General features: G+C 46.1%; 2 protein-coding genes across 4 annotated transcripts; both read left to right on the forward strand.

Moving 5' to 3' along the window:
* ZNF16 (zinc finger protein 16) lies at window positions 3,936-20,156 on the forward strand. The gene is given in 3 exon segments (XM_005688769.3): window positions 3,936-4,038; window positions 4,040-4,139; window positions 13,843-20,156. Coding segments are annotated over 3 exon segments (1,956 nt in total). The 5' UTR covers window positions 3,936-3,942; the 3' UTR covers window positions 15,603-20,156.
* ZNF250 (zinc finger protein 250) lies at window positions 24,422-34,631 on the forward strand. Of its 3 annotated transcripts, none has more exons than XM_018058795.1 (5): window positions 24,422-24,489; window positions 30,140-30,233; window positions 30,439-30,565; window positions 30,657-30,770; window positions 32,836-34,631. In XM_018058795.1, the coding sequence occupies exons 2-5, from the start codon at window positions 30,189-30,191 to the stop codon at window positions 34,158-34,160; spliced, it is 1,611 nt and encodes a 536-aa protein (XP_017914284.1). In that variant the 5' UTR covers window positions 24,422-24,489; window positions 30,140-30,188; the 3' UTR covers window positions 34,161-34,631. The 3 variants fall into 3 exon arrangements, with proteins under 3 accessions (XP_017914284.1, XP_017914286.1, XP_017914285.1); XM_018058797.1 differs by lacking the exon at window positions 24,422-24,489 and adding an exon at window positions 26,342-27,116; XM_018058796.1 differs by lacking the exon at window positions 24,422-24,489 and adding an exon at window positions 27,136-28,338.

Consider the following 71,620-nt stretch of genomic DNA (forward strand, 5'->3'; position numbering starts at 1 on the left):
CCAGCATTACTTAGGGTCCTAGCATTTCCAGCCCAGTCATATGAAGTGGTTTCAGAGCATCCCTTCCATCCCAGGGTCTGAAAAATATTTCCTTTGTATTTCACTCATTCCTTGCTGTCCGTTTGTAGGTTTGTAGCTCATTCAGAGACCACCGCTGTGTGTGTTGTTAGGTCAGGGTCTGCTTTTGCTTTTCTCCTTTGAGGGAGGCCGTTTTCTCAACACTTTCCGATGAACAACCCGCCCTCTTGCCATTTATGGTGGAGCTACTGTTGCCATGTAATAAGTTCCATTTGAGCAATGTCCAGCCCTGAGTCTCTGAGTGCTCCTTGAGTGTCTTGAGTGCTCTTTGTTAATTCCCCAGTATTTCAGAGTGTCTTGCTGTCTGCAGAAGAGATTTCATTTTTTGTTACATTTTCTGATTGCTTATTGCCAATGCAGAGAAATGTTCCTTTTTCTAAGTTTTAAGATAAATGCTTTCGCCTTCTTTAATAAAGAAAAAGTATTTAAGATGATATATATTTTTGTCTGGAAAATACTCAGTGGATATTTTATATTTTATACTTTACACTGAGTTCCATAGATGTGAGAATAAAGTGCTTTGCTTTCATTGCTTTATAAATAGTCTGTAATTTTCCAGCTGGTATCACTTTTCATCCAAAGGTTTTGTAGACAGTGTTTCATAAACTCCAACAGTTAGAGTTTGGGGAGTCAACTTTTTATTACATATCTAGTCTAATCTTGATAGTTTAAAAGGCATACTTTAAAATATTTGTATTCTTTGTGTTGTCATCTACAAATCTGCACTTGGCATCTTTTGTCATCAAGGTCTAACTGTATGGTCAATTTATGTAGATGTCCCATGGGTAGGCCCACAAAATGTGTATTATCTATATAACTAATGAGTCTTTTGACACCTAGGCACTCATTTACTGATGGAGGGATTATTCCTCCTCATGCAGCATCATGTTTTTATCAACCAAAACCTGTTTTGATTGCAGGTACCTGTGTATCTAAGTCCCTGGTCCTTCCTGCATTCATAATGGCTTGTTGCACCAACCCAATGATTCGCGGGGCTCCCAGGGTTCCCAGCACCTCGCGGAGGCATGGGGAGGGCTGGTCCCGGGTCAGGAGTGGAGCCGCCGAGTCGCTTCTCCTCCCTCAGCCTAGAGCAGCCACACTGGGCGGGGCTAGGCGGGTCGCAGGCCGGAAGTCGAGGCGGGACTTCCGGAGCACATCCTCGAGGCCGAGCAGCTTGCTTATCTCTTCATTGCGCTCTTCCCCGAGCAGCTCTAGGCGGCGGCTCTTCGCGTGGTGGCGTTTTCGCGTTGCTGATCGCGCTCCCTATGACTCCGATGCACCGGCGGTGGGTGCTGGCCGCGGGAGGCCTGTCTCGGGTGCGCGTGGGGCCGTGGAATCGTGGGCGGCTTGCAGTCTCGGAGGGCCCCTGACGGGAGGGCGTGTGAGGGGCGCCCTGTGGACGCTGTGCGACTGAGCCGAGCACTCCCTGCCCTGGAGGCGGGCGGCGGGACCGCTCGGCGAGGCAGCCGCAGAGCGACCGGCAGGTGTGCGCGAATAGTGTTCTGTCGCGTGTGGTTGGGGCGGAGGAAGGGCCTCAGGAATTGGTGCAAACGTTAGAGCTGTCCGGAGCCGGGGGAGAAATGGATGGGGTTGCCGCTTGGCGCCCGATTCTGCCTGAAGGCACAGTCGGTGGTGGATTCGCCCTCCGGGTGGAGAGGGGTCTCACGGAACGGGGACGGATTTATTCTCCCCCAGGGGAGTGGGACTGAGGATGGGTCAGGCCCATCCTGTGGCTGTCTGCCGTGGAGTACTGGGCTGGTAATTCTCACAGTTGTGTATTTGCTTAGCACCAGGTGAGCCGTTAGCCAGGAGAATATCTGCTTCCAAGCTCAATGGTAGAATCCAACTCCTGAGGTTGCTTTTTCCTTGCTGTCTGTCTTTATCTCCTGGAGACCCCATTTCTTGCGCACGATCCATGTATCCGAGTCAGCAATGGCTCGCGTGATTAGATTGGGTCCACCAGGTAATTCAGGCCTGTAGCCTTAATTTCCTCTGCAAAATCTCTCTTGCTGTGTAGTGTAGGTCCCGGGGATTAGGATGTGGACATGGATGGGGAGGAGCATCCTGCTACCTCCCGGACAGGATCCCACAACTACTAAAGTGGGAAGAACAAGATGTAAAATGACATAGTTTGGTGTAACTTATAATAAAAAGACAAAGAAAACATACTCATGTTTGCTTGTGTAAGCTTAGAGCAACCAGGATGGGCATCTTGGAAACTGGGAATGGGCACTGTGGCAGGCTGGGGGATGTGTCACCTTATCTTCTCTTTAACCTTTTGAATTTTGAGCTATGTGACTGTGCCCCTGGTCAGAGGCAGTGATGATAACCTCAAGACTTTAAAATGAACTGAATAAATACTACAAAGGATGGACTCTCCCATGGGAGAGAGAGAGTGAAAGTTCCCCCTGCTCTGTTCTGTTGCTGCATGGATGAGTGCCTTGAGTCAGTGTTTTCCCTGCTTGTGCACCGTCTCTCCGAGCGGCCACGCCAGGTGAATCTTCCTGAAATGTTTCATTAATTCTGCCTCCCAGTGGAGAAATGTGGCTGGTGCCTCACTTTCCTCAGGTAGTCAAAGCCTCGTCCAGTCTGTGCACCCCCGCCTCCCCCAGGAACTGCCTCTGAGGTGCGTTCACACCTCTGTCCTGTCTCACCCCTGCCGCCTTCTGCCTTTTCAGCCAGAACCTGGTTTAAATGCGGACCTGCCCCAGGCTCTGCCGCTTCTCTGCCCAGCGCACCTGCCCGTCTCACTGATGCATCTGCTGTTATCTGTCTCCCCACTGAAATCCGTGAGGGTGGTGGTCACACTGTCCTCAGAATACCTTGACATATAGTGGGTGTTTTGGAAACACTGAAAGCATGAGTCCAAGAGGAGAAAGTCAGTCCAAGGGTTGTGAGGCAGTGTCTGCCAACATTTCCTGCCTCGTCTTCATTACTGAAGGACAGAGGGGTCAGTGGTACCTGCTCATGGTGCGTTGTGAATCAGGGGCTGAGGGATGTTGCCCCCTCCTAGGTGGGATGCTGGCCAGGGCATGGTGCATTTGCTCAGAGGCAGGGTAGTAGGGAGGGGGAGAAAATCGTAACTTGTCCATATGGGGTCCCATCCTGTGCCTGATTGGGCAGGCCTCCCTGCTTGGAGATACCAGTTAGAGCTGGAGATAAGCCCAGTCTTTAGCGTCTTCATGGGGTAAAGGATGTTGGTACCTCAGGACTGGAAAGATCAGCCAGGGAATTTGATGTGGATGCAGAAGTGAATCCTGGGACACCAGCGTGAAGAGGGAGCTAAGGAGGAGTCTGGGAGGGAGCCAGCCACTGGTGCAGTGGGAGAGCAGCCCAGGAGGGTGGGATGGGGACAACCACTGTGGGTGCTGCTGGGCAGCAGAGCTCAAGCTGCCCAGTAGAGTGGCACTGTGATGACTCCGCGCATGTCCGTGGTGAGGCTCCCCTGGCAGCCCGGCCTCTGAAGCTGCTGCTCCTTGGGAAGGTCACTTGGTCCACTTTCAGGGCATTGTGTCAGGACCAGGGTGACCCACATCAGATGCAGGTGCCGTGAGAGCTGCTTCCTCCTACCATGGCAGTCTTGGGCCCTTCCAGATGTGCTCACAGGCACTGTGGGTCACCTTGCTGTGTGGTCAGTATCTCATTCCTTCCCACCTGTGGCCCTGGCTTGTGAGTCTGTGTCTCCTTGGCTGGCTGACCTCCATTGGTTCCAGGATCAGAGAATGTGGTATCAATCATCAGGCCTTCCTGAGGTCTCAGGGTGAGGGGTGGAGGAAGTGACCCCTGCCTGATGTGCCAGTGAACCCCTGGAGTTAGCCCCTCTGCACACTCACCTGTGTCCTTGCTGGTCTCCAGGTCCCAGCCATGCCCAGCTTCAGAGTATGCTCTAAAGAGGCAGCAGTGGAGCTCTCAGTTCCGGGACCATCCCCTTGGACCCCTAGAGCCCAGGCCTATGTGGAGTGATGCTCCTGCCAAGACCCACGCTGGATCTGCACTTCATGTTTCCCTCTGTTGTGGTGACGCTGAGCCAGGAGCCACCTCCCCTCACCATCAGCAGCCAGGTACTGGGTGTGCATTCCCCATTGATGCCCTTGTTCTGGGGAGACTTGGTCTACATTCCCCTGCACTTACCTCTGGAGGTGTCCTGTCAGCGTTTGGGGCAGAGTGCCTTGTGGACTTGCAGGGCCAAGGCTGGAGGTCAGAGAGGAAGTTGGCCTGGCACCTGGCTGCCCTGGTGCCCTGAGCGGGACTCTGGTTTCTTCACCTGAAATAGAGGGTGTGACATGATGATCACCAGCTGAGCCCTGCCTAACTTCCTCGCCAGACTGGTGGTAGTCCTGCCCTGAGGTCTCTGCTCTAATCCAGGCCTTGGCCCTGTTCCCTCCTGGCTGTATTCACACTGCCCAGCTGCTCCCATCCCTGTTAGGTACCAGACAGTCCTTCCTGAAGACACCTCACCAAGTTGCCTCCTCTGTGGCCCTTTCAGCAGGGGATCAGGGATTACTCACTGTTAGCTCTCCTTGCTGGGATCTGATGATGGCTGTTTTACAAGAATACACCTACATGGGAAGTATTATACTGAGGACATGTGGGCAGAGTATCCTGGGCAGACTCTGTGTGGCCAGAGAAGGTTGGGCTGAGGGCAGAGATGGTCATAGGTGTGTTGGAAGGATGAGATGGGTAGAGGATGAGAGGCATGATGGGGCCAAGAAGTGGCTCTGAGGGAAAAACTTGCTGCCAAATGACCAAGGGTGTGCCAGGCAGAGAATGGCAAGTTATGTCAAGACCCTTGCTCCAGGGAAAACACAGGTTGATGGTAGCTCATGTTTTAAAAGCCACTATCGAGCAAAATAGTGGAATAGGCAGCTCCAGACACCCATTTCTTCACATAAACTGTTAAAACAAAAACAAGTAGAAGCTATCAGGGCCAACGTAGTCAGAAATCTAGAAAACAGGTTTACAGCAACCAAGCAAATGCTGAATCAAGAAAGAGGCAACTTAAAAATGAAAGCTTCACAGATACTTCCCGGTTCAGCATCATATTGAAAGTGAGCATCCTGTGTTCCTAGTGTGGGACCCAGAGGGAGCAGAGCAGAACTTATTCAGAAATCACTTTGTTCTTCCCTATGTGGGGTTGGAAAAAGAATTGAATCCAACTGTTTGTTTGTCTCTGTGTTGCCTAACTCAGAATTACTTGGTGGAAAGTGCTGGGCTCAAAACATAGAAACATGAACTGAACTCCCTCAGGCACTTGGGACATCACTTAATAGTACAGTCAACTTCCTAAAGCCCAGGAGGGAAGGGCAGATTAATGAGGACATTCAAAAGCACCCTCATATGTCAGGGAATTTAGAAAGCCATGTACAGACCCAGGATAGAAGGTATACTCAGAAAAGACCTATAAAGATTGTAGTGTCACCTCCAGCTGATCTCTGTGATCTGTGGAAGCAGGAGCCACGCAGAGTAATAATTAGTGCTGAAGTAGTTTCCCAGTAGAGCACAGTAAATATTCTCAAATGTCCAGTTTTTAACAAAAAAAAAATCATAAAGAATACACATAAGCAGAAAATACAGCTGCTTATGTCAAATAAAAAATTAATTGACAGAAGTGTCCCTGAAAAAGCACAGATACTTAACAGATTATAAATAAGCTGTCTTAAATGTGCTCAAAGATCTGAAAGAAACCATGGACAGGGAACTAAAATCTATGTATGAATAAACTGAAAAAGTCAGTAGAGATAGTTGTAAATATACAATTCACATTTTATTTATTATAAAAAGAAACAGAGTGGAAGTCCTAGAGCTGGGACTTCCTGGTGCTCCAGGGGTTAAGGCCCTGCTTGGCACTGCATGGAGCACAGGTTCGACCCCTGGCCAGGGAACTGAGATCTCACATACCTCGTGGTGCAGTCAAAATAAAGAAGTCCTAGAGGGAGAGCTAAAGAAACTGAAGTGAAGAGTTTTTCGGAGGATTTCAATAGCAGGTTTGAGCAGGCTATAGAACTGGTGAACTTGAAGTTATCCAGTCTGAGTAGCAGAAAGAAAAAAGGTTGAAGAAAAGTGAACAGAGCCTAACAGACTCATGGTGAAAGGCTGTTGCTGAGCCGTGCAAGATGCTGGGATTCTTGTCCTCTGGAGGAGAGGAATTCAATCTGTGATCAGTGACAAGGCTTGACTGCTCAGAGCTTTTGTGTAATAAAGGTTTATTAAAGTATAAAAGAGATAGAGAAGGCTTCTGACATAGACATCAGAAGGGGGCAGAAAAAGTGCTCCCTTGCTAGGTTTTAGCAAGAAGTTATATACCTATTAGCAAGTTGCTAAAAGGAAATGTCTCAAAACTCAGAGTGGCACCAGGCCCCTCACCCACAGCATGTGTTTTGAGATAACATTGGCACAAGGTGAGTCATCCCGGGCCATAAAACAGTTGACATGAATCTTGAAGAAAGGCAGATTTCCAAGCAAATACATAGTCTCATTCACATAGCTTAAGAGAACATTTCCGTGAGTAAAACATACTGGTTTGTTGAGCCATGATCAGTTCTAAGTCTTAGGTGGAACCGACTTGAAGAAAGATAGAGTCTAAGATAAATACATAGTTCATTAACATAGCTTAAGAAAAACATTTCCATAAGAAAAACTCATTGGTTAGCTCAGGTTTGAGAAAAGTTAAGTTCAGGTGGAACCAGGTGTCATTATGGCAACACAGAATTTTAAAAGAAACTTCCTTTTAATTTTGTATAGAGAAGGGAAAAACATCTGACAATTGTGGTTTGTTTCCTCCTGCTGCTTAAGAGAGAGAGAAACAATGTCTGACACTTGCAGCCTATTTCCTCTCTTGGGGCCCCTAGCCCTCCTGCCTGTTACCCTCTCAGTGGGACACACATGGGAATCCAAGAAAGAGGGGAGAAAGACAGAAAGGGGTGGAAAACGTGTTAAATTTGATGAAAGATGCAAAAAAGCTTTGCACCTACATGTCTAGAAAGCTCAGCAAGCTCCCAGTAGGACAGAGTCAAAGAGATCCACACTAGGACTCATTATAATCAAACTGTTGAAACATTGAATCTTGAAATCAATAAGAGAAGCAAACCATCTTATATAAGGTATCCTCAATAAGATGAACAGCTAGTTTCTCATCGGCCCTTGGAGGCTGGAAGGCAGTGGGATGATATATTTAAACTGCTTAGAGAATGAAACTGCCAACTAAGAATTCTACATCTGGCAAAATTATCTTTCAGAGTAAAGACAAAGTTAAGGTATTCTTGGATAAACAAAAGCTCAGGGTGTTTATCACCAACAGACGTGCCCTGTGAGAAGTGTCAGAGGAAGTGTTACAGGCTAAGAGGAAAGGGTATTAGGCAGGAGCTCAAAGCTATACAGAGAACCAAAGATCTCTGATAGAATTAACCACATAGGTAAGGATAAAAGCTAGTATTGTTATATTGGTTTATAACCTCTCTTATGATTTAAAAGACAAATGTGTGAAATGATCATAACCCTATACTACTGAACATATAACATGTAAGGATACATTTGTGACTGCAACAACATAAAGGTAGCAACATACCTGTAGAGGAGTGGAGTTTCTTTATGATACTGTGGCTACTTTGGTTAACAGTTCAAACTTGGTGGCTTTATTCTGAGGATTCAACATACAGCATGGTGACTATAGTTCATAATGTATAGTGAACTTGTCAACTGCCAGGAGAGTTGATCTTGAAAGTTCTCACCACACACACACACACACACACACACACACACACACAGTGGTTACTGTGCAAGGTGATGGATATGTCAGTTATGGTGGTCATCATTTGCATATATATGTGTATCAATTCGTCCCATTGTGCACTTTAAACTTAATATGATGGACTTCCCTGGTGGTCCAGAAGTTAAGAATCCACCTGCCAATTCCAGGTACACAGATTTAATCCCTGCTGCAGGAGGATCCCATGTGCCACAATGCAGCTAAGTCTGTGTACCACAGCTGCTGTGCCAGTGCCCCAGAACCCGTGAGCTGTAACCACTGAGGCCCGTTTGCCCCTAGAGCCCATACTTTGCAACAAGAGAAGCCACTGCAATGAGAAGCCTGTGCACTGCACCTAAAGAGTAGTGCACCCCCTACCCCTGCAACTAAAGAAAGATGATGCAAAGCAGTGAAGACCCAGCACAGCCAAAAATAAATACATTTCTTTCTTAAAAAAAAAAAGATAACAACTTACATGATGTTCTATGGCAATTTATTTCAATAAAGATGGGGCAGGGGACCAAAAAAGCTGAAGGGAGAGGGCCAAAATAGATTGTTTTAGGATGTTAGAGTATTAATTATAATCGCCATGATACAACTAGGAAAGTATCTTTAAAATATACACAAAAGGAATAAAGAAGAAAATCAAATGGTATGCTGCAAAAAATAAACTGAACGCAAAGGAAGATAGTAATAGATCAAATGAGGAACACAAAGGTCAAAGACATTGAAAAGATTCAAGAAGCAAAGTGGTAGAAGTAAGTCCTTCTTTGTCAGTAATTAAATGTTAATGGTTTAAACTCATGTCAACAGGCAGATATGTCAACAGGCAAATACGGACAGAATGGATTTAAAAAAGTATGACCCAACTATATACTGTCTACAGGAGGCTTACTTCAGGAGGCTTCCAAAGGAAAAAATAAGCTTAAAGTGAAAGGTGAAAAAGATATGTTCCATGCAAATAGTAACAAAAGAAACCTGGGGTTACCTATTAATATCGGACAAAGTAAACTATGTCAAACAACTGTACAAGAGAAAAGAAGGATATTATATATTGATAAACGAGTTAATTAATCAGGAAGATTATTGTTCAGTCACTTAGTCATATCTGATTTTTGCGACCCCATGTACTGCAGCCCGCCAGGCTTCCCTGTCCTTTACTATCTCCAAGAGTTTGCTCAAACTCCTGTCTGCTGAGTTGATGCTTTCCAACCATCTAATCTGTTGTCCCCTTCTCCTCATGCCCTCTATCTTTCCCAGCATCAGGGTCTTTTCAATGAGTCGACTCTTCACATCAGGTGGCCAAAGTATTAGAGCTTCAGCTTCAGCATCAGTCCTTCCAATGAACATTCAGGGTTGATTTCCTTTAGGATTGACTGGTTTGTTCTCCTTGCTGTCCAGGGGACTCTCAAGAGTCTTCTCCAGCATCACAGTTTGCTATATATTGATAAGTCAGTTAATCAAGAAGATAGAGCAGTGATAAACGTAAACACTAAAAAGAACCCCAAAACATGAAAGATGCATAGATTTGAGCGAAGAAAGAGATGCTTCGGTAGCAGTTGGAGACTTTAATACGTCACTTCCAAAAGTTAGGAAAAACATCTAAACAGAAGTTTAGTAATGAAACAGGCAAATTGAGCAATACTGTAATTAATAGATCTAATAGACATAGATATACCCTCTGCCCAAGGAAGCAGATACACAGTCTTAAGTGCATATGGAACATTCTTCAATGTAGACCATATATTAGACTACAAAACCAGTCTCAATCAATGTTGAAATAATATAAAGTATCATCTCCAAGCAATAACTGCAGGAAAACTGGAAAATGCACAAATATGTTGAAGTAAAACCATACACTCTTAATCAGTTGGTCGAAGAAGAAACCACAGGGAAGTTAGAACGTACATACAGACAAATGAAAACAAAGCCACAAACTACCAGAACTCACAGGATACAGGGAAGCCTGGAGTGGAAGTTTACAGCAGTCAATGCCTATATTAGGAGGAGGATAGATAGGTCTTAACAGCAGTACCTGACTTGACATCCTAGGGGTCTGTGAGAAGAGTAAATGAAACCCAGAGCTGATGGAAGGAAATTATGAACATCGGAGCAGAAATAGAGACTGGAAAAGCAATAAGAGAATCAATGTATTTAAAAGTTTTTTTGAGATGATTTAACAAATGACAAAAACAGCACACTGAAAATCAAGTGAACATGGGATGGGGACATTATTACCAACTATACAAAAGTGAAAAAGAGTAAAAACCAGTTCAGTCCAGTCGCTCAGTCATGTCCAACTCTTTGCAACCCCATGAATCACAGCATGCCAGGCCTCCCTGTCCATCACCAACTCCCGGAGTTCACCCAAACTCATGTCCATCGAGTCAGTGATCCCATCCAGCCATCTCATCCTTTGTCGTCCCCTTCTCCTCCTGCCCCCACTCCCTCCCAGCATCAGAGTCTGTTCCAATGAGTCAAATCTTCGCATGAGGTAGCCAAAGTATTGGAGTTTCAGCTTTAGCATCATTCCTTCCAAAGAACACCCAGGACTGATCTTTAGAATGGACTGGTTGGATCTCCTTGCAGTCCAAGGGACTCTCAAGAGTCTTCTCCAACACCACAGTTCAAAAGCATCAATTCTTCGGCACTCAGCTTTCTTCACAGTCCAACTTTCACATCCATACATGACCACTGGAAAAACCATAGCCTTGACTAGACGGATCTTTGTTGGCAAAGTAATGTCTCTGCTTTTTAATATGCTATCTAGGTTGGCCATAACTTTCCTTCATTGCACACCAACAAATTAGATAACCTACATGAAAGAGCTAAATTCCTAAAAAAGAGACATATTACCAAGAGTGACTCAAGAATAGGTAGAAAGTAAGAACACACTTATAACAATTAAAGATTGAATCTGTAACTTTTAAAACTAACAAACCAGGGCCAAATGGCATCACAAGACATTTAAAGAAGGATTTGTGCTGTTTTGTCAAGCTTGCAAACTATACAAGAGGAAGGATAATCAAAGACACCACAGGAAAAGAAAATTTTACATTAAGACATTTTGTGGCTGTATATACAAAACCCTCAACAAAATGCTAGCAAACTGAATCCAGCAGTGTTAATAAAAGTGTTATATCCCATGACCAAGTGGGATGTAACCCAGGGACACAGGAGTGGTTCAACATAAGAACCAATCAGTGTCATTTACCACATTAAACGAATGAAGGGGAAAAGCTATAATCATCTCAATTGATGCAAAAAAAAAATGTGTTTGACAAAACCAAATTCATTTTCATAATGAAAACACTGAGAACTCCATTCAAGGCAACCTCCTCAACACGATAAAGGGCATTCATGAAAAACCCACAGCTAACATCATGTCATTAGTGAAATATTAAAAGGTTTTCCCCATAAATCAGGAAAATTTGCCTGCTTTCGCCTCTGCTCTTCAGTTCTGTTTTGGAAGTTCTAACCAGAGCAATCAGGCCAGAAAAAAAAAAAAAGGATTCAAATTGGGAAGAAAAATAAAACTACCTCTGTTTGTATAAGGCACAATCCTATATATATAATAGGAAATCCCAAAGAATCCATTAGAAACCTGCTAGAGTTAATAAATTCAGCAGAATTGCAGAGTACAGGTGAGTACACAACCATACACCAACAATGGTGGGAATGTAGAATGGCATAGCCATGGTGGAGTACAGTTTGGCAGTTCCTCAAAGTTTAAACATAGCGTTACCATGCGTGCATGCTCAGTCACTTCAGGTGTGTCTGACTCTTTGCAACCCTATGCAGTGTAGCCCACCAGGCTCCTCTGTGGGATTATCCAGGCAGGAATACTGGAGTGGGTTGCCATCCCCTCCTCCAGGGGATCTTCCCAACCCAAAGATTGAACACATGTCTCCTGCATTGGCAGGCGGGGGTTCTTTACCACTAGCACCACCTGGGAAGCCCTGGCATTACCATGTTACCCAGTAATTCCACTGCTGGATACATACCCACAGAATTCAAGGCAAATATACTCATCAAGTACATGTACGTCATATTCGTAGCACTGTTCACAGTAGTCAAGAGGTGTAAGCAACCCAGATACCCCAGTGGATGGATGCAGAAACCAGCTGTGTTGTGTCTGTACCGTGGAATATTATTCAGCCAGAAGGGAGTGGAACACTGGTACCTGCTGCAGTGACTGGACCTGCAGAAACATTAGGTTGAGAGGAAGAGTCCAGACATCAAAAGTTGTGTATCATGATTTCATTCACATGCAAAGTCAGGAATGAGGTAAATCCATGGAGACAAAATGCAGGTGGGTGGTCACCAGGCGCTGGGGGCCAGGAGATACGGACTAATGCACCGGGGCTTTGAGGTGATGGAAATGAAATGTCTTGGAACAAGATACAGATTTTGATTGCACAACATTGTAAATGTACTAAATGCCACTGAAGTGTTCATTTAAAACAGTTATTTTGTTTGTTAACTTCACCTCAATACACATAACAGTAAAATGAAAACAGAGCCCCTGTGGGGACGGAGAGGGGTGGAGCCCCCGGCCGAGGCTGCGGTGCCGTCGAGGGCTTGTGTGGCGGGGCAGGTGCTGCTGAGTCTCTGCTGGGCCCCTTGACAGCCACAGCCACGCGAGGACTTGTGAGCATGGCTCTGATGGGGCACTTTTCACAAACCTGGGAGCAGCTAATCATACAGGTCTCCATTGTTTCCTCTTGGGAAGTCTAACAGGTTTGCTGTGTGCTGGCTGGGCCAGTTGGTGCCACACTTGTGGGGGCAGTGTGGCAAACAAGTGCATTTGTTTACACATCTTTTCCTTCACCATTAAACCCAGTGTTTTTAATGAAAATTTTTATTAAAGCATATTTCTGATTTTATATTTCCTTTCAAAAAAAGAACTTTCATTATTGTTTCCAGTAATTCTTATGTTGCAGAGAATTGTATCCAGTCTAGCAAATCAAGAATGTCATCACCCTCACCCATAGGACTCACTCTTGTTTCCCATCTCAGTAAAATCCTTCCAGGCCAATAGTTTCTCTGGCCCCAAAAGCAGTTCCCATTTCCACTCCCTCAGGAGCCACACCAATGACCTTGTCTCAGTTGGGTCAGCGAGCCATGCCCCACAGGCCAGATCCAGCTCACAAGTTGTTTATGACCTGCAAGCAAAGAACAGTTCACACTTTTTTAAGGATTGTAACAGAGCAGACCTTATGACAGAGACTGCAGCCACGGAGCCCAGAATGGGTCCTCTCTGACCCTTCATGGAAAAGCTGTGTCCCTTCTTGTGCAGCCAGGAGAGGGTGGGGCTCCCTGGGCCGCCCTGCCCAGACCCTTGTTTCCTGCAGTGACCTCCCTGTTTGTCCCTGCAGCCCTCACTGTACCCCTATCACACATGGGAGCCCCGCTGGTGCCCCACAGCTGGGGCCCTGGGAGAAGATGGAAGCCCACCTGCAGGTGATGACAGGCCTGCCTGACGGTCAGCAGGAGGGTGAAGCAGGTTGCTTCATTGTGTGCAGCCACATGGTCAAGCTCCACTGAGGGGGTCTTGGCACAGACACTGTGCAGGGCTTTCCAGCTGGGCCATGAGTCAGGTGACCAGAATGCAAACTGCCACCACCAGACACATTGGCAGGGCAGTCAGGCTGAGCATACAACACAGCTGGGTCTGTGTTGAGGAGAATAGAAGCCTCCAGGTGACGTGGGGAGACAAAATGCTGTTGTGGGGGGAGATTCTAGAAGTTCCAGTAGGGGAATGGAAATCATTCCTGAATCGAGGGGCAGGTCAGAGGGCAACAGGCCCAAGGAGGCTGAGAGTACTGTGGGGTGCCCTTCACCTACCCACTCAGCACCCCTTCATGGCCCCAGCCCTGGGATATGGAGCCCTGTTGGGAACAGTGGTCAGAGAAGTCCTCTTCTGTGAGGTATTTCAGCTGAGACAGGCTAAAGGGACAGAGAGAGCATGAAGACCATTGGGGAGGTGGCACCATGAGACTTTCTGTTTGTCATTTCAGGCTGGGACACCAGGACTAAGGGCCAGGAGTTTGTTCAGAAGGAAGAAGTTTCTGAGGACTTGGAATCACATGTAGAAATATCAGACAGCTCTGGCAGTGATGCTCCCCAGACACCTGAGCTTGCAGTACTCCGTGGTGGTGTAGAAGAAAGAGACTGGGGGGTCCCTGAGGATGAGAGGCAGATGCACCACCCTCACCAGGAGGGGGCCTTCACTCTTGCACAGATGCTTCTCAGGAGCCCCTCAGGAGAGAGAGAGGTGGACTGGGAAGACATCAAGAGCAGCTGCAGCCGGAGCCCAAGCCCAGTGGAGTGTCAGGGGCCTCCTGTGGAGGAGAGGCCCCATCCACGTGGCATACAGAGCCTGCCCTGCAGCCTGGACCTGCCCAGCTGCACAGGACTTAACGTGGCCAAAAGCCCGTTCATATGCAGCGAGTGTGGGAAAACCTTTGAAGGAGACCCTGATCTTACACAGCATCAGACAGTGCACACTGGACACAAGTCCTTCATCTGTAACGAGTGTGGAAGGCTCTTCAGCACACACACAGGCTTCCTTCAGCACCAGCTCACCCACCATGGGGAGAAGCTGCATGTGTGTTCTGAGTGTGGGAAAGCCTTCTGCCAGAGCTCCAGCCTTAAAAAGCACCAGAAGTCCCATGTGAGTGAGAAGCCCTACGAATGCAGTGAGTGCGGGAAGACCTTCAGGCGCAGCTCCAACCTCATCCAGCACCAGAGAATCCACTCTGGCGAGAAGCCGTACCTGTGTCATGCCTGTGGGAAGGCCTTCAGGCGCAGTTCCAACCTCGTCAACCACCAGAGGGTCCACACAGGGGAGAAGCCCTTCGAGTGTACTGAGTGTGGGAGGGCCTTCAGCCAGAGTTCACACGTGAGGAAGCACCAGAGGGTCCATACCGGGGAGAGGCCTTACTCATGTAGCGAGTGTGGCAAGCCCTTCAGCCGGGTGTCCAACCTCATCAAACACCACAGGGTCCACACGGGCGAGAAGCCCTACAAGTGCAGTGACTGCGGGAAGGCCTTCAGCCAGAGCTCGAGCCTCATCCAGCACTGGAGGATCCACACCGGGGAGAAGCCTCATGTGTGTGCTGTGTGTGGCAAGGCCTTCAGGTACAGCTCGGTGCTCCAAAAGCACCAGATCACCCACACGGGGGAGAAGCCGTATGAGTGTGGCGTCTGCGGGAAGGCCTTCAGCCACAGCTCGGCACTCGTGCAGCACCAGGGTGTGCACACGGGCGACAAGCCCTACGAGTGCCGCGAGTGTGGAAAGACCTTTGGCCGCAGCTCCAACCTCATCCTGCACCACCGGGTCCACACGGGGGAGAAGCCCTATGAATGCACTGAGTGCGGGAAAACTTTCAGCCAGAACTCAACTCTCATTCAGCATAAGAGGATCCACAATGGGTTGAAACCCCACAAGTGTAACCAGTGTGGCAAAGCCTTCAACCGGAGCTCCAACCTCATCCACCACCAGAAGGTCCACACTGGAGAGAAGCCCTACACCTGCGTCGAATGTGGGAAGGGCTTCAGGCAGAGCTCGCACCTCATTCAGCACCAGATCATCCACACGGGCGAGAGGCCCTATCAGTGCAGTGAGTGTGGGAAGTCCTTCAGCCAGTGCTCCGTTCTCATCCAGCACCAGCGGATCCACACGGGGGTGAAGCCCTACGACTGCACGGCTTGTGGAAAAGCCTTCAGCCAGCGGTCAAAGTTGACCAAGCACCAGTTGATCCACACCAGGGAGTGAACCCCTCGAAGCTTCACCCTGACCCCCTGGCTGTGCCTTGCTCTCCCTCCCCAGACTTGAGGTGCTCTCGCTCACTCTGTCCACCCATGAGGCCACCGTCCACAGAGGCCACCGTCTACACACTGGGGACCCTCCTGTGGTCCTGCTCCTTCTCCCAAGTCCCCTGCCATCACCCTTGTCTCTTGTGAGCTCATTTCTCTTTGTTGTTTGTTTTTCCAGTTTGTTATGAGACAGCTGTGCTTGTTAGAAGGGAAAGGATTATAGAGGCTGTGCACTCATCCATAGAGTTTATTACTGTAAAGGAACATAACCAAGAAAGTAAATGACATTTGGTTTGAGACAACCACAGACCTCGGTGTGCTCACTAGTCAAGGGACTGAGTCCTTTGTCAGGGGTTGTGGCTGGTATCTGTTTTCATGTCAGGTTGAGAGTTTTCAGGTCTGGTTGCTGTCACTACCGCCCCCCCTCCCCCACATCCTACCTGGTAATGGGACCTGACCCTCCCTGCTCCCCCCTTTCCAGGGTGTCTGTCTGCAGTCTGTGGTTATGTGTTTTTGCTCTGTGGTGGCCCAGGCCCTGTGGCCCCACTCAGGCTGAAGCACGATTGTACATGAGGCAGTTCCTGAGCTCTGGTCCTGGCCTCACCGACAGGGGCCGCTCTACATGCTCCTGCCTTCCTCTGTCAGGCTCCCGGATCCATCGCCAGACATTTACAGGGCACCTAGGTGCCCCTAAGAGGTGGGCATTGGCTGCCGACTCCCTGCACAGGGGAACTTAGCCCAGAAGCCACACTTCTGCCACCAGGGAGGTCATGTCCTGGGAAGAATGGGGGACCCCTCCGCACTGTTCCAGGAGGAAAGGAGGCAGTGGCTTGTAGTCACAAAGGGAAGGGAAGGTGTGGCTTCTGAGTTCTCAAGGAAGTAGAGGCAAGGCCAGCAGTTGCAAATGTGGAGGGAGAGGTGGTTTGAGGCTGGAGAGAAGAGAGGGTGGAGGGGTGACTCAGATGCACAGGCGAGTCCATGGGCTTGGGTGGCACAGGCTGCCCAGGCTCCCCTCCAAGGCCCCGTGAAGCAGCTGTCCCTGCTGCCCTGTAGAGGCCCTGTCATACCCTCCCCTACACTTTGGGCACCATCCCACCCCGTCTCCCTAGGCAACAACTAATGGGATACAGTTTCCAGACTTGGTCTCAGCCTGACAAGACTGCTCCTATTCTTCCTGTCAGGCAGCTCCTCTGGCTTCACGCTCCTCCTCCGTCAGTCTGGCTTTGATTTATGATTCCTTTTCTCAGTAAGTATCTGTGTCCGCCTCGACTCCGCTCTGTCGCTGATTGGCCCGCTTGCTGCTGGCCTGCGTCGCTCAGCCCTGCTGCACGTGGTGCGCTGTCACATCCTCTGCTACAGAGTCAGAGACCCCTCCAACAAGAGGCTGAATTGGTGCAATACCAAATTTGTGCAAGACTCCTCCACGGAAGGGGCTTCAGCCACCTCCTGCTAGGCCTCCTGGAGTCTCTGGACCACTCATGATGGCACTCAGTTGTCCAAGGGCTTCTGATGCAAGAAACTGCCCTCTTTCCCCCATACAACATGCCACTAGAGCTACAATTACTGAAACTGGACCTCCTGAGCCCATGACCCTTTGTACCCAGCTGCTCATTACGCTCTGGGTCACAGAAGCAGTACCCAACAAACTTAGGGGCTGCCGAGCTGCCTTGGTGCAGGATGGAGCTGAACCTGGGCCTTTGGCCTGCTCCACCTGCAAGAGGAATAGCCTCACCTATTCTCAGCCCCTTTCCAGATGTCAGGCTGCTGGACCCTGTCCACCTGGAGAGCTCCAGGGTGGGATGAATTCGGGGGAACAGCAGTGGGAGTTCCAAGACTATAGGCAGAGAAGTGCCAACTGTCATGGAAGATGGAGCTCAGAGGGAAGCTGCTCCTCATTTCTAACCAGGACGACCCTGATACAGGGCCAGACTGGAGGGCCAGCATGCCTGGCCAAACACCAGGCCGTTGTCTTAGCGCCCGGTGACTTGACTCAGCCTCATCTGCGCATTTCTACAAACTTGTGCTGACACCTAAGAGTTGAACCCTTTGGTGTAAAAAGCTCCAGGAATCTCTTGCCTCACAGATGCCCCCCAATACTAATCAAGCTCTCTAGATGGCTCTCCCTATACTTAGGCACAACACGAAGCCTCCCCCACACGCCCTCATCCCCTCCAGAGTTCCAGGTTTTACTGAGAGTGGCCAAGGCGCTCTTAGTTTTACCTGCTGCAGGCTGCAGAGTCCACACAGCTTGTTTAAAGAGGCTCTGAATTAGCTGAGTGAAACATGGTGTGTCTCTCATCAAACATCAGGGTGAGTGGTGACTAGCAGGCTGGCACCTTGAGGCCTCATCCTCCTCATTTTGTGCCCACATCTGGAAAAGCAGAAAAGCCAGCCGAGTGCTCTGCCCTCTGATGCCAACAGGAGACCGAAGGCATCCAGGCCCTCACCTGGGCCCAGGGACCTTCCCTCCAGCCGCTCCTGCTGACCGCAGCAGAGGCCCAGGCTGGTGACCCTTCTTGCTCTCAAGCCACCTCAGACCTGTTCCAGAGGCCTTCTCTACCCTCCTCAGAGACCTCCTTTATGTCAATAATAAAGCTTTTCATACCTTTAAAAAACCAGAAGCCCTGCTTGGCCTCCACACCTTCTTCCACTCTGGTCTTTGGTTTATGGATGTCAAGTTCCTCTGTACTGTGACTTCTCCTTCAACTCCTTGTTCTGACCAAAGCCTGGCTGCTGTGACTGCACAAGTTCCCCGGAGCCCTCACCCTTTCCCACGACCTCGAGAATTAGAGATCAGGAGGACGATCTCCTGGCTCCTGATTTCCACATCCATACACTTCTGCCTTCAGCTAATAATGCCAGCTCCGTTGAGAACAACAGAAAAGCAGCCCTAACAGCTCAAAGCTGCCCTGCGTTAGGGCTCCCTGGGCAAAAAATGCCAGTTGGGGCCCCTAGGCCCGGCTCCAGGTGGCTCCCTGGTATCAACTGTGCCATGGTTTCCATGTGCTGGCAGAGTTCTGGGAGACTCCTCCATGGATCCCACAGCCCAGGCCTCACAGATGATGAATGTAGGGGAAAAACTGTCCCTTGACACCCATGGCCTCTCTGTGCAAGGAGAAGCAGGGAGACTGGGGTGGTGTGTGAGAGCAGGGCCAGGGTCCAGGACCATCCTGAAGTTTCTATGGCTTTGGAGTCAACTCAGGTCTGAGTGGAAAACAGGGCCTTGATGGCTGAGGACAGTGCAGGCCACGCCAGAGCAGCCAACCACGTAGGATGAGGTTGGTTCTTTCCCCTGGGGCTTGGCAGACACTGGCCCCTGGGCTTCCCTGGAAGTAACACAAAGGCATGGGGTGAGGTGGAGGTGGCCTGACTGCAGGTACCCTGTGAGGCTTATTCTGTATGCAGGTTCTTCTGGGCTCATGGGCCAGACTGTGAATCTTCCAGACATCAGAACATTGACTGGGGAGACCACTGCCAACTGGAAATGTGATAGAAAGATGGTCTCAGATTCAGGGGAAAGGACCAGTCTCATTCTATGTGGTAGTGGGGTAACAAGATAGCCTTTTGGAAAAAGGACAAAACTAGACTTACTCTTTACATCTCTTGGCAGAATAAAGTCCAAATGGAACAGAGATTTAAATGTAAAGAAACAAAACCAGATGAGTACTGGGTGAAAACATGGATGGATTCCTCCAGAACTGGGAAGTTAGGGAAATTTTACTGTAGCTTGAAATCAAGCAACAATAAGGGAAAACATGATAAATTTCATTGCACAGAAATAAAGTTTTGCAGGACCAACACCTTTATATTCAAAATAAAAAGACAAATGGTGAACTGGAGGAAGTGTTTACAACTTATGTTATACATGACATAAAAATTAATGTACATAAGGCTATTTAAAATTAGGGTTTCATTTTCAACAAATGTTGTTGTAATTATTGCATAACCGTATGCCAACAAAGTGAATCTCAATCCTTGCCCCACACCATCTAAAGAATTTAACTCAAAATGTATCATCAACCAAAATGTACAGCAGAAACTTCTAAAAGAAAACATAAGAGAAAACCTACTGACCTTCACTTTGGTCAAGATTTATTAAATAAATAATCTTTGGTGAAGATTTATTAAATAGGACACACAGAGCAGGAATTTTCGAGGAAGGAATTCAGTGAGTAGGAGCTCATCAAGATTTAGAACATTTGTTCCTCAAAGGAAAAGGCAAAGCATAAACTGGGAGAAAATATTTGCAAAACATATATATCTAAAAAAGGACTTGTACTCCATGCTATAAAGAAGTCCTGGTGACTTCCCTGGTGGTTCAGTGGGTAAGACTCCATGTTTCCAATGCAGGGGACCCTGGTTTGACCCCTATTTGGGGAACTAAGATACTGCACACTGCAACTAAGCCTGAGTCAAAGCTACTGAGCTCACACAATCTACAGAAGCCTGCACTGCAACGATGACATGGTGCAGCCAAAAATAAAATAATAAAAAAATAATTTATTAAAAGTGATTTTGGAGTCTACTCTTTATACCATCTCTCTGGTATCATATTGATTGCTTATATAACTTGTCAGTTGCATCAAAAAAGACTGTAAGTGCTTGCAATTTTTAATCTTAGTGTTAAGAACAAAGTTTTAAAAAATCTACAACTTATGTCACAAAGGGTTAACATAATCAGTTCAGTTCAGTTCAGTTCACTCAGTCATGTCTGACTCTTTGCAACCCCATGGACTGCAGCACACTTGTCCATCACCAACTCCCAGGGCTTTCTCAAACTCATGTCCATTGAGTTGGTGATGCCATCCAAACATCTCATCCTCCATTGTCCCCTTCTCCTGCCTTCTATCTTTCCCAGCATCAGGGTCTTTTTCAATGAGTCAGTTCTTCACATTAGGTGGCCAAAGTATTGGAGTTTCAGCTTCAGCCTCAGTCCTTCCAATGACTATTCAGAACTGATTTCCTTTAGGACGAACTGGTTTGTTCTCCTTCCAGTCCAAGGGACTCTCAAGAGTCTTCTTCAACACCACAATTCAAGAGCATCATTCTTCGGTGCTCAGCTTTCTTTATAGTCTAACGCTATAGTGCTTCTAAAATGAGAGGGAAGAGACCAACAAGCAGGTTCACAGAAAAGTCAGTGAAATTGGCTCTTAATCATATGAAGAGATGCTCAACCTCACTCCCAAGAAAGATGCAAAAGGAAATTACACCAAGATGCTATTTCTTGCTTCTCAGATTGCCAAAATACCAAATATTTGACAACATTCTTTGTTCACAAGGCTGTAAGGAAACCTCACCAGCGGAAATGCAAGATCCTACAACCCTGTGGAAGGGAACTGGGCAACACACAGAAAAACAGATACAAATGCCCATTTCTAGGAATCTATCCTAAAATTAAACTGGCCAAACTGAAAAGACCTAACTAAAGCTACTTCCTACAGCACTAATTTTATGGCAAAAGATGTCCAGTAATAGCAGACTGGCTGAATACATGACAGCACATTCACAAGGGAGGTGAAGGCAGCTGCATAAAGGAGAAAGGGACATGCCCAGACGCTGCCAAGGAGAGGTGGCTGGATACTGACAGGAAAATGCCAAAATGTGGGGCCAGTGGGAAAGAAATACTGTTCACTGACATTCACTCAGATTTTATGGAATGGAGCCAGAAACCATAGCGTTGATAAATGGTTACTGATAGGGCAGCATGGTAAGAGACTGGTGGGAACAGGTAGGGAAGCAAGTCTTCTGAATGTACTTTCTTTTGTGTACTGGACTTTGAAACCATACAGGGTTTCGGTTCAGTTCAGTCGCTCAGTTGTGTCCAACTCTTTGCGACCCCATGAACTGCAGCATGCCAGGCCTCCCTGTCCATCACCAACTCCTGGAGTCCACCCAAATCCATGTCCATCGGGTCAGTGATGCCATCCAACCATCTCATCCTCTGTCCTCCCCTTCTCCTCCTGCCCTCAATCTTTCCCAGTATCAGGGTCTTTTCAAATGAGTCAGCTTTTCGCATCAGGTGGCCAAAGTACTGAAGTTTCAGCTGAACACCCAGGACTGATCTCACTTAGGATGGACTGGTTGGATCTCTTTGCAGTCCAAGGGACTCTCAAGAGTCTTCTTCAACACCACAGTTCAAAAGCATCAATTCTTCGGCGCTCAGCTTTCTTTATAGTCCAACTCTCACATCCATACATGACCACTGGAAAAACCATAGCCTTGACTAGACGGACCTTTATTGACAAAGTAATGTCTCTGCTTTTTAATATGTTGTCTAAGTTGGTAATGACTTTCCTTCCAAATGCACATAATCATAAAACAAAATTGTATCAAAATGTTAAAAATGTAACTTTAAAAAGCAAACAAGTGAAATAGTAGAGTTAAGGTCATATCCCAAATGGGATATATCCTAACAGCAAGAAGAACTGCAAAACAAATCTGGACTCTTTTCAATAATCATAGTGTTAATAATACTGACATTGTTATCTGACATCATTACATATAACTAATAAATGTTTATATAATTAGAACCTAGGATTTTAAATACAGGAAAAAACTGCCTCCATCTGGAGCTGAGGATGAGCCAGGGGACATTGTGAGTAGCAGTGGTGCCCACCTGGACCTTTAACGGCTCATACCACCTCTGGACACTCTGTTCACATATTGATACTGTGTACTACCTGCTTTCCCCCACTCACAGGTAAAGCCTATGAGAAAGGGACTTACTGGGAATGTTGCTTGTTTTACCTACTCATGTAGCCCCGGCACTTAGAACACTGCCTAGCATGCAAGAGGCGCTCAATAAATACCATGCCTTTGAAGAGTTGCAGAGCTGGACATACACACAAAAGCTAGTTGTTGAATTGCTTAAAAAAAAAAAAAAAGCAAAATGTTAGCTGCTGAAACTAAGCAAAAGACATGCAGGTATTTCATTGTAATATACTTTCAATTTTCATGGATGAACATTTTTAAAATAAGTTGTTCAGTCCCTAAGTCGTGTCCAGCTCTTTGCAACCCCATGGACTGCAGCCAGGCTTCCCTGTCCTTCAGTATCTCCCAGAGTTTGCTCAAAGTCATGTTCACTGAGTCAGTGATGTTATGCAAACATCTCATCCTGTCACCGCCTTCTCCTCTTGCCCTCAGTCTTTCCCAGCATCAGGGTCTTTTCCAATGAGTTGGCTCTTCGCATCAGGTGGCCAAAGTATTAGAGTTTCAGTATCCGTCCTTCCAATGAATATTCAGGATTGATTTCCTGTAAGTTGACAGGTTTAACCTCCTTGCTGTCAGGGGGCTCTCAAGAGTTCCCCAGCACCACAGCTCAAAAGCATCAATTTTTCAGTGCTCAGCCTTCTTTATGGTCCAAATATCACATCTGTACATGACTACTGGAAAACTCACAGCTTTGACTACACAAACCTTTGTCGGCAAAGTGATGTCCCTGCTTTTTAATACGTGATCTAGGTTTGTCATAGCTTCCCCTCCCCCACCCCCTCCAAGGAGCAAGCATCTTTTAATTTCATGGCTGCAGCCACTGTTCAGTGATTTTGGAGCCTAATATAATTCAGCAGTGGAAAAACCACAGCTTTGATTATATGGACCTTGAAATAGCTGGGAAGAGTAAAAGAAAGCAGGGTGTGCTGAGAAGATCCTAGAAGCCATCTGCCGGGACTAATGTTACCGGGCTCAAGCTCTTCATTGTTAAAAGGTAAACTGAGGCATATTAGAATTTGTGAAGAGCTTATGTGAGCAAACAGAAGATGGAACAGTGGTTAGGAGCGCTCCGCCAGCAGGAGCTCTATTAGTTTCTATAGACGGAAAAGCAAAGCAAGGGCTTTGACAGGCCACGACTTAAGCTGTCAGCTTAATTGGAAAGCCTAGCTGGGGGCTACCAAGGCAGCAGAGCCACCCCCAGCCTATTGGCCTCCTCGTTTAATTATGTTAACACTGGCAACTGGCCAACACCATCTAGGATGGTCCAAAAATAGGGCCAAATCGGACAACCTGGGTCCTGAGCTTCAGTCTCTTGGCAGAGAGGACCCTGCCTCACCGGGGTGTGTGGGGCAGACGAGTTCCCTGTGGGAAGCTGACCTCACCTTTCCCGAGTAGAAGCTCTGCCCCTGACGCCGGGGCCCGCTATCCACAGAATTACTGCCACATCCTCCCCCACTTCCAGCCTCGGGCCTTTCCCCAGACCACCTTTCCTGCCAAAAGTCGGGGCACTAGCTTGGTCCTCCCAGCCAACGAGCCATCTGGAAGGACTCCTTGGGGGAGACAGCGGGTGCGGCAGGCAGCAGCGACGGCCACCTCTTCCTCTCGCCCCCGCTGGTTCTGCCCTGCCGAAGTGCGCAAACACTAGAGTAGGGGGACGGGGAGGAGGTTGCCGCCACACAAGACGACCACCGCCAGCCAGCGCCAGGCCCCGCCTCGGCAGGTGTGACATCTCGAGGCAACAAGGCGACGACCCACCCGACTCCGGCTCGGGCTGCGCCCGCAGAGCCGGAGGTACGAGGTACCCGCAGAAGCTTCCGCGAGGCCGCCGGATGTGCAGCCTGTAGGAGACCCGGACGCGGCGTGGCCTATCTAGGCGCGGTGGAGGCTGCGTCTCTCGGTGGCTCTGGAGAGTGCGTCCGTCAGGAGAAAGGCTCAGGGCGGGGAGGGCGGGAGGGCGGGGCCCAAGGCGGACTGGGAAGTGTCGCGTCCTAGGAGTGGCGGCCTGGGAGGCGTGGGCGGGGCCCTTGGGGGCGGGGCGCCCTGCGATTGGCGGATGCGCAGACGGGGCGGGGCGCCCCCTTTGTCTGAGTGCGGTGCGGGCGGCCACCCCTGCGGGTGAGGCAGCTGCGGGGACGGTGAGTCGGGGCGCGGGCTGCATCTGCACCCCCTACCCGCGCGCCGGGGTGGGGGACCAGGACCCTCCACGCGATCGGGTGCTGCCCGCGAGCGTCCCTTGCCTTTCCCTGCCCACTCCGAGCCCCTACCCCGCTCTCGCCTCCCCCGGGCCCTCCCCGCTCCCGCGAACGGCGAGCCCTACGCCGCCGGTACTCGGCGGCGCCCGGAGCTCCGGCATCGCGCGGGGCCCGGGTGCGGGCCGGGGGCGCGAACACTCATTCCACCGGGATCGCCATCGGCATCTCTCCGGGGAGAGTGCTTCGTCCCGAGTCCACTCCCGCCTCCATTTTTATCGAGGCTCGTCTCTCGGTTATTTATGAAAGCCCCTTTCGTGAGCGCGAGCAACCATTCCCGGGGTCCGCGGGAGCCTGCCCAGCGCGACGCTTCGGGGCCGGGAAGCCGGACCCTCGGTGTGCGCTGCCGGGCGTTTCCGTTCTGATCAGCTTGGTTCTCTAACGGGTGTATCGAAGACTTTCTTCTCAGACTATCATCTGACTCCGGTTGTGATGTTTTGTTCTAAGATGGAAGATTTCGAGTGTTCAGTGGTCAAATATTTACCCTCGAGGCTTTTGGCTTTGTGCTGTGTCTTAAAGGGCTTTCCCTACTCCAAGTTTAGTTCTAAAATAAACTCGTTTTCTCTGGTACTTGTGAAACGTTGGCTCCATCTGGAATCATTTTGATGTGGGGAAAGTTGGAAATCCAGCTTCAGTGTTTTCCCTAAACCCTGGTATTTCTGACACTACTGAATAACTCATTTCGCCCTTGATTTGGAAAACCACCTTTGTCCAGTGTTAAATTCTCCCAAGTCTTGGGTCCATTTCTGGCATTTGTGTTGTTTTGATGTGAAAAGGTTTTGATTTTCATGCAAATCTGTGCGTTTCTGCTCCCCAGAGTTTATTCAGGTTCTTTTTATCATATAATTTTAAAATTTAGCTCTTTTTCATTCATTAGCTGTGTGCTTTCAGTATATGATATGAAATGATCTCATTTAATTTCTGTTCTTTTTTAAAGCTCAGTTACAGCTCAGTTTTATTCAGCAAATAAAGGATAGTACACCTTCAAGGCGTGAGGGCAGGCTGCTGGGACCCCAGAGGAGAGGCTGATTTCTGCTTTTGCTTAGCTTTCTGGGAGATTGGTTGAGCTTTGTGCAAAGGACTAATTTTAGACCTGTTGTCTGAGTGAGGTTACTGGAATGTCTTCCCCAGGATTTTAATGCCTGGCCTATCTTGTTTGTTTATAGATATGGCCCTGCTCTGCCCTTTCTAGTCCAGGACTGCTTGGCTCTCTGCATTACGACTTTGTGGATACAGGGGGCAGCATTAACATATTTTTAAGGTTTACTTTAACCTTGTTTCTTGCTGTCTGTGACTAGAACTGTTTTCCCTGAATATTTTCTGACTCTGTGTTGCTGCTGTGTAGAATAGCTACCTGTGTGGATACATGTCTGTGATCATTTACCTCTGAAACATGTAGGGTTGTGGTTTGGGCTTACAGGTGGATCAGAACTGCCTCTTTGGAAGGTGCTTCCAGCCTGGAGAGCCAGGCTTTGAGCAGATGAAGAAAGAGGAGCGGGTCTTCCAGTGGGAAAACCTAGGGGTGAGGATGGTAAGGAAGAGTGGGGAGACCCTGGAGCTATCCACCCCAGGCCAGGGACTGCAAGTGTGCCTGTCACACCTGTCACCGTTGGCGGGGTCTTTGGGAAGAAGATCTTCAGTAGTTCCAGCAAGAGCTGCTGCTGCTAAGTTGCTTCAGTCGTGTCCAACTCTTAGCGACCCCATGGACTGCAGCCCACCAGGCTCCTCCGTCCATGGGCCTCTCCAGGCGAGAGTGCTGGAGTGGGGTGCCATTGCCTTCTCCGCCAGCAAGAGCTAGAAGTTACTAAAGCTTAGCTTACAGAACAAAATAACGTTGAATCCTAAGCTCTCTCGTCTCTGCAGCCCCGTTTTCAGTTCCTGTGCCTTAGTCACCACCGGAGCCAGAACTCACTTGGAAGAGTGTCTCACTGCAGTCTGATTACTGCTGCAGAGAACGTTGGCCTGCTCTGCTTTGGTTTGGGTTATTCTCTGGGGCGTGGGTGGATGGGTCACTGTTGTGGGCACCCCTTGGGCGGGTGCTTTTTGTACTTATTTCTGTGTTGGGGGTGGCATGGCTTCCCTCAGAGCCAGTTTGACCCTCCATGGTGTTAATTCCGACTTCGGGGACCATCTAAACAGGACTTGACCTGCTCACCTGCTCTCCCTTCCTCCCTGAACTCCTGTTGCCTTGAGCTATGGGCCCTGAGTAAAAGCCAGCTTCAGTGCCTGGGTGGCTCTGTTGTCATCCCTGTGGTGTCAGTCAGCAGCCTGCAGTGTTTTTCGCATGTCTTTTCATTCCACGCAGATTTGTTCTAGGAGACCCAGACCTTATCTACCAAAGTACAGGTAAAGAAAAATGAAAAACTAGTTAGTTTCACTTTTACATGTTTTCGTTCTCTTTTATCAGAATATAGAGTCCTGTTCCATTTGAGCTCATAACAGAGCACCGGAGACCGGGCAGCCTGTAAAACAGCAAATGTCATTTCTCACAGTGTGGAGGCCAGACATCTGAGGTTAGGATCAGCAGAGTCGGGACCCCTCATCCTGGGCTGCAGACATTGTGTCCTCACGTGGAGGGAGGGGGCTCTTATCAAGGGCACTCCACTCTCAAGACCTGAGCACCGCCCCCGCCCCCCAACATTGAACCTTAGGTCATTTGGAGGCACAGACATTCAGAGCAGAGCAACAGGCATACTTTATGATATACTGTTTCCCTTCAGTACTTAGAGGTCATCCTGAGTAGAGCTCTTCCACTTTCTGTTTTCATGTTTCTCTGGAATTCACTGGGTGGGAATCTTGTCCCCTTCTCTGCCCCTCCGTACCTCAAACAATTGCCCGGGGGTTTGAGTTAATCTCATCAGATGAGGTGACACTTGAGTTACATGCTCTCTTGAACCTTGCTGTCCTCCGAAGGCCCTCAGAGGAGCTGTGTCATCTCAGTCTGGTGTGCCTACTGCTGTGGACAAGGACTCACATCCCCTCGTGGTCCTAGGGTCATTGTTGTGCAACAGGAGCATCGTGAACACCTCCATATCCTGTTCTTTCGCTGACCTGTCTGGCCGCTTGGCGCAGCCTGAATCTTGGTCTTTGTGGTGCGGGACTGGTTTAGAGAAGGACTGGTGGATTTGGTGGCAGCACTATCTTGGAGTCTGTTCTGAAACCACACAATTCATGTGGGATTCGAACTCATGAGCTGAGACTCGAACCCACTGTCTCTTAATTGAAACCACACACCTTTGCTCAGGACTTACTGAAGCTCAGGTTCTGTGTCTCTCAGTGCAGAAGGAAGGAATTCACAGCAGGATGCAAAGTGATAGGTGAGAAGTGGATTTATTTAGAGAGATACACATTCCTTAGAGTGGTGTCTGTCTCAAAATGCCCTGAAATGTAAGGTGGTTAGTTTCTGTGGGCTGTGTAGTTTCATAGGCTGCTGAATAGGAGGATTAATTTCAGGGAGGGCCAGGGGCTTCCAGGAATTCAGGAATTGGACCACTGCCCACTTTTCACTTTCTGGTCATCTGGCCTTGGAACTGTGGGGACTGTGGGTGTGTTGTCATTTAGCTGATGTATTGCAGTGAGCATATAATGAGGCTCAGCCTCCACTGGAAGGGGAGCCTTCCGCCATCTTGGGCCTAGTTGGTTCTAACCAGTTTATGTCTCATCTTTAAGGGTTGTGCTCAGTCCCCTTCCCTTCTGGTTTCAAGTCCATCTGAGGAAGGCGTGCATTGCCCAGAGGTATGTCTGCTGCACCTAAATAGGCCAGGTGACTTTCCCCACCTGAGAGAGAGCTAGCAGAAACCCCACTTCCCCACTGCGGCTGGAGTAGCTGCTCCTTCGGCACTTGTTGCTGTTCTGAAGGGTGGAGTGTGGAGTCATTTCTCCTGTAATTTCATACACTTGTTCAGCCATGCTTGAGCCACTGGCTGCTCCGCTGGGACTGGCAGGGGGTGTGAGAACGATGAGGCAGAGGCCCCCAAGGTGGGTCGGGAACGGTCTCAATGAGAGGGTGATGCCTGAGCGCCAGCTGAGGGGCAGGAGGCAACCAGCCGCGGGGAGGGGCTCTCAGAGAAGGGCTCTCTGCAGCCTCAGGAGCGGAGGCGGGGCTTGGAGCGGAGGCGGGGCCCTGCGTCCCGTGGGGGCGGGGCAGGACTGTGCTGCCACTGGAGGGCGGATCCAGTGGGCGTGAGAGGGTGAGCAGGACATCGACCTCAGGATCTGGATCGAATGCAGGTGCCAGACCAGGGGCAGGCCAGGCCTGGGGAGGGGGTGGGTGTCGGGGCTGGATGTTAAGTGTCTGAGGTGCTAGAGGACACCCATGAGGAGATGGCCAGCTGGAGCGGAAGGGGGTGGCCAGCTTAGCGCACCAACAGGAGCCCTGTGCTCCTGGATGTTCAGGCCTGTGGGGCGGAAGCAGCTCAGGTTACAGACATGGGCTCGGGCAGGAGCCGGACTGGCTGGAGGCCTCGGGCTGAATGATCCAGTAGCTCCTAGATTAGCTGTGCTGGCTGCCAGCACCCACGGGGAACCCGCGAATGGGGTCCCTATGGGGGCTCATTGTTAGATCCTGCCCAGGTGTGGTCAGGTCATCGTGAAAATGACTGTCTACCTCCTCTGGGTTCCCAGAGGACCAGAGCTGCATGGTTCAGGGAGGCAGTATCTCTTGCTGGTGAGGGTGGACAGGGGTGCCTGCCGTGACTGACTTGCTGGAGACTGGGGTTACCCACCGCGGACAGCAGACAAGGATTTGGTCATATGGAGGTCAGAGGAGACCCTGACAGGGGCCACTTCGGATGGAGGGGACGGGCCACCTGAGGGAGTGGCTGGATTAGGCCATAGGGAGGATGACTGTCCATGAGAGATGACAGGTGTGGGCAGCTCTTCTAGGGGGTGTGGGCACTGGAGTAGCCGCAGGAGGCAGCGGCTCCCCCGCTGTTGGTTCTGAGAGCTGGTGAGGCGGGACCAGCCCCGTTGTTTCCAGTTCTTCATGCCTGGTGGCACCCTCATGCCTGTTTGTCCAACATAAGTGTTTGAGATGAATTCTAAGCTAACTTTATCCACTCCTTTCATTTTTCCCAGGTGATGGGCCTGCTGGGCTTGTGCCCCTTCTGTCTGGCGGGGTGGGTGTGGCACACGCCTTAGCAGTGCTTGCCCCAGTGTTCCCAGAGCCTGCCCAGCCCCAGGCCTCCCCGTCAGGTGCTCAGACCGAATCTCGGGGTCCCGCTGGTTGCATCCACCAGAACCGGGCTCCCACTGGAGCCGCCAGGCAGGACCAGGCATGCCCAGGGCATCAGCGGGTCCACAGGAGGGTTGTGGTCCCCACACCACAAGTGCAGCCTCTCCTCATGGGGGTTGTCTCTGGAGGCAGTCAGGCCTGGTGTTTCCCCCTCGCCATGATGCGCTCACCCAGCCCTGTGTGTGTACTGCAGGCCATGCCTGGTAAACTGGGCAGTCCAACGGCCCTTGGGGTGCATGGCATCCCCAGGCGTCTTGGGTGGGACCATCCTGGGCCCCTCATATGCTCCTTCCTCTTCCTCAGCCCTACACGCTTCTCCGATACCGTCTCCCTCAGACGTGCCACGGCCCAGATGATGGCAGCGGCCCGGCTCCTGCCGCCACCAGCGGTGCCTCAGGTGAGTAGCCCAAAGGCCTTTGCGGCGCCCCTGCCATCCTCGCATCCTCCCACTCCCAGGGGCCTGGTGGCATCTTGAGCATCACTGCATTTTGAACACTGTGGCCCCTTCCTGTCGCCCCCCCGTCCATACCCCACCCTGCTTGCACCCTCCTTGTCTGGGACATGGACTGTGAGTCCAACCTGCAGCCCCCCTGTTGTTCCAGGCCAAGGTGACCTTCGAGGACGTGGCTGTGTTCCTCTCCCAGGATGAGTGGGACCGTCTGGGCCCCGCCCAGCGTGGCCTCTACCGACACGTGATGATGGAGACCTATGGGAATGTGGTCTCCGTGGGTAAGGCCCCCTGCAGGCCTTGGGGGCAGGGGCGCGGTGAGGGTGCTTGTGGATATTGTACAGACGAAAGGACTTCCCTTCCCATGAGCAGGAATTCCAGGATCCAAGCCCGAGGTGATCTCCCAGCTGGAGCGAGGAGAGGAGCCGTGGGTCCTGGACAAGCAGGGCAACGAGCAGCTCAGGGGCTGGGGCATCAGCCGCTCAGGTGAGCGCGGAGTGGCCTCTGTGCACTAAGGGCTGTGCACCTGCGGGTGCTCCTGGGGTCTGACCTGGCAGGGACTCCTGCGGGTGAGTGGGCAGCAGGCAGAGACCCAGTGAGGGACTGGGCAGGATGGTAAGTGCAGCTGGGTGTGGGTTGGGTGCCTTGAGGCAAGGTGAGCACATGTGGCTGCCCGGCCCCTGACAGGTCCCTGCTCTGAATGGACATCAGAGGTTGAGGGACATGGGCTGGTTTCGGGAAGAAGGAAGCACCTAAGTATGAAAGGGAAGTTTCTTAACCTGACTCAGTGCGGCTAGAGCTGTTTGCCGTGAGACAAAGGAGCTCACTGTCCACAGCTGTCCTGGGGGTTCCACCCCAAATTTGGCAAGACCAGACACAATAGCACAAGTAAAGCTGTAAGAATTGGAAAGAAAGAGGAAAAGCATTGCTTGTAGTTCATGATATTGTCTATATGTGAGAAGACTTATCAGGACCTCCTTGGTGGCCCAGTGGTTGAGAATCCGCCTGCCAGTACAGGGGTCACAGGTTTGATCCCAGGGCCGAGAAGATCCCATGTGCTGTGCCAAGCCCATGTGGCACAACTGCTGAGTCTCTGCTTTAGAGTCCGGGAGCCACAGCTACTTGGCCCATGAGCCACAAGCGCTAGAGCCTGCATGCCTAGAGCTCGTGCTTTACCACAAGGGAAGCCACCGCAGTAAGAAGCCTGCATATCACAACTCGAGAGTCACCCCGCTCACTGAAGCTAGAGAAAAGCTGTCACCGCAGTGAAGACCCACTGCAGCCAAAAATAAAATAGGTAAAATTATATTTTAAAAAATGCAAACAAGAACATGTTGACGTCCTAGGCACAGACCCCTACAGATGCTTCAGGCAGAGTCCGTCTTGGAAGTGCCTTTCCTGGTGTAGGGACTGCTTGGTTTTGGAGCCTGCTATTTTTCAGGGGCTCTTGCTGGGGTTTGAGGAAGTCCATCGCACAGTACCTGTCCTAAGTTCTGAATGAATTCAGCAATGAAGCTTACAACTCAGTAATGCTGTTACCACCAAGAAAAGGGAAAATTGATAGGACTTGAAAATATCCCTGTTACAGAAAAAGCAAAATCCAGTGAATGTGGCCGGTTGCCATTCAGTATGCTTCCTAATAAGAAACCCCAGAGAGACCCTAACCCCCCACAATCAGGTAGGGAGGGCTTCTGGGTCTTGGCCATGAAGCAGAACATGGGTCCCCTGGACTGAGAAGGTCCAGCTCTCATTGGCTAAGTCTCCCCCGAGGTGTGCCCCCCTCGGGTCTTGCTCTGCCCGCTGGGCTTCTCGCTCTAGGACATCCCTCAAGGACCGTTTTAACACTGTCCCCAACCAGGCCTTGTGGGAACTGGAGGAAGCAGCAGAGGCGTTGCTGAGATGGGCCTGGGAGGACTGGCTCTGCCCCGTCCCCGTCCCCTGCTGTCACAGCTCTGCCCGCCTGTCGAGTATCCTGGATGAGCGTCGTTCTGAGTAGCCAGTCCTGGGACAGTCCTGTTTCCTGGTGATGTCTTGTCAATTCAGTGGCTCTGTCTTCAAGGTTTACAATCTGCCATCCTCAGCATACCGTGCTCCCCCCGCTCAACCTGCAGTGCCCCTGACCTGAGTGTAGGGACACCCCTGCCTTCTTGGCCATCCTCACTGCCACCTGCAGGCCCCGTCTTGTTCCCCAGGTGGGAGCCTGCAGGACGGGCTCTCAGGAGCTCACGCTTCGCTCCCGCAGCCCCCTCCCTGCCCCGCACAGTAACGGGTAGTCCTGCCTTGGTTCCGCCTCTGATGGCCTCTGGACCCTCCAGGGAGGGCAGGGCTGCGGCTGTGACCGTATGTGCCCCTCACAGGCTCTCGGATCGGACCTGGCCCTTCACCAGCCACACTGTCAGGTGGACACCTTTGCTGTTTGTCACCCGCTGGTGACTTCTAGCCTTGGGCACTCGAGGGCCGCCCTGTACCAGTGAAGCACCTGCAGGGTGGAATGTACTCTGCAGTCTCAGAGCGGGTGAACACGCTCCCTTTGCTTTTGGTTTTGTTTCAGGATGTGAGCACAAGGATCAGGACCAGAACGCAGACTCCAGCCTGAGGCCGCTCACTTCAGAGGAGATATCAATGATTCTGAGGAAAACGCCTGCTGAGTGGAGTGATCCGGGAAGTTACGAACCTGAGCAGAGTTTCTGTCTGAGTCCCAGCCCTGCCGGCCCCCCTGAAGGCCAGGCTGTGAGCCCCAGCGCGCCGGTCGCCCAGCGCCCGGCCGTTCCTGGCGGGGAGAGGCCCTACCGGTGCGTGGAGTGCGGGAAGTGCTTTGGGCGGAGCTCCCACCTGCTGCAGCACCAGAGGACGCATACTGGGGAGAGGCCCTATGTGTGCGGTGTGTGTGGCAAGGCCTTCAGCCAGAGCTCGGTGCTCAGCAAGCACAAGAGGATCCACACGGGCGAGAAGCCCTACGCGTGCCACGAGTGTGGAAAGGCCTTTCGAGTGAGTTCGGATCTCGCTCAGCATCACAAGATACACACAGGGGAGAAGCCACACGAGTGTCTCGAGTGCCGCAAGGCCTTCACGCAGCTCTCGCACCTCCTGCAGCACCAGCGCATCCACACTGGCGAGCGGCCGTACGTGTGCGGTGTGTGCGGCAAGGCCTTCAACCACAGCACTGTGCTGCGCAGCCACCGGCGGGTGCACACGGGGGAGAAGCCGCACGAGTGTGCAGAGTGTGGTCGCGCCTTCAGCGTGAAGAGGACCCTGCTCCAGCACCAGCGGGTGCACACCGGGGAGAAGCCCTATGCCTGCGGCGAGTGTGGCCGCGCGTTCAGTGACCGCTCCGTCCTCATCCAGCATCACAGCGTGCACACTGGCGAGAAGCCGTACGAGTGTGGCGAGTGTGGCAAAGCCTTCCGGCACCGCTCCACCCTCCTGAACCATGAGCGCATCCACACGGAGGAGAAGCCGTATGGCTGCTACGCCTGCGGCAAGGCCTTCGTGCAGCACTCCCACTTGACCCAGCACCAGCGGGTCCACACCGGGGAGAAGCCCTACGTGTGCAGCGAGTGCGGCCATGCCTTCAGCGCCCGCAGGTCCCTGGTCCAGCACCAGCGGGTCCACACCGGCGAGCGGCCCTTCCGCTGCGCACAGTGTGGCAAGGCCTTTAGCTTGAAGGCCACGCTGATTGTGCACCTGAGGACCCACACGGGCGAGAGGCCGTACGAGTGCAGCCGCTGCGGCAAGGCTTTCAGCCAGTACTCGGTGCTCGTGCAGCACCAGCGCATCCACACGGGCGAGAGGCCGTACGAGTGTGCGGAGTGCGGCCGCGCCTTCAACCAGCACGGCCACCTCATCCAGCACCAGAAGGTGCACAGGAAGCTGTGACCATGCCTGTACGTGAAGCCACACTTGGGAGCCCGGGCTCCCAGCCCTGGGAAGCCTCCAGTCCCGGCGAAGCCCCTGCCGGTGACACCCAGTGTCACCGAGGAACTCACGGGCAACACCGAAGCGTCTCTGTAAGAACTTCAGAGGACACCTCATTTGCTTCTCTCACCGTCTTGAAGTTACGTGGCAGAGTAGTCTCACAATGTAATGAGTTTTGATAAAGACAGCTACTATTCATTATTAACGTTAGTTAGAAATGAGAAACTAAAGGAAGTTTCAGCATAAGGACCACTGTCCCAGCAAAACTTCCTCACGCTCCAAATAAAGGTTTTTTTTCTTAGAATATTATATGCCTTTCCTAAATACAATGGTGGTTCTGATTATTGCACTTAAAATTGGGATGTTGGACTATATTTTCAGTAATTCTGTTAAACAGTAAAGTACTGTGTAGATAAAATGGTATTAAAAATATTGTTACCAAGTGTCGTCATGTAATATGGCTGAAAATCCTAACTGTGTGGAACTACTTGTTTTCTATGAAAATGATCTAAAGATTAATTAGTGAGAAATGACATAAATTTAGAAAACCCTTCATCTGGTCCTTTAATTTTATTTAAGATCAGAAGGGATGTCCTAACTTATTAGTGAAAATTCAACTCAAAAATGGATCTTTCCCCTGAAACCTTTGCAGATTCATAGGATGTCTTGGGCTTCGGGGCCCATGTGGGCTTAGGACTTTGTACTCAGAGCCCAGACCTCACAGCTGCTGTACCACCTGGGTGCCTCTCTTTTTACACATTATGATGTTTCCCAGAAATGTTATAAAAAAGTCTTTGGTGCACACTTCTAAACAAAATTCTCAAATAGCTTTGTGTTTACTATTTCTGATATTTCTATTTCTATGATGAAGGGTTTTCTTCATTTTTTACTTCTAGTTCCAAGAGAGTCTAGTATCCGTTGTCATATACTGTGATAAATCTAGTTTATTTATAAGTTTTGTTTTTTGGCCAAGCAATGCAGCATGTGGGATCTTAGTTCCTTGACCAGGGATCGAGGCTGTGTCCCCTGCACTGGGAACACTGAGTCTTAAGCACTGGACCACCAAAAGCCCCTGTTCATTATTTCTAATAATTTTTTTTTCCCTTGATGTTGAGAGCATCATCACCTCAGGAAAAATTAAGCAGTAGAGTGTTGATCCTGAAGTCCATAGCAGTCACTGGTGAAGATGAAAACATCCCTGAGAGCTAGTCACAGTGTTCATGCTTCTTGCTGACATTTTTAGAATAGGTAAAAAGTATAAATTGTAAACAGTTCATAAAATTATGATAAGCTGCAGAATAATAAAAGGCAAAAATTACTTTTTAAAGTTTAAAATATAAATTTAAAAGTTTATAATTAAATCAAAATAACTGAAAGGAAATTCTAGAAATATTTAAAGTTATCATAAAGGAGCTTTTAAACAAAGTTTAGACAATAATTAGACTAAGAAAAAACCAAAAGCTTGCAGTTTGTTACAGACTTATCAGTAAGTAAATGGTGCAACAAGTAAAATGATACAGTTTGGTTAAAGTTGGTAAATTTGGTGACTTGATGAAGGTTCTAGAGTAATTCTGTGAGATGGGTGGGCATAGCATAGGCTTTGTGGATATAGGAGCTGCAGCCCAGAGTGGTCTGTGGTCTGAGTTCCCAAGCCCGTGTTTGCCTTCTTGTGTGTATGTATGACGCCTGGCGATGGTGTGCAGAGACACTGATGCACTTGGGCTCCCTCCTTTCCTCTGCTGATCGCAGGTATTTGATGTGCAGAGGGAATTCGCGAAAGAACCTGAGCACCGGGTATAGGCCAGAGATCCCCTGCACTGTGGCGGCCCTGCATCTCAGTCCAGTTCAGTCGCTCAGTCGTGTCCGACTAACCCCATGGACTGCAGCACGCCAGGCTTCCCTGTCCATCGCCAACTCCTAGAGCTTGCTCAAACTCATGTCCATTGAGTCGGTAATGCCATCAACCGTCTCCTTCTCTGTCGCCCCCTTCTCCTCCTGCCTTCACTCTTTCCCAGCATCGGAGTCTTTTCCAATGAATCACTTCGTGTCAGGTGGCCGAAGTATTGGAGCTTCAGCATCAGTCCCTCCAATGAATATTCAGGACTGATTTCCTTTAGGAAATTGGGCTGGTTTGATCTCCTTGGAGTCCAAGGGACTCAAGAGTCTTTTCCAACACCACAGTTCAAAAGCATCAATTCTTTGGTGCTCAGCTTTCTTTATGGTCCAGCTCACATCCATACGTGACCACTGGAAAATCCATAGCTTTGACTAGACAGACCTTTGTCGGCAAAGTAATATCTGCTTTGACATCTGTGTCTTTGCTTTTTACATCTGGGTGCCAGCAATTCATGGGGGACCCACCATCACACATGTCCTCCTTTCCTGGGCCATTGAACCATCCATGAGCTGTTCTTCCCAATATAGAAGAACTGTCTGCTTGCCAAAACTCCCCATCCAGTAAGATCCACATGAGCCAACTGCCTCCTTGAGACACAGATCCCAGTTAAATGAGCTCTTTCTATGAGATGTCTGCTGATTGTCCCTCATTGTCCCACTTCCTAGAATGGGGACCTCCATTCCTAGAATGGTGACCTACTCTTCAAAACTCTCTCTTTCCTTGGTAGACAGGCCAATGTCCTACCTTCTCTCTACAGCAGACATGAAGGTGACCCCAAAAAGCTTCAGTTTTGCCAGGAAGTTCTCCCTGCTCCTATACTTGGTCTCAGCTGCTGACGGTACCAATATTGTGAAGGTGATCGGAGACTGCAGAGACAGTCTAGTGAGGAGGGGAAGGCCTGGTGCTGACGTTTCTGGGGAAGTGGTGGAGAAGTGGCTGACTGCAGGGCTGTTGGTGAGCACGGCACTGCTGGGGGGCCCTGGTGAGCGTGTGGTGACAGGAAGGGATGATTGTGGGTGTCGACAGTAGGGGAGGTGATGGTTTGGGTCAGGTATTGGAAAGAAAAGGCATATTGACCATCATGGAGTCAGGGGATGGGGGAAAGGTGATGATTTTAGGGTGGAGTATTGTGTGGACAAAGTGATGACGATGGGCCAGCGGGTACAGGGCAGGCAAGAGTCCCAGCCACTGATGCCCATAGCCTTATTTTCCTTCCCACCACTCCAGCTCTTCAATGATGCAATTCAACTAGCTGTGTCTTACAAATAGAACTCCCGGGACCTCATGGACAAGGTTTTGCAGGAGCTTGAGGTAGGTTCGGCACAAATGTCAGGTGGCATAGAGAAAATGGGTTCTCTCCATAGGGTGCAGTGCATAAGCTGGTAGACGGACAGCAGGCAGAACATGCTCGTGGGCATGGCCCCTAGAGGTGTCAGAGCTACAGCTGGGTACATGCAAGGCCAGGCCTCACCTCCTTGTTCACAGAACGTTGACTTGGAGCAGAAGGAGGAGGATATGCCAGACAAAGCAGCGTGACCACGTCCAGAGCCCTTCTCCCTCCTGAGCCACAGGAGGGCTCTCCATGGCCCACCTGGTGGTGAGGGGCAGTTCAGAAGACCCCTCCCTTGATAATCCTTCAGCTCTCAGTTGAGACAGGCTTCCAGGCCTCCCCCTGCTATACCTCCTACAAACCCAGCTGTCCCATTTGCACTGCCCACCCCCCCGCCAACTTCATGGCCCATGAAACTTGATCCTTCCGCATGGTTCCCTCCCCTGTGGGTCGGGGTCAGAACACGTCACTAACAGGTGTAAGGCCCATACCAGACCCTGAAGCCAGATTAGGGATGGACCCTCCAGGCCTGTGGGACAGTAAAGAGAATCAGAATATTTTAAAAGGATATTTAGGTGTCTTATTTCTCCCCCTCTGAGAACTGATGTCAGGGCCTATTCGTTGCATTTCCACCAAGGGGTTGGTTTCTAATTCCTGACTTTTTCCTTTTTAATCTCAACAAAGCCAGTCATTTTAAAAAAATGATTTTGAGCAGAGAGCTGTTTGTTCCATAAGTTTTTCTAGAGCTCTTCTGGATACGGCCAGTATATTGATGCACAGCAAGGCCAAGATCACAGGCCCAAGTTTGCTAGTGAAAGTTTGCTGGTCTGGAAATACACAGTAATATACAAACATCATGGTGAACATCAAGCGATGGTGAAGGCACATCGCAAGGCATTTGCATCATAAGAATGTGACTTTAGGAAAACTTCTTTTAAAAACCCATATTTCAACGTAGGAGGCCTTTCTTCATCTTTCTGAGGACTAGTGTGGACACTGTACCTCCTTGGGTGGCAAGGGCTGCTTGCTGTGATGCTGCCTTTTCCATTTATCTCCAGGACTTGTCGCTCACTAGAATGCTTTTATGATCATCTTGTACATCATTTCCATTAAAATTTTTTAAAAATTTATAATAAAGGTTGACTTACGTAAATATTGAGTCGATGTGCCTGCTTTGTGGGTATGGGTTTTTTTAGGCAAGAAGTCCCGAGAGAATGAGTATATCAACAAGCCGCGTTAATGGGGGGAGACAGCCGTATTTGTCAAGCAGGGGTGACGAGGTTAACTTCGTTTATTGTCACAGAGATCATTTCAGTGGAATTTAGGGTTTTAAAAGAATGGGTTTTTGGGAGTCAAGAACAAACATTTTTACCCTTTAAATTATTGATGCTTACAATTTCAACTTAAGAAACAACCTGACTAGGGAATTCAGGAATGTTACCCTGGTGAGATAGACCCTTAAAACAAGAACAACAACCAAAAAACCTTTATTATAAATGAATAATGTATTTTTAAAAAATAATGGCTTCATTGAGATATGATTCAAATACCATAAAATTCACCATCAGTGTTGCACTTACATAACCATTTTGTATCAGTTCCCATCGAAACAAAGAGACAACAAATCTTGTTCAGATGAATTATTGGGGCAGTTCTCTGTCTCTGCTAGGGACTAGCTTCAGCCTGCCTCTCCCTAAGGGAGCTCTGGAGGGCAGACTGTCCTGCAGGGTTGATCTTCCCACCAGGGGGATTTTTGTGCCAGTTCGCAAAGTGTGTGAAGAGGAAGAGGTGGAAGGGATGACTTGTAGTGTCCAGGTTAAAGTGGCTCCTGTTTTAGCAAGGGCAGGTCTCTGGGAAAAAGGCAGCTATGAGTTCAACACTCGAAGCAGGTAGGGGGAAAAGCGTTCAGGTGGGGTGCCAGCAACATCCGTGGCCACATAGCCCTACATTGCTCAGATCCACCTGCTTCTTAAATGTCATTTCATTATGACACACAGGAATACCACTTTGGAGTCTCTTTTGATACTTGTTGAGGTGAAACTTATATAACAAAGTTATCCATGTTAAAGGACACAAAGCAGTGCCATTTAAACAGTTACATTGTTGGGCAACCGTCACTTCTCTCTAGTTCTAAAACATTTCAATCACTCTGAAGTAAAACATCTTCCTCATTAAGTGGTTTCTTACCAATATTCCCTCCCTTCAGCCCCTTGCAAATACTAATCTACATTCTGTCTCTATGGATTTTATCTATTCTGGATATTTTATATAAATGGAATAAAACATGATGTGACCTTTTGTATCTGTCTTACTCTTTCACTTCTTTTTATGGTTGAATAATGTTCCACTGTATTATATAACAAAAGTTGTTTGTCTGTTCATCTATTGATAGACAGTTATGGTGTCTGTCTTTCAGCTACTGTGTATGTTGCTGCTATGAATATGCTTATACATGTGCTTACATGCTCATCAATGCTTATATGAGTAGTTTTCAATTCTTTTGGGTGTCAGAGTCTGTTGAGGCTGCTGTAACAAAATACCATTGACCTCGTGGCTTGTTGTTCAGTTGCTCAGCTGTGTCCAGCTCTCTGCGACCCCATGGGCTGCAGCATGCTAGGCTTCCCTGTCCTTCACTATCTCCTGGATTTGCTCAAACTCATATCCATTGAGTTGGTGATGCCATCTGACCATCTCATCCTTTGTCGTCTCCTTCTCCTGCCTTCAATCTTTCTCAGCATCAAGGTCTTTTTCAGTGAGTCAGTTCTTTGCACCAGGTGGCCAAAGTATTGGAGTTTCAGCTTCAACATCAGTCGTTCCAATGAATATTCAAGGTTAATTTCCTTTACGATTTACTGGTTTGATCTCCTTGGAGTCCAGGGGACTCTCAAGAGTCTTCTCCAACACCACAGTTCAAAGGCATCAGTTCTTCAGCGTTCAGCCTTCTTTATGGTCCAACTCTTACGTCCATACCTGACTACTGGAAAAAACCATAGCTTTGACTATACAGACCTTTGTCGACAAAGTAATGTCTCTGCTCTTTAATATGCTGTTGAGGTTGGTCATAGCTTTTCTTCCAAAAAGCAAGCGTCTCTTAATTTCATGGCTACAGACGCTTAATTTCAAGCGTCTTCATAATTTCGCAGTGATTATGGAGCACAAGAAAATAAAGTCCGTTACAGTTTTCATTGTTTCCCCATCTATTTGCCATGAAGTGATAGGACCGGATGTCATGATCTTAGTTTTCTGAATGGTGAGTTTTAAGCCAGCTTTTTCACTCTCCTCTTTCACTTTCAAGAGATTTTAAAGTTGTTACAAAAAGTGGCCACAAGGCGGCAGCATTTCTTCATGCCCAACTCTGACTCATTCCGCAGGCAGGGCAGTAAGGAAGATCCTGTTCTCAGTTGGTCAGGAGTGCAGCGCGCCAGAAGAAACGCTCAAGGGTCTCATCTCATTCCTTCTTCCCCTTCCCCTTTATTCCGCAAAGCACATCCCAATTCCTGGAACAGCACTCTGTGGAGGGTGCTATCACTCGTAGGTGGGGCGACCATAAGGAAGGGGGCTGGTGGGGGTCGAGGGGCGGGGGAATCCCAGCCCAAAGGACACATGGAGCCTAGGGAACATTTCAAAGCTCTTCCAGCCCAGAGATTCCACCGTTCTTTCGATGCAGTAGGCTTGATTTCTCTGCTGGAAGGCCCACCTGGATCCAGAGATTGGGGACTCAATCTAAAAGCGAGAGGCACTCCAGGTCCATTGTGGGGACACATTGCCTGCCTCATCCTCCCAGCTTCCTCAGCTCCACAACACGCCAGCCTTGGTACTGAAGCCTGTCTGGCTCCAGGGATGTGCTACCAGCCCAGGTCACCATGGACTAAAGGAATAGAGTTAGTATTTCTTGTGTCTTTTCATTTTCTACTTTAAAAAATTTTGAATTGGAATACATAGATGAAGTGCTCAGTGAAGTGATCAGTGCAAAGAAACAGAGGAAAACAACAGAATGGAAAAGACTAGAGAACTCTTCAAGAAAATTAGAGATACCAAGGGAACATTTCATGCGAAGATGGGCTTGATAAAGGACAGAAATGGTATGGACCTAACAGAAGCGGAAGATATTAAGAAGAGGAGGTAAGAATACACAGAAGAACTGTACAAAAAAGATAATCACAACCCAGATAATCACAATGGTGTGATCACTCACCTAGAGCCAGACATCCTGGAATACAAAGTCAAATGGGCCTTAGGAAACTTCACTACAAACAAAGCTAGTGGAGGTGATGGAATTCCAGTTGAGCTATTTCAAATCTTAAAAGATGATGCTGTGAAAGTGGTGCACTCAATATGCCAGCAAATTTGGAAAACTCAGCAGTGGCCACAGGACTGGAAAAGATCAGTTTTCATTCCAATCCCAAAGAAAAGCAATGCCAAAGAATGCACAAACTATTGCACAGTCACACTCATTTCACAGGCTAGCAAAGAAATGCTCAGAATTCTCCAAGCCAGGCTTCAGAAATACGTGAATGGTGAACTTCCAAATGTTCAAGCTGGATTTAGAAAAGGCAAAGGAACCAGAGATCAAATTGTCAACATCCATTGGATCATAGAAAAAGCAAGAGAGTTTCAGAAAAATATCTACTTCTGCTTTATTGACTATGCCAAAGCCTTTGACTGTGTGGATCACAACAAACTATGGAAAATTCTTCAAGAGATGGGAATGCCCAATCACTTTACCTGCCTCCTAAGAAATTTGTATGCAGGTCAAGTAGCAACATTTAGAACTGGGCATGAAACAACAGACTGGTTCAAAATTAGGAAAGGAGTATGTCAAGGCTGAATATTGTCACCTGCTTATTTAACTTATATATGCAGAGTACATCATGTGAAATACTGGGTTGGATGAAGTACAAGCTGGAATCAAGATTGTCGGGAGAAATATCAATAACCTCAGATATGCAGATGACACCACCCTTATGGCAGAAAGCAAAGAAGAACTAAAGAGCCTCTTGATGGAAGTGAAAGAGGAGAGTGAAAGAGCTAGCTTAAAACTCAACATTCAGAAAAATAAGATCATGACATCTGGTCCCATCACTTCATGGCAAATAGATGGGGAAACAATGGAAACAGTGACAGACTTTATCTTCCTGGGCTCCAAAAATCACTGCAGATGTTGACTGCAGCCATGAAATTAAAAGACGCTTGCTCCTTGGAAGAAAAGCTATGACCAACCTGGACAGCATATTAAAAAGCAGAGATAGTACTTTGCCAACCAAGGTTGGTCTAATCAAAGCTTTGGTTTTTCCACTGGTCATGTATGGATGTGAGAGTTGGACTATAAAGAAAGCTGAGTGCCAAAGAACTGATGTTTTTGAACTGTGGTGTTGGAGAAAACTCTTGAGATTCCCTTGGACACCAAGGAGATCAAACCAGTCCATCCTAAAGGAAATCAGTCCTGAATATTCATTGGAAGGACTGATGCTGAAGCTGAAACTCCAATACTTTTGGCCACCTGATGTGAAGAACTGACTCATTGGAAAAGACCCTGATGCTGAGAAAGATTGAAGGTGGGAGGAGAAGGGGATGACAGAGGATGAGATGGTTGGATGGCATCACCGATTCAATGGATATGAATGTGAGCAAGCTCTGGGAGTTGGTGATGGACAGGGAAGCCTGGTGTGCTGCAGTCTATGGGGCCTCAAAGAGTTGGACATGACTGAGCGACTGAACTGAACTCAATTCTCATGTTGAAGAGGTGTATTTTGGGGTTGCATTTGCTCCCCCTCACTTTGGATGTATCCCAGTTTGCTTACACAGTCATCTATGGAAGACATCCTGATATTTGAAAGTTTGTAGGTGTTACAGGTAGAGCTGCTGTGCATTATTGCATGATAGTTTTTATTTGGACACCTTTTCAAAGCTGTTTTTTAAATACTAGATGTGCACTGTTTGATCTTCAGGTGAGCCTTGCTTAGCTTTGGGGAAAAAAACAGCCAAGTTGCTCCGTGGCACATGGGATCTTCCCAGATAAGGGATCGTATCTGAGTCTCTTGCATTGTCAGGTGGAGTCTTTACCACTGAGCTACCAGGGAAGCCCCTGGGTTTTTTTTTTTTTTTTTGAGTTTACTAGTTCTAATAGGTGTGTGGTTTTAATTTGTAATTTCCCAATGATTTATGATTTTTGATATTTTTTTATGTTTATTTAGTATCTCTGTGCTTTCTTTGGCCAGGTGTTCTGATTTATGTATCTTTAATGAGGTTGTTTGTTCCAGATTTTTTGGTATTATTTGAGTATACAACCTTTTATCAGATATGTATTTTGTAGATATATTTCTCTGTTTGTGGCTTGTGTTTAGGTTTTCTGAATAAGGTCTTTTATGAGTTTATTTTTAATTTTTTAAAGGTCATGTTTTAAATTTTGTATCTTTTTTGGGATAGACTTCAGGGTTTTTTTTTTTCCTGTTAATATTCATAAGCAAAACTGAAGTACTGTAGATACAGCTTTGCATTTTGTCTGTTGAGAAATTTAAGTGAATTTGGTATAAGTCATAAAATTTCTTTCTACTTTCATTTGATTGCATATGGATTCCAGTTATTTATACAACAGGTTTTGGAGATGTCTTGGGAAGTCAGTTTCCCCAGGTGAAACTGCATCCATGAAACATCAGCTCTTTTCAGCTCCTGTTCTGTCACTGAATTTAACTTACTTCGAGATGATTCCACCATCTCATACTAGCAGAATCACAGAATGTTTGTCCTTTTTAGTTCTGGTTTGTTTCACTTAGCATAATGATGCCAAAGAATGCTTGAACTAATGCATAATTGCTCTCATCTCACACGCTAGTAAAGTAATGCTCAAAATTCTCCAAGCCAGGCTTCAGTAATACGTGAACCATGAACTTCCAGATGTTCAAGCTGTTTTAGAAAAGGCAGAGGAACCAGAGATCAAATTGCCAACATTCGAGTGAAAAGTGAAAGCAAAGTCGCTCAGTCGTGTCTGACTCTTTGCGATCCCATGGACTGCAGCCTACCAGGCTCCTCTGCCCATGGGGTTTTCCAGGCAAGAGTCCTGGAGTGGGATGCCATTTCCTTCTTCCATATATATGCATTAATATATGGTATTTATTTTTCTGACATACTTCACTCTGCATAATAGGCTTTATTTTCATCCACATTGTTAGCACTGACTCAAATGCCTTCCTTTTGATGGCTGAGTAATATTCCACTGTGTATATGTACCACAGCTTCTTTATCCATTCATCTGTCAATGGACATCTAGGTTGCTTCCATGTCCTCAGTTCAGTTCAGTTCAGTTCAGTTCAGTCGCTCAGTCATGTCCGACTCTTTGTGACCCCATGAACTGCAGCACGCCAGGCCTCCCTGTCCATCACCATCTCCCGGAGTTCACTCAGACTCACGTCCATCGAGTCCGTGATGCCATCCAGCCATCTCATCCTCTATCGTCCCCTTCTCCTCCTGCCCCCAACCCCTCCCAGCATCAGAGTCTTTTCCAATGAGTCAACTCTTCTCATGACCTAGCTATTGTAAATAGTGCTGCAATGAGCATTGGGATAAATGTGTCCTTTTCAATTTTGTTTTTCTCAGGGTATATGCCCAGTAGTGGGATTGTTGGGGCTTATGGTAGTTTTATTCCTAGTTTTTAAAGGAATCTCCATGCTGTCTTCCATAGTGGCTGTCTCAATATACATTCCTACTAATAGTGCAAGAGAGTTCCCTTTTCTCCATACCCTCTCCAGCATTTATTGTTTGTAGATTTTTTGATGCTGGCTATTCTGACTGGTGAGAGGTGATATCTCATTGTAGTTTTGGTCTGCATTTCTCTAATAATGAGATGGCGACTGCAGCCATGAAATGAAAAGATGCATGCTCCTTGAAAGAAAAACTATGACTAACTTAGATAGCATATTAAAAAGCAGAGACATTACTTTGCCGACAAAGGTCCCTCTAGTCAAAGCTATGGTTTTTCCAGTAGTCGTGTATGGATGTGAGAGTTGGACCATAAAGAAAACTGAGCGCTAAAGAATTGATGCTTTCGAACTGTGGTGTTGGAGAAGACTCTTGAGAGTCCCTTGAACTGTAAGGAGATCCAGCCAGTCCATTCTAAAGGAAATCAGTCCTGAATATTCATTGGAAGGACTGATGCTGAAGATGAAGCACCAATACTTTGATCATCTGATGCAAATAGCCAAATCATTGGAAAAGACCCTGATGCTGGGAAAGATCAAAGGCAGGAGGAGAAGGGGACGACAGAGGATGAGATGATTGGATGGCATCGCTGACTCAATGGACATGAGTTTGAGCAGGCTCTGGGTGTTGGTGATGGACAGGGAAGCCTGGTGTGCTGCAGTCCATGGGGTCACAAAGAGTTGGACATGACTGAGGGATTGAACTGAGCTGAACTGAATAATGAATGATGTTGAGCATTTTTTTCATGTATTTATTAGTCATCTGTATGTCTGCTATGGAGAAATACCAGTTTAGATCTTCTGCCCACTTTGTGATTTTTTTTTTTTTCTTTCTTTCTGATATTGAGTTGTATAAGCTGTTTTTATACTTTGGAAAGTAATCCTTTGTCAGTTTTTTCATTTGATATTATTTTCTCCCACTCTGAGGGTTGTCTTTACACCTTGCTATAGTTTCGTTTGCTGTGCAAAGGCTTTTAAGTTTAATTAGGTCCGCTTGTTTATTTTTATTTTCATTACTTTAGGAGATGGGTCATAGAGAATCTTGTTGTGATTCATGTCATAGAGTGTTCTTCCTATGTTTTCCTCTAAGAGTTTTATAGTTTCTGGTCTTACACTTTGGTCTTTAATCCATTTTGAGTTTATCTTTGTGTGTGATGTTAGGAAGTGTTCTAATTTCATTCTTTACATGTAGTTGTCCAGTTTTCCCATCACCACTTATTGAAGATACTATCTTTTTGATCCACTGTACATTCTTGCCTCCTTTTCAAGGATAAGTTGCCTATAGGTGCGTGGATTAATCACTGGGCATTCGAGCTTGTCCCATTAGTTTATGTTCCTGTTTTAGTGCCAGTACCATACTATCTTGATAACTATGGCTTTGTAAGATAGTCTGAAGTCAGGAGGGTTGATTCCTCCAGCTCCAGTCTTCTTTCTCCAGATTGCTTTGGCTATTTGGGGTCTTTTGTGTTTCCATACGAATTGCGGAAATCTTTGTTCTGGTTCTGTGAAAAATGCCATTGGTAATTTGATAGGGATTGCATTGAATCTGTGGATTGCATTTAATAGTATACTCATCTTCACAATATTGATTCTTTCAACCCAGGAACATGGAATATCTCTCCAACTGTTTATGCTATCTTTGTTTTCTTTTATCAGTGTCTTATAGTTCTGTTCACAACCTTTTATCTCATTTTTAAAAGATATAATTTTAATTGTAATATATATGTGATTTGAGGGCATCCCTGGTGGCTCAGTGGTTAAAAAATCCACCTGCAAACCAGGAAATGTGGGTTTAAATCCAGGATAGGAAGACCCCCTGGGGAAGGAAATGACCACTCACTCCAGTGTTCTTGCCTGGGAAATCCCATGGACAGAGGAGCCTGGTGGGCTACATTTTATTGGGTTGCAAAAGTCAGACATCACTCGGTGAGTAAACCACCACATTTAGGTGATTTACAATGTTGTGGGTTTTCCCCCTGATATACAATAACTATGGGGCTTCCCAGATGGCACTAGTGGTAAAGAACTCACTTACCAATGCAGGAAACATAAGAGATGCAGGTTTGATCCCTGGGTTGGGAAGATCCCTTGGAGAAGGGCATGGCAACACACCCCAGTATTCTTGCCTAGAGAATCCTATGGGCAGAGGAGCCTGGTGGGCTACAGTCTGTGGGGTTGTAAACAGTCAGACACAACTGAAGTGACTTAGCTAATTAGCTATACAGCAACTATATTCACTTGTACTTTGACATTAATGTTCTTTTTTTGGTTCTTTCCCTGTATAGTTATACAGAGTGTTGAGTAGGGTGCCTTGTGCTACACAGTGGGGCCTTGTGGATTGTTTTATAAATAGTGGTGTGTATATGTTAATCTGAGCCAGCTAATTTCTCCCTGCCCACCCTCCCCACCCCAGCTTTTTTTCTTGGTAACTGTAAGTTTCTTTTCTAAGTCTGTGAGGCTGTTTCTCTTTGGAAAAGAAGTTCACTTGTATTCATTTTCAGATTCTTCCTAGAAGTGATATCATACGATACTAGTCTTTCCTTGTCTTTCTTACTTCATTTAACATGATTATCTCTACTTTGCTCTCTGCGGCTGCTGATGGCATCATTACATCCTTCTTGATGGCTGAGTAATATTGCACTGTGTATACATACCCCATCTTCTTTATCCATTCATCTGTCCTTCTACATGTAGGCTGCTTTTGTGTCTTGGCTATTGTATCTAGTGTGGCTGTGTTTGTAGGGGTGCAAGTGTCTTTTAAAATTTTGGTATTCTTTGGATCTACACCCAGGCATGAGATTGCAGGCTTAAATTGTTCTTGTGCTTTTGAACTGTGGTGTTGGGGAAGAATCTTGAGAGTCCCTTGGACTGAAAGGAGGTCAAACCAGTCAATCTCAAAGGAAATCAACCCTGAATATTCATTGGAAGGACTGATGCTGAAGATGAAGCTCCAATACTTTGGTCATCTGATGCAAAGAACCGAATTATTGGAAAAGACCCTGATGCTGGGAAACATTGAAGGTGGGAGGAGAAAGGGACAACAGAGGATGAGATGGTTGGATGTCACCACCAACTCAATGGACACGAGTTTGAGCAAGCTCTGGCAGCTGGTGATGGACAGGGAAACCTGGTTTGCTGCAGTCCATGGGGTCATAGAGAGTCAGACATGACTGAACTGAATTGGGCCAGGAGAAACACCAAATACCCAAAGGTTTGTGTTTCATTATTTCTTCCCCCTACCCTTGATCCACAGGACACATCCTAACTCTTCTTCCCTGGGTTGGTAAGAGCCCCTGGAGAAGGAAATGGCAACCTAGTCCAGTATGCTTGCTTGGGGAACCCCATTGGCAGAGCAGCCTGTCGGACTACAGTCCATGGGCTCACAAAGAATTGAACATGAGCACACATGCACTATGGGAATGCAAACCTGGTTTGGTAACACACATAACTCAGAGAAGTAAAAGTCACAATATCTGTGAATTCCTAACACCCAGCCTAGCGTGTTTTAAATGCAGAGAAAATCTCCTATTTCTCACGCAACTTGGGGGAGCTCACCGAAAAGTTTGCTGCCCACACCAAAGGGCAGTTTGGATGCTCACCTTGGGGTGTAAATAAATAAACTTCAGATGAATCCATGTTAAATGCTACAGTGTAGAGGGATTAAGTTTTATTATTTACTTTGTGGTCAGCAACTGTTTACTTTGGGGAAAACATAAACAATTCTGAATAATGAGCATTGGGTTTCTGATTAGGTATAACTTCTGAAATTCACAGTTTCTCTGATGGCTCCACGTGGCTTCTGAAGTGAGAAAATTGTGAGCATACAAAGAACAACTTCAACCCGCATCCTAGTAAACAGGCAAAGCTAGTGAGAGTATCAAGGAAAAAACAAACAGACCACTGCAGGTCCTGGAGATGGGCTGGTCCTTCTCCCGTCTCCAGCTTCATGTTAAAGGGCACGATTCAAGGCTAAGGTTAAGGGTTCCAACTCCTGTCTGTTTCCTTGGAAGCAGGAAATAAATTTCTCCTGTGAAAGATACACTCTGGGAGCTGAAGCCTGAGGGTGGAGGGCTGCAGGCCCAAACATCAAAGTGATTAATCTAACCAAGTTAATGCAAATAATTTTTAGCACTTGAGCTGGATATTTCGAGTATGTCATCTATCTCCTGCATGGTATAAAGTTGATTGTTCTCAGTTAATGTCTCTATTTGATCACGGTCAACTTCAACAGTTCTGAGTGTGGAACATCATCCAGTGAGAAATCTCCAGCATAAAACTTCAAAAACCACTTTGGACACATTGAAACAGCATGGGCTGAAGGGAAGCCCCTTCCACTCAGTACTCTCAGGAAAGGATCAGGGGATACTGTAGCAGCATCTAAAACCTCCTTTATGGGGGTGTCCTTGTTAACAACTCTTTAATCCTGTTCACACCTTTAGAAGGATGTAACAAAAGTCTTTAAGGTAAAGGGTTTAGAGAGAAGAGAGAAAGCTACAAACAAAACCAGATGGAACCAGCTGGGATGACAATGGCAACGAATCTAACTTCCAACAGACCCTGAGTCTCATTGTGTGTTTATTTTAGTGTATTATTGATGTAGCAGATAGATGGACTCCAGATTAGACATTTATAACTGGTCTCCTGTTTGCATTTCATGGGATACAAAGAAGTAGGCTTCAGGCTGGATGCTTACAACTGTTAGCATTTCTGAGAGAAGAGATAGGTGGGCTTCAGTCTAGGTATTTACAGTCAGCCTCCTGTTTGCCCTCTGAAATGAAAGTAACAACAGAGAGTTAATAGCCAGTGTTCATCTCTTGTATGAACAAGAGACATCTCTCTTACCTCAACACCTTAAGGTAATAGTCATGGCAAGGACAAAGAGAAGGCAAAAGCCTGTATGAGTAAAGGATTCAGGGATCTCTGGCCCAGAATTTCGGGACAAGGGAGACGCTACACATGCACAGAAAGGGTTCTTGTGGGTCAGAACTCAAGAGACAATGCCAGGCCATAATGAGTCTTTTCACTTCGAGATCCATCTTGGCTGAGGGGTAAGTTTGAGTCCAGTGGAGTGTCCCAGGGTTGGTCAGGTGTGGGAAAAGAAACCAGATAATTGGGCTGAAGGAAGACAAAGACCCAGAAGAACTGCCCTAAATGACTGCTATAAATGACTTCACTGCCTCTTTACTGTGCTCCCTCCCCCTCACTGTGGGGGGACACCCGCACCCTTTCTCTGCCTTGCTTTTATCTTAACAAACCATTTCTCTATGTGCTTTCCCACTTGTTGTTAAGCTGTGTCTCTAATAACAAACTTTATACCTGCATTTACAGTTTCTGCCTCCATGGTAAAAACATTTTTCACTGGGGGCAAAGGTCCAGGGAAAAATAATGTCTGGCCTCTAGCCCTTGCTGGTCTGCTGGCTAGGATTCCTGGTTCTCATCCAGGCTTCCCAGGTTCAATTCCTGGGAAGGTAATTAAGATCTCTTCATGTTACTGCCCACTGCCAACTCAACCATTCTATTAAGTGATACACCGACCATTGGCCATGACCCAACATGAAGGACCAAAAAAATGTAAAAAGGAGGTGGCACCCCATTAACTTGGGAAAACTGATAGCTTACAGTTGAAAGGTTGCTGCTGGCCCACAAAAAGATGCTGGGATTCTTGGCCTCCAGAAGAGAAGAATTCAATCTGGGGCCAGAGACGAGGCTTGATTGCTCAGAGCTTTTGTGTAATAGAGTTTTATTAAAGTATAAAAGGGATAGAGAAAGCTTCTGACATAGATGTCAGAAGAGGGCAGAAAGAGTACCCCCCTGCTAGTGTTAGCAATGGAGTTATATACCTTTTAATTAGTTATTACAATGAATCAAAAGAATGTCTCAAGTTTGTAAAAAATTTTACGATACCTACTCCCACAATTTACATTTTAGGATAACAAGATTAAAATTTAATGATAGAAAGATCCTCCAGACCCACTCCCATAATACCCATTCTAAAATATCAGGATTAGTCAGAAGGTTTTCAGAAAGGAGAAACTGTCCTCCAGCCAGAAACATTGTTGTTGTATAATTGCTAGTACAGAGTTTAGACTGAGTTGTGTAACTGACTAAGACTAAGGAATGCAGAGGAAAAAACGTTTGTCCTTTTCTCCTCCTTGAGAATTTCAGACCCCCAATCTCCACTTTGAGAGCCCCAGTCCCCTTTCTCTTCCTTGGGGACCCTGAATTTCTTATCAATCTGCCTGGGAATTGACTCTCTCATTCCCCCCTTTTCTTTTAGGAGAATTATGTTGCCTAGGGAAAAGGGCATCGTTCTCATTCCATAACTGCTTCCGAGCTGATAAGGGGCATTGTCCCTAAATCGGTGAGGCAACATATTCTCCTAACCCTCATATTGAGGGTTTCCGATCCAGGGGCCCTAAGTAATAGTTGGAGGAGGCTGTGGCACTCGTAGGAGCCTGGACAACCATTTATAACTTAAAAGTCTTCATGCGACTAGAAACAAATCCAATTACAGTTACAGATGCAGGGAGCAAACAGCAAAAACAGAACAACCAGAATTATTGTAATTAAAAGATCATTTTCCACCATGAGGAACTAGTTAACGTCTCCCAAAGTGAGGTAATTGAGGCTTCAGGAGTATCCACGGCCCCAGTCATCTTGTTCATGTGTTTAGTAAAGTGAGTAACATTCGTGCTCATATCAGGTATGTACAGCCCTGGGTATGAAAAATGGCACAAATTCCTCCTTCTGCCACTGTCAGAATATCTAAAGCCAATCTGTTTTGTAAAACCACCTTTCTAATTTGTGCTTATTTGGCATTAAGAGCTGAAATAGCCTTGTGAGGATCTTGCAATGCCTCTTGAGTAAAATTAGTCAAAGCATCCACTCGTAGCATAACATCTGTAGTTCCCACAAAGGGAACAAACACTGCAGCCAAATAATCATACCAGTGAAATACAGACCTTGCCCACCGAGTTTTAAGGTGGGGTAAATAAACAGGCTTTTCTGGAAGCTCTGAAAATATAAAGCCGTGAGTAAAGACTAGACCCAGGGTGCATCTCCCTATCTAACCAGGCGGAAGCCATGCCCATAGGTAAGAGCCACATATCCGATAGGTCCCATTTGGAGCAAGCCAGCATGCCTGAGATATTCAGTCCTAATCAGTGCCTGGCCAGGCAAAGGGAGGACCTGAATTGGGGTTGGAAAACATGGGAATGATTACATTACATATTTCCTGAGGCAAAAATCCCAACTGTTTTCAATCATTATAATTAAGTTGTTGGCTAACTTCTGGGAATGGCTCTATTTATTCCCATCATATAGGGGCAGTAGACATTAGACGTCCTTTTTCAGGAGTTAGCCATGTAACCTCATCCCATATTTGATAAACATCTGGTAAAAAACCGTTAGATCTAGACCCATTTCGGAGAAGGCAATGGCACCCCACTCTAGTACTCTTGCCTGGAAAATCCCATGGACGGAGGAGCCTGGAAAGCCAACTGAGCGACTTCACTTTCACTTTTCACTTTCATGCTTTGGAGAAGGAAATGGCAACCCACTCCAGTGTTCTTGCCTGGAGAATCCCAGGGATGGGGGAGCCTGGTGGGCTGCCGTCTATGGGATCGCACAGAGTCGGCCACGACTGAAGTGGCTTAGCAGCAGCAGACCCAATTACCTTATGTGTAGCAAAATAGTCATTAAACTGAGACAATGTATAATCAAAATTAAAAGTCACGTTATGTGTAGTTAAAGTACAAAGTTGCACCAGTCCATCTTAGGGTTGTTTGATGTCATCAGTTTAAGAAGAGGCATCACATACTATTGTTGTTGAAGGTATTCGCAGACTTGGAGAAACTCTTTTCCTTGAAGTGGAGATGTCCACCACGGGAAGCCTTCCACTGATGAAGAGGGGAGAGCTCCGCAGACCCAGCAATTAGACCGATGGTGGAATGCAGTGTAGGAGTGAGCCCAGGACATGAAGGCATTGTCTTGATGATCAAACAGCAGACTCAGGACTTTTGAAGTAGGCTCACATAGATTATCAGGCTCATCTGAAAAGTACAAAGTCAGAGCACAGAAAGTAAAGACATAAAACGACGCCACTTAGTTCTGGTTAGGGTGCCACCTCTTCACTCGAGTGTGATGTACCCATGAATAAATTCCTGGCACTTGACTGCTGTGGGAGAAGAATAACCTAGGAAGGGCCTTCCCAGAGGGGCTCAAGGGATTGGACCCCAGATCCCACTGTTTTTATGAGGACCCCAGTTTCTGGCTCAAATAGAGGGTTGCTTGACTCAGAGGCTGGGTCAGGAGTCATCTCCCGGAGTTCCATTAATGCCTGTTGAAAAGCTGAGAGCTGAGTTACATAATTAGTTAATTCCAAGGCTTCAGGGTCTATAACAATGTCTGTGCGTGAGAAAGGCCTTCCATAAATACATTCAAAGGGGGACAGTCCCTCCTTTTTAGGGGCAGTCTGAGCCCTCATTAAAGCTATGGGTAGAACTTTAATCCAATTATCCTGCGTCTCTTGAGTTAATTTGCACAGATGTCTTTTAATAATGTCATTAACCTTTTCAACCTTTCCTGAGGATTGGGGTCTCCAGGAACAGTGTAAGTGGTATTCTATTCCTAGAGCTTTAGATACCCCCTGAGTTACAGCAGCTTTAAAGGAGGAGCCATTGTCACTCTGAAGGCTCCGTGGCAATCTTTATAACCTCCTTAGCCTGTTCACTATGGCAGGGAAAAGCCTCAATCCATCCAGCAAAAGATCCACGCAAACTAGTAAGCAAGAATATCCATTAGCTTTTGGCATATGAGTAAAATCAATTTCCCAGTCCTCTCCAAGATACTTTCCACTTCGTTGTAACCCAGATTTTGCTAGCTTCTCAGTCTTTGGGTTATTCTTCTGACAAACCTCACATCTGTTTATAATATTCTTTAATGTTTTCATTACGTTTTTACCTTCAAACAAACTAGAAGCTATCTGGTAAGTACTTTCTACACCTAAATGAAAACTCTGGTGTAAACCCTTAAGAATTTTCCATTGAGCATTTTCAGGAATTATTAATCATCCATCCTCGGACTGTAACCACGCTTTAATCAGGTTTTTCCTGTTCCACGGGACCTGTCCAGATCAAAGGTGTCTGTAGTGAAGGAGTTTTGTAAAGTGCTGCTTTTCTGGCTTGACAGTCAGCCAACTGATTACCATCGGCTACTTTACTCCCATCCCTGCTGTGCGCTTTGTAATGCAGAACAGCTACTTCTTTAGGACAATATATAGCAGTGGGGAAACAGTGGAAATAGTGTCAGACTTTATTTTTTTGGGCTCCAAAATCACTGCAGATGGTGACTGCAGCCATGAAATTAAAAGAAGCTTACTCCTTGGAAGAAAAGTTATGGACCAACCTAGATAGTATATTCAAAAGTAGAGACATTACTTTGTCGACTAAGGTCCGTCTAGTCAAGGCTATGGTTTTTCCTCTGGTCATGTATGGATGTGAGAGTTGGACTGTGAAGAAGGCTGAGCGCCGAAGAATTGATGCTTTTGAACTGTGGTGTTGGAGAAGACTCTTGAGAGTCCCTTGGACTGCAAGGAGATCCAACCAGTCCATTCTGAAGGAGATCAGCCCTGGGATTTCTTTGGAAGGAATGATGCTAAAGCTGAAGCTCCAGTACTTTGGCCACCTCGTGCAAAGAGTTGACTCTTTGGAAAAGATTTTGATGCTGGGAGGGATTGGGGGCAGGAGGAGAAGGGGACGACCCAGGATGAGATGGCTGGATGGCATCACAGACTCAATGGATGTGAGTCTGAGTGAACTCCGGGAGTTGGTGATGGACAGGGAGGCCTGGCATGCTGTGATTCATGGGGTCGCAAAGAGTCGGACACGGCTGAGCGACTGAACTGAACTGAACTGAACTGAAAAGTCTCTCGGTCTCTCTGAAATGCCTAATAGGTAGGTTCTCTTGTTGCTGTTTTAAACGGTCTTTCTTTCCATATTGCAGCATGAGCATGTAAAGTCAAATAAGCATACTTAGAATCAGTGTAGATATTTACTCGCTGCCCTTTGCTTAACTCTAGAGCTCGGGTCAAAGCCACAAGCTCCGCTAACTGAGCACTGGTTCCCTAGGGGAGAGCTTTTGTTTCTAAAACCTGTTCAGCAGTCACCATGGCATAACCTGCTTTATGCTTTCCATTCCAAACAAAAGAACTACCATCTCCAAATACTTTCATGTCAGGATTGTCTAATGAGGTATCTATTAGATCTGTCTCATATTCATGAAAACAGAGGCATGGAATTTGCTCAGTATAGCTCTCCCCAAAAGGGGTGAGGGAGACTGGCACAATCAGAAACTCCGGTGAAAATAGCACAGAATCTCAGTTACCACCTAAAGAAGAACTGAAGTAATACCTTTCGGCTCGTCTACAGTCCCATTACGGAAGTCGATCAGGAAGAAAGTGGGCCGGGGCTTCAGTAAGCACAGAGAAATTAGCCCCAGTGTCTAAAAGAAAATCGGTGGATTGGCCCCCCACAGTTATTAATACCTGGGGTTCCTCAGGTATAATTAGGACGGGAGCTTGTGTGGGGACCCCCAGACACCTTCAGTCCTGATTGTCTTGAGAGTCCAACCCCTGAAACCTATGCCTCTGGGGGCAGTCTCTCCTCCAGTGTGGTCCCTTGCAGACTGGACATGGAGCTGGGGGCAGCTTAGATGCCTGAGGGCCATCCCGCTTGAGGTGCCCCTCCTTTCCACAGTAATAGCGAGCCCATCCCTTTTCACCTGGGTCCCTCTGGGCATTTTTCTCAGGCTGTTTAAGAACAGTTGTTATAGCCATTATGAGGGCTTCTGCCCATTCCTTTGCCTTTTTCTGCCTCTCTTTCTTTTCCTCATATTCCCTACCTTAATAGAATGTCTGAGCCAGTTGTAACAGATTATCTAAAGACTGATTTGGTCCATAAGCCCATTTTAATAGCTTATGGTGGATATCTGGAGCCGACTGAGTGAGAAATCTATCTTTTAAGATCACTCTTTCCCCTTCACTTTCAGGATCAGTCTCAGTGAATCTGTGAAGGGCTTCTCTCAGTCTATCTAGGAATTTACCAGGAGCTTCCTTCTCCTCCTGTTCTACGTTTGACAACTTGGCATAGTTTAAAGGCTTCAAGAATACATCTGACAAAATGACTCTGATCCATCTTCCTTTAGCTGTGTTGTAGTCCCAGTCTGGTTCTATAGTCAGGACCACCTGATTCCCAGTGGGGAGGGCGGCTATCTCGCCCTCCCTCTTCCCTACTGATTCATTACCAAGCCACTCATCTCCATAAGCAACCGCTTTTCCCAAAACTCGACTTTTAGAGTTGGGAGTCAGCGTTTGTCCCAAGATATACATCACATCCTTCCAAGTAAGGTCATAAACCACAGCAACACCTTTAAAAGCTCTAATATATTTTTCCAGGTCCTTTAAATAGTCTCCCAGATCCACCTTGATTCTTTGTATTTCTTGATAAGAAAAGGGCTTATTAACTGATAGACTGATTATGTCTCCCGGTGGGTACTTCATGAAGAGGCAACAGGTTGTGTGGCTGTTGCTCAGTCTCTCTGGCTGCTCTGCGCATATGATCCCAGGGATAGATTGGAGAAACCTGCTTTTCTTTATCTCTTTGTCTCCTGTCCTCCATCTCATCTCTTACTTCGATGGTCTGAGTTTCTATTGAAAGCAGAGTAGTCTGAGTTCGTACTGAGACAGGAGTTGTTTGGACCTCTACTTGGGCAGTTTGAATCTCAGTTTGGGTTTTTACTAAGACCAAGGCAACCCTTCTTGGGGCAGGGGTGGGGGGGTTTCTCTGACTTCCACTTTGCTCAGTTTGGAGCCCCAGGTACAGGGGCAAAGTAGGAGGACAGGAGGGAGCTGAAGGTTTCACACCCAAATCTATACCCTTAGGACATAAGTCTGCAATATTTCACAGAGAGAAAAAGGGCAACACATATGCTACCTCTACCCATTTCCCTTGTTTTCTGATTGTAAAGCAGTATGATAATTAAGAGACCTTCCAACTGGCCACCGTTCGCAGTCCTCCAGTGGGTACTGAGGCCATGCAGTATCACATAGGAAGACCCGGGGTGCAATCAGCGTAACCTTCTGGAATGCCTCCCAGGCTAAGACCACTGGGGGAAACATTCGTCAGCTGAGTGCTTGTGCATGACCCTGAGTATATTCCTGACCACAGTAAGACTGATATGAGCATAAAACTAAGATATCTATTTTTCCCAAGTGTCACCACACCAGTATAAGCAATAGCAAAAGAGATGGTGAAGGGCTGGCCAGTGAGGAAAAATTGATAGGGCCAGTCCTTCCAGCTCATTCCCACAGATTCCACAGAAAGAATAACTAAGGAGTTTGGGACAAAGCCATTGGAAAGCCTCCTCTGGTCCACTGAGAGCTAGTGTTACCAAAGGAAAAAAACCCATTGCAGTTCCAATCTGAGCGACCTTTAACCTCAGAGATGCTCTTGGAACTAGAGCTCCGTCTAGCTTCCAAACTTCTGATTCCTAGCGAGGCTAGGCACTTCCTGACTACCAATCCGAGTTTGGGACCTAAGCCACAGTACACAGTAACAGCACAGATCACAAGTCCCTAGAAAGTCTATGATCTGACAGATAGGTTAGTACTTCTAATTCCCAAGGAGTTGTGAAATGGTCAAAGAGACTGAAAAGTTTGACTGAGAAAGGAGAGTTTGGTCCACACGCTTTGCCCATTTCTGGTCAGCCCCCTAAGGAGAAAATGGGTGTCTCTTGGCATTGGCAGGTCGGTATAAACCCCCGACAGGTTTCTGCCATAAGCTGTATGAGGTCGCCGAGGAACCGCAGAGCAGAGGTCCTCACTTGCTTCTCGCAGGGCATGCCATTCATCCACCCAAGCACACTGTAGAGTTAGAGAGTACAGCAGAAAACGTGTTTACTAGGAGAACAAAGAACTAGATCTCCAAGCATCTTTACCTTGTCCTGAAGAATCCCAGATGAGCCCCCAAGATGAAAGGTTGTTGCTGACCCAGGAAAAGATGCTGGGATTCTTGGCCTCCAGAAGAGAAGCATTCAATCTGGGGCCAGAGATGAGGCTTGATTGCTCGGAGCTTTTGTGCAATAGAGTTTTATTAAAGTATAAAAGGGACAGAGAAAGCTTCTGACATAGACATTAGAAGGGAGCAGAAAGAGTACCCCCTTGCTAGTGTTAGCAGTGGATTTATATACCTTTTAATTAGTTATGGAGTTCAGTTCAGTCGCTCAGTCGTGTCTGACTTTTTGTGACCCCATGAATCGCAGCACACCAGGCCTCCCTGTCCATCACCAAATCCCGGAGTCTACCCACATCCATGTCCATCGAGTCGGTGATGCCATCCAGCCATCTCATCCTCTGTCATCCCCTTCTCCTCTTGCCCTCAATCCCTCCTAGCATCAGGGTCTTTTCCAATGAGTCAACTCTTCGCATAACGTGGCCAAAGTATTGGAGTTTCAGCTTTAGCATCAGTCCTTCCAATGAACACCCAGGACTGATCTCCTTTAGGATGGACTGGTTGGATCTCCTTGCAGACCAGGGGACTCTCAAGAGTCTTCTCCAACACCACAGTTCAAAAGCAGCAATTCTTCGGCACTCAGCTTTCTTCACCATCCAACTCTCACATCCATACATGACTACTGGGAAAACCATAGCCTTGACTAGATGGACCTTTGTTGGCAAAGTAATGTCTCTGCTTTTTAATATGCCATCTAGGTTGATCATAACTTTCCTTCCAAAGAGTAAGCGTCTTTTAATTTCATGGCTGCAATCACCATCTGCAGTGATTTTGGAGCCCCCCAAAATAAAGTCTGACAATGTTTCCACTGTTTCCCCATCTATTTCCCATGAAGTGATGGGACCAGATGCCATGATCTTCGTTTTCTGAATGTTGAGCTTTAAGCCAACTTTTTCACTCTGCTCTTTCACTTTCAAGAGGCTTTTTAGTTCCTCTTCACTTTCTGCCATAAGGGTGGTGTCGTCTGCATATCTGAGGTTATTGATATTTCTCCCGGCAATCTTGATTCCAGCTTGTGCTTCTTCCAGCCCAGCATTTCTCATGATGTACTCTGCCTATAAGTTAAATAAGCAGGGTGACAATATACAGCCTTGACGTACTCCTTTTCCTATTGGGAACCAGTCTGTTGTTCCATGTCCAGTTCTAACTGTTGCTTCCTGACCTGCATACAGGTTTCTCAAGAGGCAGGTCAGGTGGTCTGGTATTCCCATCTCTTTCAGAATTTTCCACAGTTTGTTGTGATCCACACAGTCAAAGGCTTTGGCATAGTCAATTAAGCAGAAATGGCTGTTTTTCTGGAACTCTCTTCCTTTTTCCATGATCCAGCGGATGCTGGAAATTTGATCTCTGGTTCCTCTGCCTTTTCTAAAACCAGCTTGAACATCAGGAAGTTCACGGTTCACGTATTGCTGAATTAGTTATTACAATGAATCAAAAAAATGTCTCAAGTTTGTGAAAATTTTACCAGACCTACTCCCACAATTTACATTTAACAAGATGTGGATGTGAGAGTTGGACTGTGAAGAAGGCTGAGTGCTGAAGAATTGATGCTTTTGAACTGTGGTGTTGGAGAAGACTAATCTAACAAGATTAGAATTTGTCAACAGAAAGATCTTCCAGACCCACTCCCATAATATACATTCTAAGATACCAGGATTAGTCAGAAGGTTTTCAGGAAGGAGAAACTGTCCTCCAGGCGGATACACTGTTGTTGTATAATCCCTAGGACAGAGTTTAGACTGAGTTGTGTAACTGATTAAGACTAAGGAATGCAGAGAAAAAAACGTTTTTCTTTTTCCCCTCCTTGGGAATTCCAGACCCCCAATCTCCACTTTGAGAGCCCCAGACCCCTTTCTCTTCCTTGGGGACTCTGAACTTTCTATCAATCTGCCTAGTAATTGACTCTCTCACAGTGAAGGATGTTGGATTCGTGATCTCTGAAGATTTAGTTTTGGGACCAGGGAACACAATTGATCACTCAAGAGCTTTTTATTTAGCAGAGATTTACTAAAGTGAAAAAGGGACAGAGAAAGCTTCTGAGATAGACATCAGGAGGGGGACGGAGAGTGTCCCTCTTGCTAGTCTTAGCAAGGGAGTTATATACTTTTTTCATTGGTTATTCAGTTCAGTTCAGTTTAGTCGCTCAGTCATGTCCGACTCTTTGCAACCCCATGAATTGCAGCACGCCAGGCCTCCCTGTCCATCACCAACTCTCGGAGTTCACTCAGACTCATGTCCATCGAGTCAGTGATGCCGTCCAGCCGTCTCATCCTCGGTCGTCCCCTTCTCCTCCTGCCCCCAATCCCTCCCAGCATCAGAGTCTTTTCCAATGAGTCAACTCTTGGCATGAGGTGGCCAAAGTACTGGAGTTTCAACTTTAGCATCATTCCTTCCAAAGAAATCCCAGGGCTGATCTCCTTCAGAATGGACTGGTTGGATCTCCTTGTAGTCCAAGGGACTCTCAAGAGTCTTCTCCAATATCACAGTTCAAAAGCATCAATTCTTTGGCGCTCAGCTTTCTTCACAGTCCAACTCTCACATCCACACATGACCACTGGAAAAACCATAGCCTTGTTGGTTATTACCATAAATCAAAAGAATGACTCAAGATTGTAAAGATCTTACTAGACCCACTCCCACAATTTATATTTTAAGATGACAGGATTAAAACTAACAATAGAAATATATTACCAGACACACTCCCATAATATACATTTTAAGATAACAGAATTAGTCAGAAGGTTTTCAAGAAGGAGAAACTGTCCTCAGGCAGGATACATTGTTATAAAATCCTTAGCAGAAAGGGAGAACAAGATGGCAGAGGAGCAGGTGGACGTGGAGTACATCTCTCTTCACGGATACATCAGGAATGCAGCTTCAGACACAGAAGTGCATGCAGAACAATGGCTGAGAGCAGACAGACGGGAGGAACTGATCGGTGGAAAAGAATATATAGAATCACGCAACACTCAGTAGGATTAAGGAACTAGGGGGGAAAACAGGAGTGTTAGTAGGACTGGACCCGACCTCAGCGAGTGGGGGAACTGAAGCAGGGGTCTGATCCCCACACTGGGGCAATTATCTGTCAGAGGAGAATCATTTAAGGCTGAGAGTGAAACAGCTGATTTGTGGCTGCCTGAATGGAATGAGAATCAGACAGTCCTTGCTGCAGCCGTATATACCTCAGACAGGAACACTGGTCCCCTGCAAGGTGCAGCAGCTGGGAGCTGGAGTTTAGGGATTGTGGGGCAATCCCAGGGCAAGGGCTGCTGTTGACTGCGGGGAGATGAATTGAGGGGATGCCACCTCATGTGAAGAGTTGACTCACTGGAAAAGACTCTGATGCTGGGAGTGATTGGGGGCAGGAGGAGAAGGGGACAACAGAGGATGAGATGGCTGGATGGCATCACCGACTCGATGGACGTGAGTTTGAGTGAACTCTGGGAGTTGGTGATGGACAGGGAGGCCTGGTGTGCTGCAATTCATGGGGTCGCAGAGAGTCGGACACGACTGAGCGACCGAAGTGAACTGAACTCAGGGAGGAGATCATGGTGGGAAATGTGCTGAGTCACACGTAGGGGAAGAAGCCATCACCATAGCCCCCCTCTCCCCAGCACTGGCAGCTGAACAATAGAGAGGCTGGCCCATAAACGCCTGACACTGCACTACAGAGTAGGACCCCACCCAGGGTGCCCTTTAAGTGCCTGACGTGCCAAAAAACAAGTAGGCCTTCAGCCAGGGGGGCCCCTCTATGTGCCTGACAAGCTTAACAACAGAGAATGGCCCCAGGCAAGGGGTTAGAAGGGGTCCTTCTAAGTGCTTGAACAGGCAGAGCTATGGAGAAAGACTGGCCAAACCGGCCTTCTGATGGCCAGCTACAGGTTGCTCGTGAAAAGACTCTGATAGGGCCATCACTCCTGTGGTGGAGGCAGTCTGTGTCCCTGAACACTTGGTGCCACCAGGGTACCCACAAGCCAAGCAACTATGCCACCTTCATGCTCAGCTCTCAGTGGGGCAGAGCTGACACAGGCAAAAAAAATCTTGCCTCCATGTGAACAGGGTCGCTTTGGTCGTTTCTGACTCTTTGCGACCCTGTAGACTATGGCCTGCCAGGCTTCTCTGTCAGGGAGGGGGGTTCTCCAGGCAAGAATACTGGAGTATATTGGGCAATACTGGTTGCCATACCCAACCCCCTAGAATACCTGGTGCTGCCAGAATCCCTGTGAACCACCCCATACCTGGCTCTCACAGGAGCAAACCCAAATCTTCCAGGGCAGCCGTGGGAGCAAATCCCAGTGGTTGACCCACATGTAGAGGTGGAAATGAAGTCGCTCAGTTGTGTCCGACTCTGCGACCCCATGGACTGTAGCCTACCAGGCTCCTCCCTCCATGGGATTCTCCAGGCAAGAGTACTGGAGTGGGTTGCCATTTCCTTCTCCTGGGGATCTTCCGATGCAGGGATCGAACCCGGGTCTCCAGCATTCCAGGCAGACGCTTTAACCTCTGAGCCACCAGGGAAGCCCTAAATCAAACCACAACTGAAACCCAAGGGCAGTGTGGCTAAGGAAGAAGACCCGAAACTTTCCCACCATCTGTTCAAGCTGCACATTAAATCCACACAACTAGGCAGACTCTGTCTATGGAATATATAAAAGGCCATTGAGAGCTCCTGCCAAGAAAACACACTAGTTCTGGTAGTTGTGGAAACTGGAGGCAAGAACACACAGGAGTAAAGACCAGATTAGAATCTGAGCTGCCCCCACAGCAGGTCCAGAGATCAGCATGAGGTTGAAGAGCATCCTAGGGAGGTAAGGTGGATTGTGACTCCCAGCAAAGGAAAGGACTCTGACAGCAGTGACTCAAGAAAAATATGTATTATTCTTAATTTTTGACTTGCTCTCTAGATTCTTTTCTTTTTTTCCTTCCCCCCATGCCCGTTGCAGTTGTCAGTTTTATTGGTACTAAGAAATTAAATAAAGCTTTTGAGCTTTTTTGTTTTCTCAGTCATGTTTTTTATTGCTATTATAAACCTCTGCCTCTACGTTGGGCTTTTGCAGTTCTTTGGAGTTTTCCTTCTCTCTTTTTTTAATTTTTTTTAAACCTATCATATTTTTTCTACATTTATTCCTTTGTTTGCTTTTCCTACTGATCTTTTCCTCTTGCAGTTAATCTTTAATGTATATAAATCTTCTTTTTCTACCTCTATTTAACTTTGGATATCTATTCTTTCTTTCTTTTCTTTCTCTCCTTTCCTTCAACATATTTGTTAGTTTTATTTTCATTGCTTTATTCCCCAGTTGGGACCTTGCTTTAGTTTTGTTTTCCAGTTTATGCTTTAGTTAGTTTTGTTCTGGTAGATATAATTTTTGGCTTCCTTTGTTTGTCAGGTTGATCTATTGTACTTTATTTTTGTTGGACTGTTTTGATTTTGCTTATGGGTGAATATGTATATGTGTACATTCAGCCACACTTTTCATTGTTATAAATTTCTGCTTCTATGTTGGGCTTTTGCAGTTCTGTAGAGTTTCCTCCCTTTTTTCTTTCTTCTTCCATTTTTTTTCTTTTTTATAATTTTAATTTTAATTGTTTTAAACCTATCATATTTTTTCTACATTTATTCCTTTGTTTGCTTTTCCTACTGATCTTTTCCTCTTGCAGTTAATCTTTAATGTATATAAATCTTCTTCATCTACCTCTATTTAACTTTATGTATCTATTCTTTCTTTCTTTTCTTTCTTCCCTTTCCTCTCAACATTTGTTCATTTTGTTTTCACTGCTTTATCCCCCAATTGCACCTTACTTTAGTTTTGTTTTCCAGTTTGTGCTTTAATTAGTTTTGTTCTTAACTGGTAAATATAACTTTTGATTTCCTTTGTTCACCAGGTCAATATATTGTACTTTATTTTGTTGGACTGTTTTGACATTGCCCATGTGTGTATATGTATATATGTATTATTCATTATTTTAATTATTATTTGCTGATTTTGTAACTGCCATTTCTTTGGGGTTCACATTTTGTTTCTCATTTTTGGATGTTTGTTTTAATCTCACTTAATGCCATACCAAACCACTTGTGGAATCTTTGTTCCCAATCAGTGATCAAGCCCTGAGCCTTTGGAGTGAGAGCACTGAATCCAAGGCCCTAGACTACCAGAGAATGAACCCTAGGGAGTATCAAATAGTGAGAACTCACACAAAGGAAACCACTTGAATACAAGACCCAGCATTACTCAACCACCAGTAGCACCCTGTACAAGATGTCTCATCTAAACAACAAACAAAACAAAAATACAAACCCAATCATCAGCAGACAGGATTACTACCTCACTCAGTCTTGCCCATCAGAGGAAAAACACACACAAACAAAAACTCAGCACAAATTTCACCCTATACAAACCTTACCCAAGCCACAGGAACCACCTTAGGAGGGCAGAAACCAAAAGGAAGAAAGAATTCAACCTTCTTCAAGGAAAGATTTCAACTTTCCTTGAAGCCTGGGAAAAAGAGACCTCAAACACAATAAATTAAAAAAAGTAATGAGAAGGCAGAGAAATACTTCACGAATGAAGGAACAAACTAGAAACACAGAAGTCCAAATAAATGAAGAGGAAATAGGCAAACTACCTGAAAAAAAATTCGGAACAGTGACAGTAATGATGATCAAAATCCTTGAAAACAATATGGAGAAAATATAAGATTCAATCAACAAACACCTAGAAGAATTAAAGAATAAATATACAGAGACAACATAATTACTGAAATTAAAAATGCTCTAGAAGTAATCAATAGCACAATAACTGAAGCAGAAGGATGAATCAATGAACTGGAGGATAAAATGGTGGAAATAACTTCTGAAGAGCAGAATAAAGTAAAAAGAATGAAAAGAACTGAGGATAGTCTCAGAGACAATAGCAAACACACCAAAATCTGAACTATAGGGGTCTCAGAAGAAAAAGAGAAAAAGAAAGAGTATGAGAAAATTTTTGAAGAGATTATAGTTGAAAATTTCCCCAGTATGGGAAAGGAAACAGTCAATGAAGTCCAACAGGCACAAAGAGTCCCACACAGGATAAATCCAAGGAGAAGCATGCCAAGACACATACTAATCAAACTAACAAAGACTAAACACAAAGAAAGAATATTAAAAGCAGCAAGGGAGAAGCAGAAAGTAACATATAAGGGAAACCCCATATGCTTAACAGCTGATTTTTCAGCTCAAATTCTGCAGGCCAGAAGTGAATGTCAATATGTATTTAAAGTACTGAAAGGGAAAAATCTACAACCAAGATTATTGTAACCAGCAAGGATCTCATTCAAAATTGATGGAGAAATAAAAAGCTTTTCAGACAAGCAAAAGGTAGGAGAATTCAGTACCACCAAACCAGCTTTAAAACAAATGTTACAGTGCCTTACATAGTCAAGAAATACAAGAGAAGAAAAAAGATCTACAAAATCAACCCCAAACAATTAAGAAAATGGCAATAGGAACATATATATCAATAATTACTTTAAATGTAAATGGGCTAAATGCTCCAGCCAAAAGACACAGACTGACTGAATAGATACAAAAACAAGATCTATATATATGGTGTCTACAAGAAACCCACCTCAGACCTAAAGACACATATAGACTGAAAGTAAGAGGATGGAAAAATACATTCCATGCAAATAGGAAGCAAAAGAAAGCTGGAGTAGCAATCCTCATGTCAGACAAAATAGACCTTAAAACAAAGAAGATTGCAGGAGATAAGGAAGGTCACTATATAATGATCAAGGGATCAATCCAAGAGGAAGCCATAATAACAATTGTAAATATCTATGCACCCAAATTGGAGTACCTCAGTACATAAGACAAACACTAACAGTCATAAAAGGAGAAATTGACAGTAACACAATAATAGTAGGAGACTTCAACACCCCACTCACACCAATGGACAGATCATCAAAACAGAAAATTAATAAGGAAACACAAGTCTTAAATGATACATTAGATGAGATGGATCTCATTGATATCTTCAGAATATTCCATCCAAATGCAGAAGAATACACCTTCTTCTCAAGTGCACACAGAATATCCTCCAGGATAGACCACATCTTGGGTCACAAATCAAATCTCAGTAAATTTAATAAAACTGATATTGTATCAAGCATCTTCACCCACCACAATGCTATGAGACTAGATATCAATTACAAGAAAAAGACTGTAAGAAACACAAACACATGAATTTAAACAACACATTTAAAAATAGCCAACACGTTACTGAAGAAATCAAAAGGGAAATAAAAAAATTTCTAGAAACAAATGACAATGAAAACACAACTCAAAACCTATGGGATGCAGCAAATGCAGTTCTAAGAGGGAAGTTAATAGCAATACAATCCTACAGCAAGAAATAAGAAAAACATTGAATAGACAACCTAACTTTACACGTAAAACAACTGGAAAAAGAGGAAAAAAAACCCCCAAAATTAGTAGAAGGAAAGAAATCATAAAGATCCAAGCAGAAATAAATGGGAAAAAAAGAAAGAAACAATAATAAAGATTAATAAAACTAAAAGCTGGTTTTTTGATAAGATAAGCAAAATTGACAAGCCTTTAGCCAAACTCATCAAGAAAAAGAGAAGACTCAAATCAACAAAATTAGAAATGGGGAGGTTACAACAGACAATGCAGAAACAGAAAGGATTATAAGAGACTATTAAGAACAACTATATGGCCATAAAACGAATAACCTGGAAGACGTGGAAACATTCTTAGAAAAGTTCCATCTTCTAAGACTGAACCAGGAAGAAATAGAAATTATGAGCAATCCAATTATAAGCACTGAAGTTGAAGCAGTGATTAAAAAAAAATCTCCCCAAAAAACAAAAGCCTAGGACCAGATGGCTTCACAGGAGAATTCTGTCAAACATTTAGAGAGAGCTAATGCCTATCTTTCTAAAACTCTTTCAGAAAAATTGCAGAGAAAGGAACACTTCCAAACTAATTCTATGAGGCCACCATCACCTCAATACCAAACCCAGACAAAGACAACATAAAAAAAGGAAACTATAGGCCAATATTACTGATAACATAGATGCAAAAATTCTCTACAAAATTTTAGCAAACAGAATTCAGCAATACATCAAAAAGCTCATACACCATGATCAAGTTGGGTTTATTCCAGGAATGCAAAGATTCTTCAGTATATACAAAGCAATCAATGTGATACACCATATTAACACATTGAAAGATAAAAACCATATGACCATCTCAATAGATGCAGAAAAAGCCTTTGACAAAATTCAGCATCCATTTATGATTAAAACTCTTCAAAAAATGGGCACAGAAGGACCTACCTCAACATGGTAAAGGTTATATAAGCCTACAGCAAACATTATTCTCAATTGTGAAAAACCGAAAGTATTCCCCTCTAAGATCTGGAACAAGACAAGGGTGTCTGTCCACTTTCACCACTGTTATTCAACATAGTTCTGGAAGTCCTAGCTATGGCAATCAGAGAAGAAAAAGATAGAAAAAGAATCTAGATCAGAAAAGAAGAAGTAAATCTCTCACTGTTTGTAGACGACGTGATACTATACATAGAAAACCCTAAAGAGAGCATCAGAAAATTACTAGATCTAATCAGTGAATTTAGCAAAATTGCAGGATACAAAAAAAAATACACAGAAATCACTTACATTTCTATATACTAACAATGAAAAATCAGAAAGGGAAATTAAGGAGTCAATCCCATTCACCATTGCAATGAAAAGAATTAAATATCTAGGAATAAACTTACCAAAGGAGACAAAAGAACTGTACACAGAAAATTATAAGACAGTAATGAAAGAAATCAAAGATGACATAAACAGATGGAGAGACAGTCCTTGTTCCTGAGCAGGAAGAATCAATATTTTGAAAATTACTATACTATCAAATGCAATTTACAAAGTCAATGTGATCCCTATCAAATTACCAACACATTTTTCACAGAACTAGAACAAAAAATTTCTCAATTCATATGGAAACAGAAAATATCCTGAATAAAAAAAAGGAGTCCTGAGAAAGAAGATTGGAGCTAGAGGAATCAACCTTCCTGACTTCAGATTACACTACAAAGTTACAGTCATCAAGACAGTATGGTATTGGCACAAAAACAGAAATATAGACCAATGGAGCTATAAATAAACCCATGCACCTATGGGTACATTATTTTTGACAAAGGAGGCAAGAATATACAATGGGGAAAGGCAGCCTCTTCAATAAGTGGTGCTGGGAAAACTGGACAGCTACATGTAAAAGAATGTAAAAGAACGCGCAAAAGAACATCTACACGTAAAAGAACACTTCCTAACACCATACACAAAGGTAAACTCAAAATGGACTAAAGACCACAATGTAAGACCAGAAACTGTAAAACTCTTAGAGGAAACACAGGCAGAACACATGATGACATAAATCAAAGCAAGATCCTCTATGACCCACCTCCTAGAGTAACGGAAATAAAAACAAAAGTAAACAAGTGGGACCTGACTAAACTTAAAAGCTTTTGCACAGCAAAGAAAACTATAAATAAGGTGAAAAGACAGCCCTCAGAATGGGAGAAAATAATAGTAAATGAAACAACTGACAAAGGATTAATTTCCAAAATATACAAGCAGCTCATACAAATCAATGCCGGAGAAACAAACAACCCAATCAAAAGGTGGTAAAAAGACCTACACAGACATTTCTCCTAAGAAGACTTACAGATGGCTAATAAACACATGAAAAGATGCTCAACGTTGTTCATTATTAGAGAAATGCAAATCAAAACTACAAGATATCACCTCACACTGGTCAGAAGGGCCATGATCAAAAAGTCTACAAACAATAAATACTCAAGAGGGTGTGGAGAAAAGGGAACACTCTTGCACTGTTGGTGGGGATTAAATTGATACAGCCATTATGGAAGACAGTATGAAGATTCCTTAAAAAACTAGAAATAAAACCACCAATGACTCCACAATCTCACTCCTAGGCATATACCCCGAGGAAACCAAAACTGAAAAAGACACATGTATCCCACTGTTCATTGCAGCATTATTTACAATAGCTAGAACATGGAAGCAACCTAGATGTCCATTGACAGATGAATGGATAAAGTTGTGGTACATATACACAATGGAATATAACTCAGCCATCAAAAGGAACACATTTGAATCAGTTCTGATGAGATGGATGAACCTAGAACCTATTATACAGAGTGATGTGACTCAGAAAGAGAAAGATAAATATTGTATTCTAACACATATATATGGAATCTAGAAATATGGTACTGAAGAATTTACTGAGAGGACAGCAATGGAGAAGCAGACGTAGAGAATAGACTTATAGACATGGGAAGAGGGGAGGAGAGGGTGAGATGTATGGAAACATTAACATGGAAACTTACATTCAGTTCAGTTCAGTTCAGCTTAGTCACTCAGTCATGTCCGACTCTTTGTGACCCCATGAATTGCAGCATGCCAGGCCTCCCTGTCCATCACCAACTCCTGGAGTTTATTCAAACTCATGTCCATCGAGTCAGTGATGCCATCCAGCCATCTCATCCTCTGTCATTCCCTTCTCCTCTTGCCCCTAATCCCTCCCAGCATCAGAGTCTTTTCCAAGGAGTCAGCTCTTCACATCAGGTGGCCAAAGTATTGGAGTTTCAGCTTCAGCGTCAGTCCTTCCAATAAACACCCATGACTGATCTCCTTTAGGATGGACTGGTTGGATCTCCTTGCAGACCAGGGGACTCTCAAGAGTCTTCTCCAACACCACAGTTCAAAAGCATCAATTCTTTGGAGCTCAGCTTTCTTCACAGTCCAACTCTCACATCCATACATGACCACTGGAAAAACCATAGCCTTGACTAGACGGACCTTTGTGGGCAAAGTAATATCTCTGCTTTTAAATATGCTATCTAGGTTGATCATAACTTTCCTTCCAAGGAGTAAACGTCTTTTAATTTCATGGCTGCAGTTACCATCTGCAATGATTTTGGAGCCCCCAAATATAAAGTCTGACAATGTTTCTGCTGTTTCCCCATTTATTTGCCACGAAGTGATGGGACCAGATGCCATGATCTTTGTTTTCTGAATGTTGAGCTTTAAGCCAACTTTTTCACTCTGCTCTTTCACTTTCATCAAGAGGCCTTTTAGTTCCTCTTCACTTTCTGCCATAAGGGTGGTGTCATCTGCATATCTGAGGTTATTGATATTTCTCCCGGCAATCTTGATTCCAGCTTGTGCTTCTTCCAGCCTGGCATTTCTCATGATGTACTCTACGTATAAGTTAAATAAGCAGGGTGACAATATACAGCCTTGACGTACTCCTTTTCCTATTTGGAACCAGTCTGTTGTTCCATGTCCAGTTCTAACTGTTGCTTCCTGACCTGCATCTGCTCTGTTAGGTCCACACCATTTCTGTCCTTTATTGAGCCTATCTTTGCATGAAATGTTCCCTTTGTATCTCTAATTTTCTTGAGGAGAGCTTTAATCTTTCCCATTCTATTGTTTCCCTCTATTTCTTTGCACTGATCACCGAGAAAGGCTTTCTTATCTCTCCTTGCTATTCTTTGGAACTCTGCATTCAAATCTTTCCTTTTCTCCTTTGCTTTTCACATCTCTTCTTTTCACAGCTATTTGCAAGGCCTCCTCAGACAACCATTTTGCTTTTTTTTGCATTTCCTTTTCTTGGGGATGGTCTTGATCCCTGTCTCCTCTACAATGTCATGAACCTCTGGCCATAGTTCATCAGGCCCTCTGTCTATCAGATCTAGTCCCTTAAATCTATTTCTCAGTTCCACTGTTTAATTGTAAGGGATTTGATTTAGGTCATACCTGAATGGTCTAGTGGTTTTCCCTACTTTCTTCAATTTAAGTCTAAATTTGCCAATAAGGAATTCATGATCTGGGCCACAGTCAGCTCCCAGTCTTGTTTCTGCTGACTGTATAGAGCTTCTCCATCTCTGGCTGCAAAGAATATAATCAATCTGATTTCAGTGTTGATCATCTGGTGATGTCCATGTGTAGCGTCTTCTCTTGTTTTGTTGGAAGAGGGTGTTTGCTATGACTCGCGCATTCGCTTAGCAAAACTCTGCTTACATTATCGAATGTAAAATAGACAGCTGATGGGAATTTGCTGTTTGGCTCAGGAAACTCAAACAGGGACTCTCTATCAATCTAGAGGGGTGGTATGAGGCTGGACATGGGAGGGAATTTCAAAAGGGAGGGGATATATGTACACCTATGGCTGATTCATGTGGAGACATGACAGAAAACAACAAAATTCTGTAAAGCAATTATCCTTCAATTAAAATATATATTAAAAAAATGACCTCCTAGCAAGGATTTGCAAGCAGTGGGTCACTCTCAGCAAACAGAATGCTGGGAAACATACATTCCTACAATGAACAAAAGGCAAG

The sequence above is a fragment of the Capra hircus genome, chromosome 14 (assembly GCF_001704415.2).
Source record: "Capra hircus breed San Clemente chromosome 14, ASM170441v1, whole genome shotgun sequence".
NCBI classification, from domain to species: Eukaryota; Metazoa; Chordata; class Mammalia; order Artiodactyla; family Bovidae; genus Capra; species Capra hircus.

Excerpts from the sequence above, each read along its gene's own strand:
- ZNF250 (XM_018058795.1), top strand. The coding sequence starts at position 30,189 with ATGATGGCAGCGGCCCGGCTCCTGCCGCCACCAGCGGTGCCTCAG. Across the intron at positions 30,566-30,656 it reads TGGGAATGTGGTCTCCGTGG|GAATTCCAGGATCCAAGCCC; the intron begins GTAAGGCCCCCT and ends TCCCATGAGCAG. Across the intron at positions 30,771-32,835 it reads CTGGGGCATCAGCCGCTCAG|GATGTGAGCACAAGGATCAG; the intron begins GTGAGCGCGGAG and ends GTTTTGTTTCAG.